We start from the raw sequence: 59,129 nt of genomic DNA on the forward strand, positions 1-59,129 counted from the left end.
GCGTGATGCAGCGTTGCCGGGTGCGATTTGTTACAAACACACAAAAAAGAACATTTCTGAGTGAACAGAATGTTACATTTATAACGCATTCAATACACTGTAACAAAGGCAGTTCTGGTGTTGTCGTTACATTGATAGCTCTCCTTTTCACCGCATAGCCTGATGATACAATCGAAAAAGTTATCAGTAATCGATGTGTATTGCGCTAATCACCTCATTAGGGATTTAAAAACATACACAGGAGAATACACATCTTTCACTTGTGTAAAATTGACGTTTTCTAACTTTCCCCCCAAAGAGAAAAAGTTTCCAAAATGTAAAGAAATAATATGCAGGAAGGACTTACCAAGCGATGGAAACGTGCTCGTGCGTCTTGTCAAAACCCATTTAGATTAAAAAGATGATTTACTTTTAAAAAACGTACATGCATATTCAACTCCACATGACTAGAATGACTAAAACGCAAGTAGTTTTTATCTTAAAATGCAGTGCAAATGAGGGAAAAGTTCATTTGCTGCACGGGTTAAAAAAAATACTAAACAGTCAGGACATGACATGGCGAATTTCACGATAAGAAAAAAAGTTGATATTTCATAATGGGACAGACCCTTTAAACTTTCCTATAAGTCTCGTTCATGTACTCTAGGGAGGTTTTAGAGTTAAAAGACGACGATGAGGAGGAGGAAGGAGAGGCGGCGAGAGACTAAAGTAAGTTGCGGAATGGAGTTCAGAGAGAGCCGTGGAACGATGGGGTTAAAACTACGTCATCGCGGTTTGAAGATTTGAACAGAACTTTTAGGGAAGAAAAATGTTAAACGCTCTCTATAAGACTCGATGGTATATCACGTCGCCAACATCCTTACCACATGGTGACATTTAATCTCTAGATATTAACATAATACACGTTTTAAAATTTGCCTGGTTTAAGAGATGCACACTGCCAAACATAGGGCGTTTTTGTGTATGTTTTATTACATAGCACTGTAAACAGTTGTATTTATCTGAAAAACAATAAGGAGGAAAGAAAACAACATCAATAGTATACTAAAAACAAAATTCACATCTTTCCTATTAAATTTAATTCAGTTCAGTTTCCATAACCATGAATCATCATCATCATCATCATCATATCTCAGGAACTGTGAGTGTACTGTGCTAAGAGTCCATCATTTCTTCAATGCACGTCGCATTCTGGGTAAGACAAATGATACAATCAAGCATCACATATAGCATTATTATGGATTGTTATGGTCAGTTATGCTTCAAATAGGTTGGTTATGGTCAGATATGCAATAAATAATATAATAAACAGTTTTCAACAACATTCAAACAAAAGAAGTTTATACTGTCAAAATAGTACAGTAAACAAATAAAGAAAAGCTTCAGTGTTAAACCATCTGAAATATGGTTTACTTTGCACACAATCATTGGGGACGGAAGCCAAAATCAAGTCTGTAATGGTAATATAAGACAACTGTTCTGCAATGCAGAAATTAGTCACCTATTGCCTCACTTCTCAGAGGCGCAGATCAATACGTAACAGCACAGTTCAATCTCATGAAGAAATGAGACTCAGAAATGTCAGGATGGAAATACAGTGTGAAGGACAGAGTTATAAAACTGACAATCAGAAATAAACCAAGAAACAGTATGAATGAACACAGGAGATTGATGAAGGTTTCAGAGCAAATGTTATCCAAACGAGCTGTAAATAAAATGGATGAAACATTAAGAAAATGAGGCTCAGAAATGTAGTTACTGTCCCTTTAACCTGGGTGGACCTGTAATAGCACATTTGATAGAGTTAATAACAACATTGCCTCTTTGGGAGTCACACGCTTCCATTAATGGCTGACAGTCTTATCATACATTTTCCTGAAAAAATCCTGAAATGCATTCCAAAGGACATGTATTTACTCAAACCTGTTCCCTCTCTCTTTTCTTCGTCCCCATTTTGCCATAAACCCATTGTTTTAATTATGGAGTGGAAGCAGAAAGAGGTCCTCTAGGTTCGGACCTGGAATTTGCCGGCCTTGGTCATGTATTTGATGCCTTTGAAAGGTTTGTACTTCTCGCCGTACATGTCCAACCTATTTACTTTCAGACCTGTCGGATGAGAAAGCGGAAAGCAAACATGTCAGTGGCGATTCGAAGCACGTATGTATGTGGCACGATAGAGTCTTTGGGGAAAGGTTGCGAATGCTAACAGAACTGAATCAATGATCAGTCAATGCGCTTGAAACCCTCTGTCTTACAGTGCCATGTTACAGGTGCAGCTGTTCCAACCATCTGTTTCAGAATCAAACAGCGCCACCTCCTGGCCAGATAATGCAAATGTCATAAACAGTCTGCTGTTGTTCATATGCAGAATTGCACTTTAATACATCCCCTGTGGGAGACTAAAAAAAAATAAAAATATAATTCTGATTGAAGGTCAACTGAAAATTTCTCTGTTCACATTTATTTTACCAGAGCAAAATCTCTGAGGTACAACAAACACATTTTATATTTTAATGGACTAATTATATATTCTTTTAATGCAATACATTTTATATCCCCAGTGGCAAATTTTACTGTGCATGTATAATCCATAACTGTTTAAATTCAATTAGTGGGCTAAAATGGTTTAAAAAATGTATAAAACACATACAACTTTTTGTTACTTTTCTATGAACAATCTTGTGTTGTGTTGTGTTGGGTCAACACTTGATGTCCTATATAAATTCTGAAGCAAAATCTGTTAAGAAATCAATGATCTATGGTACCTGAAATGGCCAGCTGCTGAATCTTGAACTGGATGTTGATTGTTGGGTTTTCATCAGGTTTGGAGGCTCCAGTCTGGAGACTCACAGATCCTTTTAGACTGGGCAGTTTCTGGGGGTTTATCTTACCCACATCCCACGACAAAAGCTGCAAATAACAACAATATTCATCGCAAAATAAATATGCAGCTTCTGCCACTTAAAAATTCACATGAAACTAAATAAAAAGACTGATGCACATAATAATGACAGCATTATATTATAATAATTATATTATGAGCCCATATCTGTTAAATCATGCTATTAAAATGCACATATTTATTTATTGTCACCATTAAACTAATTAATATCGGTTGATCAGGGAGCACTTCTTAGCCTTTGCACGTGAAAAATACAATGCACACTTGACATCACTGACTGATTTTTACAAGGAAAAACAGTGTAAAATAAAAAGTTCAATCAAGTTTGCTCTCAAGTTAACTCAAAATGAACATCAGCAGCACCTAAAGAACAACGAACACAGAAAACAAATGCGTGTTCACCTTGGTGACAGGGTCAAAAGTGTAAGTGCCCTGTGAGGCGTTGAGGTTGGCGTTGAGGACGCCACGGGGCAGCTGACTGCTCACCAGGACAGATTCCACCGCCTTACCCATGGTCTGCTTTGGGCCGAGGGTGAGCTCAAAGCGACCTTGAGAACTGCCCTCTCTGAAGCTGATGTTATGCTTTACATACACTGGGATGGCCACCAGGCTGAAGAATAAAGCAATGAAGTATTCAAATCACAGATATAACTGTATATTAAACTGCAAAATAACAGCTTATAGCTTTGCTCAGAAATGTTATCTAATGTGATATATAAAATGTATTATAATGCAAAACAGTTGTTTTAAACTGTAATAATATTCACAATATTTTACAGTGTTTTTGATCAAATGAATGCAGCCTTGGTGAGCATAAGAAACTTTTTCCAAAAACATGAAAAAAAAGTTACCAACAACAGAATTAAATGACTGATATTAGTAAGGGATTCTTGAGATTGTCCCACTGCTCTGCATAAAAAGGGGCTTTCGCACCAGGTAGTTATAGGAACTCAGTCATAGGCACTAACCACCAGGGCGGTCCCCTGTGAACTAAATTTTCCCCTAGGCCGGGCCATTTTCCCGGTTGCATGGTATTCAACAACTGGAGGATGGCGTGATCGGCACTGTGTTTTTGTTGTGTGTTGGGGGTTTTGTGATTGGGAAGATGGAATGTAGTCCTATAATTTATGTCATTGAAAAAGCAAAAAAGAGGGCTTAGAGAGACTACATTTCCTACAAGTTGCTGTGCTACATTTCATCGAGGCAGACAAAGGCGACAGGTAAATGCTAGCCATCACTGTTTTCCATATCCATGGAGTTAATTCCTGTATATGTAACCTTTGCGTTTACATGGCTTTTTAAAAATGTTTGGTGCCGGTGCTTTGTATGACATGCATTCGGCCAATCAACGTACACTTATGTCACTGATAGTTCCTGTTGTGCTGGGTTAGACCCTACTCTGAAGTAAGAGATCATTTAGTTCCTATAATTACAATTGTTCACAGTTCCTGCAGAGCGAACACCACAAAAAGCAGGTACTTCCACCAATAGTTATAAGAACTTTGAAACCGTTCCTCTGGTGTGAAAGCCCCTAAAATGAATATCTAAAAGGGATTTCTTTTTGGTCATTTCCCCTCTATGATTTACTAATCCTGCCATTAAAGCTAATCATATGTTGGGATGTTCTCACTTCTGAGAGCTGACGTGGTAGGAGAGGAGGCGGAAGTTTCCGTCTGGTGGGATGAAGGAAAGAATTCGCTCGGCTTCCCAACGCTTGAACCGCACACAGGGGTGGAAGCTGACATCATCCAGGAGTCGAGGGTTCTACAGAATGCAAAAGAAAAAAAAAGAAAGAAAAGGAATGAGGTATATGGGTTAGAGTTAGTAAGTATATAGTGATATAAAATATACTGCAGACTTGAACTTATTGCAGAAGTGCATTTGGTCCTTTTGTAAAAGTGAAACATGTTCTAAATTGATAAGCAATTTTGAAAAGTGAAGATGTCAGCCCAAGATAACACAAGAAAAGCATTATGGAGTGCAGCTTTAAAGGTATTGAAGTCTTCAAGTAAGTCACTTTTCATTTAAATGCTTTTCTCATTTTTATTAGTTTTGTTTTTGTAAATATTTCTGTTTGGCTTTACTTTATTTTTTATTACAGTTTAATTTAAGTAATTGTAGAACTTCAAACTGAAACTTATTTTATTTCAGTTAGTTGAGACCTATTTGGACACTTGTATATGTAACTTTATATAAAGAGCTGGGCGATAATATAGTTATATTTTGCAATGAAATGTAATTTAGAAGAGCTTTTTTAGGCACGATGTGGAGCGGAGATATATATATATATAGTTTTTATAGAACAGCTATTTTAATATTTATTGCAATGGCGCAGCAATGCTGAAGAAGTGAGGTCACAGGTGTATGTTTGTAGAGCAATTTACAATGGCTTTGAACATGGCTCAACCAATCAGAATCATAGACTGGAACTATTCGTTTTATAATTTGATAATTATTAATTCATTACTTAAGTTATTAAATGAATTGTTCACCCAAAAATGAAGATTATCCCATAATTTACTTACCCTCAATCCATCCTAGGTGTATATGACTTTCTTCTTTCAGCGGAACACAATCGGAGCAATATTAAATAATATCCTGGCTCTTCTCAGCTGCATTGAATAGTGCCAGAGTTTTTGAAGCTCAAAAAAAACGCATCCAGGACGTATGATGTAGGTGTAGCGTAAGCTTAGGTAAGAACTGACGAACGAGGAAGCCCAGAGGATAGAGCAAAACAAAACACAGCTCACGAAACGTCTAAAACAAGAAGTTTTAAAAGAAAAACATCAGAGGGCTTCGATATAAGAGAAGAGGAGCTACGCCCTACATCGTGTCAGAGGTCACGCTTCTGCCGAAACCCGACTCTCATATAAACACGTGTACGCCCGTTGCCGAAAGCCAGTGATTATAGTTTATAAAGTTTTAAATATGGATATTTTTCTTACAAAAACCCATCACTTTGCTTCAGAAGGCATTTATTAACCCACTGGAGTCCTATGGATTACTTTTTCATAATGGATGGATACGCTTCTTGGAGCTTCAAAAACTCTAGCACTATTCAATGTCATTACAAAGCAAGGAAGAGCCAGGATATTATTTAATATAACTCTGATTGTGTTCAGCTGAAAGAAGAAAGTCATATACACTTAATATGCTGGGTTAGGTTAGCTTAATATATGACTTCAAAAAGTTCAGCAAACTTATTTTTGAAAAGATGTCCAGATTTACCATAAATGACAAGGTGAGATCAGGCATTCCTGTAAGTTTCACACAGGCGTCTACCACTCCCTGGATCTCTGCTGTGATAGTGGAACCTTTGAGGGAAAATATATTCATTCATAAATGATTTACTGATTCATAGGTTAGTGATCAGACAGCAATGTCATCTGCGAAATTCGAGATTCGGCCAAATAATAAGATCTACCTGATTTGTCAATGATAGCGTCGATTTCTTCTACCACGTCAAAGTAAGCTTCGTTGTTGGTATATTTGACTCCTGTGCGCCGCCATGGTACCACTGACAGTTGACCTGTAGGAAGCTGCTCGCCAACATTAGTACTTCCTGTGCACAGATAACAAACACAAGAAATTATTATTATGGATTCACGAGCTGAGAGACGTTTAACACACCACAAAATCACACAGAATACCTGTGATGGTGTTCACTACTGTGCGCAGGATGGTTGGAGGTTTAATAAGCTCTTTTAGGATGTTTGATTCGGTGGCCAGAGGGAAGCCATTATCCAACATCTCCTCCAGCAGCTCATAGACCACAACAACATTGTCTTTAATAGCTGCCTCTGTGCACACCCCAAAGTAGTCCTAAAGGGGAAAATATAACACGTTAATTGAATGTTTTCAGAAGTAATGGTAGCACTTAAAAGTAATTCTTTATATTAAATTCAGTAATACATTAATAGCCTATATTTTATAAAACGGATCAGTAGTTCATGTAATGTACCACGGTAATCTAATCTACCACATGTAATATAACCACGGTAAATGTACTGTGTAAATACCATGTTCTATGAATATCGTACTCATTCAGTATATTTTATACTGATCTACCATGTTATCACCATCTGATACCATCACTGTACCATGGTAACGCCACAGTACTTTTTTGGTTTGAGGTGTTTTTGGGCATGATATCATGGTAATATGATATAATTTTGGACATGTACACTACTGTTCAAATTTCTGAAGTTTGAGGTCAATCATTTTTTATTTTTTTTTTAAAGAAAGGAATCATTTTATTCAGCAAGGATAAGTGACAGTACAGACCTTTATAATGATACAAAAATCTATTTCAAAATAAACGCTGTTCTTCAGAACTTTCTAATCATTAAAATATCCTGAAAAAAGCATTACGGTTTCAACAAAAATATTAAGCAGCTCAACTGTTTTTAACATTGATAATAATAAGAAATGTTTCTTGAGCAAATCAGGGTTACATTTTATTTGAAGGTGTCTTTGTTACACTGTACATTTTAGTACTGAGTAATATCAAGTACATAGGCTTACTATAGGGTTAAGATTAGAGTTTAGTTTGGTTTAGAGTTTAATTTATAGTGATTACTATATTTTTGAGCAATGAACAATGAGTTTCAGCAGTTAAATAACATTTCAAAGTGTTTAAATTCATTTTTTGACTTTTTTATGTCAGGTGGTACAACGAAATATTTGTATATATGTATACTGTAGTTTTACCACCTGACGTGGAAACTGTATCAACCGACCCATACTTGAAATGAGCAGTTTTAACCAGTATTTGAGAGAGATCTACAAACATTTTCACTCTGCCACAAAGGATCAGGTGGGCTCCTATGGGTGATGCACTATCATGTTAACCATTACCTTGTCAATTCATAACAAAAGAGCCATGTTTGCAGTTGTGCCACCCTGACATTTGAGAAAATACAAATTGCTGGATGATTTTTATTTTATTTTAGAACTAAGACACCATTTTAAATAGTTTTCTTAGTCTATTCATTTGTTCGAACAGTTGCACCACCTGACATTTTAGGGGTTTATGATAACAATAATGCAACAGCAGGACACAAAAATATGCATGTTATGACATTGACCCATATATCAAATCAAAATAGTACACAAACCTGAAATGTGTCCACCACACGATGGAGGAACTCGATGACAAACAGAGGAGGCACCTCGCTCTGTATGACGGCCACGAAGTAGATGCGATGTCGGAGGACGTTAATGAGGTAGTGGTGCGGGGTCGGGATCACCGGAGGCACGTTCTCCGGTTCCGTGGCCCGTTCCAGCGCCTCGAAAAAGTAATCGCAAACGGATCGGCTGACCACACTCTTCCAGTGCTTCTCCAGAAAGATATCCCCCGATGCGTTAACCAAGAAAAGACTGTGGATCATCGTGACAGCTGGAAAGACAAAGCAAAAAATGTGAAACGCAAATTACAAAATATTTTTATGACAGACATGATTATTAATGCAGATCTGAAGCCTACATGGTCTTTAACTTAGTCGTTCAGGCAATACCAGAAGAGTAAACATCAACCATCATGCCAACATCTTCATGGGTAACTGATAGGCCTCTGAGCTCATTTGTTATTCTACATCCCTATCTGGTTACCGGATAGAAGAATAGATTGTTTTTAAAAGCTCGGATGAAGAGACAGGAACGAGCTGGTTTAGTTGTTAACATGATCACATCACCATCCCCGTATCTACGCGTTAATATTTTCTCCTCCCCTCTCTCGCATCACAGGACTGTCTTGTGACAAGCTACGGATTAAAAAGGTCCATTCATTCCACATTTTCCCCAGCCGTTTCTTTTTCTTTGGGTGTAAATGCCCATATCATATACATTAAATAATACTCACGATTTCTGGATTTTATTTCTGCCCCTTCCCGTGATTTTTTAAATAAAGCACAACCAGAAATGTCGCTTCCTTCTCTGTTATTCTGAGACTAGAAAATGTGATTGACTGTCATTCGCTCTGACCAATGGTGGGCTACGTATAGCACAGTGCCCGCCCACTCTAGTTTTAATTGGTATATATTGCGGAAGTTAGTTGACAATAATACTCAAAGTTCATTGGACAGGGGCAAATAAACGTCACCGCACAGCGTTTTTTTTAATGTCTCAAGGTATCGTGCCCTCTGACAATGGGCATAATGGTTGAAAAAGGGGCTGCCAACACACTCTCACATAATAATACACTCTCTACATAATGCATTTATATAAGACATATTGCTTTTTTTGCACATAAACAAAAATCATTACAAATATTTTGTCTCCACATAGATGCCTGTTAATCCTGTCTCCATCTTTGTGTTTCTAACTTCTCTGTATTAGTAAATATGCACTTTTGAAATATGGAAACAAATATGGAAACAAAATATAGCATGTTATATAGAAATATAGATTTCTGTCTATATAGACAGATCATTTTCATATAAAATAATAAAACTAATTTTAGTATTAATATCACGTTTTATGGGCCAACTCTGTAAAGATTCTAAACTACACTGTCCAAAAACAAACATAAAAATAAATAAATAACCCCCACTAAAAATAAAATGAGATTTAAATGCCACAAGTGATTAATTTAGGTATGACAGCAACCGATAGTCCAGTATAAAAGATTGACATACATTTTGAGATCTACTAAAGATTAACTTTAATAAAAAAACATTGTTAAACAATGTTATTAAAAATGATCACAAAGGTAATCTAACTGTAAAATTAGATTTAATCTTAAATATCTATTATATATTTAATATAGATATTGAATATTAAATATAGATATTGAATATTAAACATATATATATATATCTCAATCAAATTTGATCTTCTAATACATCATAGTATCATGATAATGAGATATACTAAAATAAACTAAAACAGACAACCCTGTTTTTAAATGCAAAGAATTTCCGAAGTATCTTTTTTTATTTAGCGGCAGACGGCGCAATGCAATTTAATAAAAAGACTTGTCTGATAGAATGTTTAAAATTTAGTGTAAAAAAAAACAAACAAAAAAACCCCCGGAAAAGCTCAGAAACCTTATTCAGCTATTACAGTTTCTAAATAAGAGATCAGTTTTTACTCATTTACAAGACTCCACTGACTACATTAGGAACACTGTAAAGATTAGCCCGTTTTCAAACTCCATCTGACCGAAGCACACACTGCTTTTGAAATGACATAGCATGACTTTTCATTAAAAGAAGTGAAGAATTTGCTCCTGAAATTTTTCAAGAAATACAATAACAAGTGAAATGGCTCAACATAATTTATTTTTGTTTCATGTTAAAATGTACAGAGTTCTTTGAAAGTACTTGCTAAGAAAAAAAGAAAAGAAAGAAACAAATAAATGGAAATACATACAAGGACAAAACAGAGAGGAGTGGAAGGTGGACGCTTCCCACCATCGCAGAGCGCCCCAGCTTGGCTCTCTCTCTTTCTCCGGCTACCAGGCTCTCTCTTAGCTTACAACTCACCATGTACAATTACAAAGTATACGAAAAGGTAAGCAATATAAACAGACAGAAATATACTGAGCTCATTTTTACATGCCTCATAGATGTAAGGAAGTTGTCCTATACACACAAGAACCAAGAAAAAAAAAAGGAAAAAAAAATAACGCTAAGTGACCTTTAGATATCTGTTTTTTCCTTTTGTTTTAAAATAGCATTAATATACTACACAAAGATAGAAAACTCTAGAGATGAGATGGAATGGAAAGGTTAAAGGCATCTTAAATGCACTAAAAGTGAGTTGTAATTTTTTTTAGTTTTGAATTTCTTAATAATTTTACCCCAAGAGTCGAGCTAAAAAATATGCAGTTTTTTCCTGAAACAGAAGTGAAAAAAATGACAGTACCAATATCCATGTCAGAATTTCTTTTTTTATATTTTAGAAAAAACATTTTCTCTACAATAAGTCTTCTAAAGTCAAAAAGAGTCAGCTTGTGTCATAAAAGAAAGCTGCCCAGTCTGATAAAATTCAGAAAAACAAAAGCGCACAAATAATATATGAAACGTCAGGTCTTTGAGAAAGATTCCTCATATTGACAATGAATACTGGAACATTAAGAAATTCTCTGCCCGTTGTCCTAAAACAGTAACATCTCAGGACATCATGCACTTTAACCTTTATTCCGGGTATGAGTGTTCGTTTGTCCATGTGTGCATTGCAGACACGGATCTAATTATTTGTACAACTCCCTCTCGTGGCTAACAGACAACATTTCTTCTGCATGATCAGCTGGAGTGGGAGGAGCGCTACTTACTGGTGCCACAGTAAGGCCTACTTTAGGAGACATCGTTAACATCATTGGATGAGCACAGTTGCAAAGCTAACTGCTCAGCAGATGTACTCCTGTGTGGTTAAACCCTTTTGACCCACCACATTACGTGGACGCTGCACTGTGTAGTATGAAATAAAGACCTTCCCACTATTGACATCTGTGGAGTGTTCGTGAAAAGTGTGTGTAATAGATTTCACGAGTATGTGCTGTGAACCAGGTAGTACCAGAATATTTACATTATTCATTTCCATGAACTTCTGTTCAGTCCAGTCTACGGACGCATGGTCATTACTATTTATGTCCATTAGGGCTCTTACCACTATCAAGTTGTGATATACACGGTTCCATACTGGGAAGACACAGATTTACAGACAACTCGGAGACCTTGTGCGTCCCGACTAGAAGTGCCTCCACGTAAGCTTTTCAAGTGGCTATAGAGCTGTGTGTGTGTGAGCGAATGTATTGATGAGTGAGTGTGTGAGTGAGCGAGCATGAATCACTTTGTCCAGAACAGCCACACACATAAAGCATGAGAAGGTCAGACTGAAACACAAGCATTTCAACAGTCATTGAAAAAAATGAGAACATTTTAAAAAATAAAGTAAATAATAATAATATAATATAAAAAAAGAAAAAAGTCCATCTACAATTATTTTGTCTCTTTTAAGGTAAGGCTTCCTATGTCAATTGAACGATTGTGTGCATGATTCAATGTATGTTCATTAGCAACGTAAATGTATTTGTTTCTCAGTTTGAAAAGTTAGGTCCACTTCCCCTTTAGCTGCTTATAAGCTTTGCCCCTTCTGTCGCATGGATGGAGTGGCGGACACTTCGGCAGACCAACCCCTGTTGGTACAACCATGGCAGACTGGTCTGAAGGACTGAAGGAGCATGACACTTGCCACTTGCCACATGCCACAATAAAGGTCCATTAGATCATCTCGCATGATCAGCCCATCATCATTTCCCCAGCTCCATCAGCTCAGGCAATTGGGAAATGAACCTAAAAGGAACAGAGCTTGACGACAAAATATTTATAAAGGAAAAGAAATCGTCGCAGTCTCTATGTCCTCTTTCTCCACCAAGCTCACTTATCGTGTTGCCTTTACGCCCAGACTTTGGAGGGTGGAAACAAATGAATCAAGTACAGAGATGCAGAGTCTGGTGGGGAATGTCTCTCAGTTCTCTCTGCTAGTTCTCTGGTGCTCATCTGCTCATGTAAGGCGACTGTTTGGGGACGCCAGCGTAGCTGTGGTGTGAAGGGCCCGTGTACATCATGTTTCCATGATGATTGGGCTGCATAGGCTGCTGTGGGTAACCCTGCCCTCCCATCATGCCCATTTGCATCTGCATGGGGTACTGGGCCGGCTGGTTCATATAGGGCGGGTTACTGTGGTACCCGCTGTTCATCATGGGCTGCGGCATGCGGTAGCCAGCTGACATGGCAGCATTTAGCTGATTCATGTTCATAGAGTTGTAGGCAGCAGGTGTGGGCATAAGGTTGGTCATCATGCCACGCTGCACCGCTAGAGTGCGTGGGGAGCCTTGCATGGTCACAGTGCCAGAGCTGCGACTGTACAATTGCTGCTGGTGAGGGGAGCCTGCAGGAATTTGAGAGGCTTTGGAACGAATTGAAATGTGGCCTTTGACAGTAGCCATTTGGCCTTGCAACCGCTGCGTATGGGGAGGGGGAGGTAGTCCGATGTTAGCGCCTGTCATGTTGCACTGAATCAAGGGAGAGCCCAGGTTCATGGAGCCAGAACTCAAATTGGGAGGTGGGGTCATAGTGGGCTGAGCCTGGGGCAAGGGTGGGTGTGGGGAAGAAGCAAGCTGTGCTAAGCCTGGGTTGGATAGCGAAACACTTGTGGCGTATGAGGTGACAGCAGCTGAATGTGAGTAAGACATGGCATGGGGGTCCATGATGGTGTTGGTTAGCTGCTGGAGTTTGGCTAAACTGAAAGTAGCTGAGGGTTGACCGTACCCACCCGCTCCAAAGTCCTGGCCCATGCGGTCATACAAACTCCTGCCTCCACCACCGCTTCCTGCACTTTCAGGAATCTCCATGATCATGGGTGTGGAAGCAAATCCATTTCCCATGCTGCACTGCGAGAGTGCTTGCTGTTGAGGTGGAGGGGGTGGTGGAGCAGAGGGTGGAGGCTGAGGGTTTTGCTGCTGTTGAGGTGGTTGCGAGACTTTCTTCTGTTGCTGCTGGCTGGCACTTGGAGGCCTTTCGATGACGCAGCCTTGTGGAGACTTTATACCACAAGTTGGAGTGCTGGCGGAAGGGGGAGGAGGTGGGGGTGGAGGTTGTGGGACGCCACTACCACTGTTAGCTCCAGGTCCATTAGTTGGTCCAGGACCTGCTTGCTGGATAAGACTACAGCTCCCCATGGTGATCTGAGAGCCAACACCTGTGCTAGAGGATGTTAGCCCAGGAGTTGAGACGAAGGAGCAACTGTTGCCTTGCGAAGATGATGACGATGGTGTGGTTGAACTAGATGATGAAGATGATGAAGAGGAGGAAGCAGCCACTGCTGCTGCAGCAGCTGCAGACATGCCACCTCCATTACTTCCATTTCCTCCTCCGTTACCTCCACCACCCATGGTTGAGTCATAGCTGCTCGGATTGTCATAGTTTTCGGTGGTGCTTTCAATGCTGCCAAGGTCACTAAAGCCACTGTCCACCACTTGCTGTGAATGATCAGAAACTGACGGCACATCCATCATGGGGGAGGTTTCCATGTTTTGCAGTGAGGGAGCAGATAGAGAGCTGGGATGTTCTGGGGTTATTTGGGTATACCCTCCGCCTGTTCCCCCTCCAGTTCCTGTGGGACCAGGCACCCCTGGTCCAGGGTCTAAAGGACCAGGTGTCATTCCAGGGCTGTTGACTGAACGGACAGACTGGTTTGGTAACGTGGGCATTGGTGGATTAGGCATGGGACTGTGCTGGGAGGCTCCACACTCTTCCACCAGGGCTAGAGTTTCCTCCTCTCCCTCACCGTGACTGTAGCTCTGGAGGGTTCGACAGGCAGCTAGCGTCTCCTCACAGTCCTGGTAGGCTCCATGGGACTCTGCATCCTCCTCTTGAGCCTCACCTTGCGTAAGTGACTGGACAGCTTGCACTGTTTCTAGATCCAGCTCACTGCTGTGGTGATGCGTGTGTTGCTGATGGCTCAGGTCATCTTTGAAGTCAGGATGCTGGTGTGAGTGCTCAGTCCCCATCATGAGCACGGATTTATCCTCGACGTGTAAAGGCTGCATGTCCAGAGGTTCAGAGGGGACTGCAATGGTGGTTACTGTCTCCACTGCTGCCGCAGCTGCTGCAGATTCCTCCTGCTCTCGTCGTCGACGTTCATCTGTATCAGCAGAGCTCGTCTTCACCTCTTGTACCTCCTCTGCATCCTCCTCCTCGTCCTCGCCCTCGCCCTCCTCCTGTTTGCTGACATAATCCCGTGTCACGTTGACCTGCATGTCTAAAAAACCCTCACCACTCTGGGGTTCTTCTTTCACAGGGGGAGAGCGAGCAGGCGACGATGGTTCCTCCTCTTCATCATCCTCTTGCTCCTCCACATCATCCTCAGAGTCTTGGCTCTTCTTCCTTTTACTGCTACTGCTGCAGTCACTTTTCTCTTCAAGACGACCATCCCCTTCATCATCTGCATCATGATCATCACTACGTCGGCTTCCTGAACCTGGTGTAGTTGCTGTTCTCCGCTTAACCCCATTATCGCAATCTTCATCATCCTGCTCTTCATCCTCCTCTGCATCTGCCACATCTGTGTTAGCTCTTGGTTGAGAGACCCTGGTGCTGGAAGACTGTGGCATGGAACGAGACGTTGGACAGCTGATCTTCTCCACTGCCCATGGTCTGTCATCCTCTTCATCATCATCTTCTGGCTCAGACAGAGGAGAAGGTTTGGGTGCAGGGGGAGGGAGGTTGGAATTTTTTGGTGGCCGACCTCGCCTTTTGGGTTTAGATGGCTCTCTAAAGCTCTGAAGAAAATCATCCTCCTCTTCAGAGTCTTTCTGCTTATCAGGGTTGAGGTCAGATGTTATGGCTCTGGCTGTCCTCTTACAGGTCTTGTCCTCCAATGTTGAATTATCTAGCTGCTTCTGCTGAGTTAATCGGCTTTGCTCAAATTCCTGTCTCGCTGCTTCCTCTTGGGCCCGCTGAAGGTAATAGCTGCGAGGTTTTCTGCCAGGCTTCATTTTGATCTTTGGGGGCGGTGGGTCCTCTGAGGATGGAACTGCCAGACTAGTGTCAGCTGTCTGACCAGCTCCACTACCAGGCTTCCTGCCTGGGCGTTTCTTCCAGTGGAGTGGCTTGCGACTCTTGCCCTTAGGCCAGCCTTTCTTCTTTTTTACTGGGACCTCAGGCATCTCAGTTGTTGCCCCTGTTCTCTGTGTGGCCTCTGAAGTTTCAGGTCTTCTCAGGACATCAATTGGCTTCAGCACAGGAGTGGGATCTGAACAAAAAAAAGAGGTAACCATTCTTTAAGAATTTTTTTAAATCACACTCTGGCAAACACAAATATCACACAAAACTTTCAAGAATGCATATATAATAACCCCAGCAGGAGTCCTTTAGTGTACTAACCGTCTTCCTCCGATTCAGTCAGATTCCCTCGGTTGATACTTTTAAGGGCTGGTCCCATGTGTTTGCGGGCTGCTGTGTAGCGTCGGAGAGGGTTGCCGAATGGAGTTTCCTCTTCTAGTCTGGGCATGGGCCTTTCAGAATCTGAATCGACAAATGGCTCATCCAGAACTTCAGTAGTCTCTGAGATGGTTTCTGTAACTACACTGCTGTGGGGATGGCTGCGCTGACGTGCACGTCGCTTTCGAAAGGACTTCTGAGACTACAGGAGTAGGAAGAAAAAAAAAGAAGATTTTTTTTTATTATCCACAGTTTTAGTATCCACATGTTATGTTCAAAATAATAAAAAAGGTTTCATAGACTGACATACTTATTTTTAAGGTCTATATTAAATAAAGTTGCCATGCAAAAGAAAATACATACATGGACCTATATTACACATACCTTGCATTTAAGCCCTAATGTGGGCTTAGTGAGGAGAGGTGGTGAACGAGCCCTTAACTCATCCTCATCCTCATCATCCTCCTCATCTTCATCCTCATCCTCATCCTCATCTTCACTGCTCTCACTGATAAAGGCCGGACAGACTGGTGTGGGTTCACTCAGCCTTGTGGTATGGGGCAACAATGGCAGGTCATCTTCAGGCCCCTCACTGAGCCTGCGTTTTGGGCCACGCTTTTTGCGTGGAGGACGCCCTCTGCTGCGTGGGGGTGGAACTGCAGGATGCCTAGAAGCTTCCGAGGGACAGGCTGATGTAGAGTCAGGCTCATTTTCTAAGGCCAGGAGCATTGACGATGTTGTTGTCACTTTGTTAATGCCAGTTCTTTCATCCTCCTCTTCTTCATCATCATCATCATCATCATCCTCCTCCTCATCATCCTCATCATCATCATCCTCTGGGGGCCTTAGTTTACGGGGTCGACCTGGCCCTGGACGTGGTGCATCCTTCACCTTGCCCCATAACCAGTTTTTGGGAGGGCGCCCAGGTCCCCTGCGTTCCCCATTAGCCGTAAGAAAAAGGGAAGGACGTTCAGGACTGAGAACATTGTTGCAAACAGAAGAGGACTGTGGAGGGCTTTGGTTTTTGGGCAATGCTGTGAAGCACTTTTTCTCATCCTCCTTGTCCTGTTCTCCTTTCATATGCCAGGAGAGTGGGGAACTCTTGTGGCTGGGTTTGATCTATACAAGAGATAATGTGCACATAACAGAAGTTCAGCTTCAGAATGAACTGGTACACATCACAAATATTGCATACTTCATCTAATGAATCTTGAATAAAAGTTAAGATGCTTACCTCTTTAAGTCCCTCCTCTCCTTCCTCCTCCTCATCCTCCTCCTCATCTCCTTCTCCTTCAGATGCTACTGTGTTGGTGACGATAACAGGTGTCCAGCGGAGGCAGTCTGGATCAACTTCAAGGAGTCGAGGTTTGGCCTTCAGTCGGACCATGTGAGTGGCCACCAGCTTCTCTCTGCGCAGAATAATCACCCTATAATAGGAAAGGAAATCAAAATCAGGAGACTATAAAGAGCTAAAAATTTAACAAATATACACTACTGCTCAATTTTGGGGCCAATAAGAGTTCAATAAGAACTCTTGTCACGGAGGATGCATTTATTTGATTAAAAAATGAATAAAAACAGTAAAATGGTGAAATATTACAACTTAAATAAACTTTTTTACTTTAATAATTTTAAAATGTAATTTATTCCTGCAAATGTTAAGCAACCATTACTCCAGTCTTTAGTGTCACATGACCCTTCAGTAATCATTCTAAAATGCTGATTGTGGAAAAAAAATCATAATTATCAATACTAAAAACAGTTGTGTAGCTTAATATTTTGGTGGAAAACATGATGTAATTTTTCAGGATTCTTTGAAACTCATTTACTTGAAATAAAAATATTTGTAACAAATGTCTGTACTGTCACTTATGATCAATTTAGTGCATTTTTGATGAATTAAACTATTAATTCTTTTTTTTTTCTTGTTAGCACAAAATCATGTACTTATTCAAGTATGCTGAAGACGAAGCACTGCACATTTTGAAATGCAAATGTTTTAGGTTGAAACATATGAGAATTAATATGTGACAACTATGAAACAGAACTTGCATTATTGTTCTCTGCTTCAGCTTGTACAGAAAAGGTAAGACATTAAATCAGACATTATAGTGTGCGAGCGTCTCTCTCACCGGTCCCCTCTCTGTTCCAGCATATTTAGACTAAGCAGGGTGGCCGTGATATCTTGAGGACAAATGCCGGTGACTTTGCTGAGTTTGCGGATGGTGAGCTGTCGATCTCTGATCTCATGTAGGCACTCCAGCACCACACTACGCCAATATGCCATGTAGGATAGCCGGCCAAGGTCTGACAATGGCTTCTCTGGTGAGCCTGGCTGGCCTTCCCTCTTGGACAGAAGGTAACCTGCAGAGAGAGCCGTAACAGTTTATCCTTTGTGTCTAATGACACCATCTAAAGGAGTATGATTGTCAAATATTTTCTTTACTAAATAACAAAAAATAAAACCAGACTGAGGGAAGAGAGGAAAGATAATGCAGAGTACTTACTGAAGTCAATGAGGAATCGCCCATAGCCCCTTCGCTGATATTGTGGAAGAATCATGATGCAGGATACATTATATTTTTGTTGACAATGCTTCTCCTAGGGATAAAAAAAAAAGAAATTTAAAATAAGTATAAAATGAAAGCAAATGTAACAAACATACCACACAAAATATTTGTTAGGTAAGATCTTTCTTACTTACACTAACGTTTACAAATATTTATTGCATTTTGAGCCATATTGTGTTTAAAACCTGTGTTAAATAAACTGCATTTCCAGGAGCATAATCAACCCACAAGTAAACAGACTATTTTCTATAATTAAGCCAAAAAGCAGCAAGAATGTGCAAAAGGCATGCTACCTTATATAACAATGAACCCAAATTGCTCAACATCATAATTTGACTTTTGAGAATGTAAAGCCCCTTTCACACATAGATTCCGGAAAATACACAGATAACGTGTCCTGGGATTTGTCCCGGGATCGTTTGATTTTGGTTCATTCACGCTGCCAGTGATTTTACGGAATCTGTGAGTGCGTTCACACACATCCCGTAAAGACACGTGACGTCAGGATGTGATAACTCCTCTTCGTCATTTCTACACGAAGACGAGTTCATAATCCCCGGTAGCGCCACTGGGTTTGCCGAGTGGCTCGTTCCCCATATGCTGTAACATAGGTTGTAGAAAGGGCCGTGCAATGGCACATGCGTCATCACTATGACACACCCCTTACGGCGTCGGTCCTGGCTTTTGTTTACACAGGGTGTGTTCCAGGACTGATCCCGGTAATGTTACTAGGTCCCCATCCTGGCATCGATCCCGGCATCAATCCCGTGACGTGTTTGCGTTCACACAGAAGGCACTCTAGCAATTTTACGTCAATTTCCCGGGATCAACGCGCTGTGTGAAAGGGGCTTAAAAGTAACAATTGAACTGAGTGAAATTATTTGCTCACCTTTGAAAAGTATCCTACGAGATGGCAGCCTTTACTGTCATTCTGTGTGAGTACATAGAAGAGGAAGGGCTCCACGTCATAGTACAGAGTCTTATGGTCCAGGAAGAGTTTGGCCAGCAGGCACAGGTTCTGACAGTATATTGTGCTGACATTTCCATCCACCTGGATGGGAGAGAAGTTTTTCAGACTTTGGTCAAATACTGTGTCCTAACCAAATATGATGCTATAAAGAAACAATGTGAAGAGCATTTGCTAGGATTCAGACACTAACAATTAGTTACACCAACAATTAGCTCCCATTCATAATAGCAAAATGCAATGCCAGAAAGATTCTCAATTTCTAAATACTAAATCAACATTTTGAAACAAGTCATGCAGCAGAGACTGGCAGAAAACTTGCTCCACATAAACAGAGGCTATGACAAATTGCACAGCTCCTGCTTGCTTTCTGTCGGCTGAATGCCAACCATTTTAGCTTTTTGCAGTGCTGCCACCACAGGTATGCTGCTGAGTCAGGACCAGACCAGGAGCAGCTCTGAAACCTGAGCCTCTAAAACCAACTGACCAAACAGGAAGGCAAGCAGTAACACACCCAACACCAAGTGGTGTTGATTAATGTGGAACATACAGGCAGGTCACACAGCAGCAGAATAAAGTTGTCAGTCCGGTTTAAGTGCATTAAACATTATTACTAGGGCTGTCACTTTACGTTCGAAAATCGATTGCACAATCAATCGGACAAACCAACGCAAGTTTCGAAAACGAAAATAGGGAATCGATTTTAACGGTCTTTTCTCGGAGCGCGTCCAGCTCGTCACGATACGCCCGCAGTGAACGCGCGTCACACAGCAACTGCAGGCTCTGACAAACACGCAAAACAGCAAAGCATAATGTGTCTCTTTTTACACCAAAACTGTGAATTCTTACAGTATGCAGACCGTCTCATGCATACAGATACAGATTCGGGCTACAATCGCCTACTTAGGCGAAATTTGTTTGACGTTTCTAATAGTAAACACAGCCATATTGAAGACTGCAGTAATGTTTTTCATTGATGTTATGGCAGTCCGAAAACGAAATTCGGATTTATTGTTTTTCGAGAATGTTGCACTCCTGTTTGTTATTGTGCACGAAACTTCACGGAAATAAATCATCAGGAAAATTTGCTGACTTGTGCGCGTCTCCAGCGCCCTCTTTACGTTCGTCCTAATGCCTGTTAGTTGTCCGTGGATTTGCCCATATTTGGCGTTTAAAATAGAAACGTCTTCAGACATGGAAAATCGATTTTACAATCGATTCAATGAACACTTATGTGTTAAAAATCGAACAGGATTTTTTCACAAAAGTGACAGCCCTAATTATTACATTCACACATACTTTAGTTATTAACAAAAAACAACTGCATTGTATAACCAGATAACAGACTCCTGAAATTTTCAGGTTCCCACGTTTGGTTAACTTTTGTTGTGAATGGAACAACAATGAAGGACTAGTTATGAAATGTCATACAGTATAAAAGCCACTGACTTTGGTTACAGGGGTTATTGACCGCAATCATTAGAATACAGATATCGGCAGAGCTTTTAAAATTAAATTGTAAGACTTAAGACCCTTTATTTCAGGGGCCAGTTGCATAAGCATAGCTGCCCAGTTAAAGCTGTGTCTTGAGAACTTGTCTGACCAACAAGCAATTACATTTTACTTACGCTTCTTATCATTTGAATGTGTTTTTTTTTTAAGAAGGGAAAAAGCACTTGCGTGTATGAAGGACTAAAAATGACAGAACGAAAAATAAATAAATAAATAAATAAAAGTAGAAATAAATAAATAAATGCAGAAATAATAGTAAAATAAATACATTTTGGTAATATAAATGGCTATTTCTGTATTTTTACATGTATTTATTTATTTATTTATGCATTTCTATATGTATTTATTTATGTATTTATACATTTATTTATATATTTATGTATTTATATATTTATTTATTTATTTATATATTTATATATGTATTTATTTATACATTTATTTATTCCTACATTTATTTATTTCTGTATTTCCACATTTCTACATTTATTTATTTCTGTATTTCCACATTTCTATAATTTATTTATTTCTGTATTTCCACATTTCTACATTTATTTATTTCTGTATTTCCACATATCTACATTTATTTTTCCCTGCGCATGTATGCTAATTGACCAATGGCTAACCACGCCCCCTCCACTCACTCAGTCAACATTCGGTAACAGCAGCTGTCACAGTAGGAGACATTTCACAGGAGGCAATTGATGATTTTTTGGAGACAGAAAGATTATATATCATCTCGATGTCACCAAAAGGGCCTTAAATATGCATTGGAGGGTTATATTAATAAATTTATTGTTGAGAAGGCCGATAAGCTTCAGCTCCATAACAAAGATTTACAGTTCACAGTGTAAACGTTATAGTTTGGTGCTATTTCGCTTCAAACGCTCGCTTTATACGCGCGTCCTATTCGCTTTGGATTCAAAATGTTCAAGCGTCGAACTAGACGCGGATACGCGCGAATTTGACGCTCTATTCGCGTTTGGTGGGAGCGCAGAATAATGAACAGGCTGCGATGTCAAGATTGCATTGCTGGAATGTGTGTGTGTGTGTGTGTGTGTGTGTGTGTGTGTGTGTGTGTGTCAGAGAGAGGCACGGGCGCGATCGAACAGTGGAAACATAAAAACATACTCCGTCATTTTGTTCATACAGGACATCATTAAAACTGCAAAGTGTTTAGCCTACTTATATTTGTGTAAAACACAACATTGTGCTTTTGTCAAACTGTAAACTCTTGTCAAACTGTAACCTACAACTGTCACCCAACCAAAATCACACACACACGCTGTTTAAAAGCCAAAATGACAAGAAAAACCATAAAAACGAATGAAAACTGATAACTGCAATGCATTGCAGTGGACGAGGAAGCAGAGAATGTCCAAGTGTATTGGGTTAGCTATGCGTACTGTGATTGGCTCATCGCGTTTGGGGGCGTGGCTTAGCCATTGGTCAATTAGCATACATGCGCAGGGAAAAATAAATGTAGAAATGTGGAAATACAGAAATAAATAAATGTAGAAATGTGGAAATACAGAAATAAATAAATGTAGAAATGTGGAAATACAGAAATAACTAAATGTAGGAATAAATAAATATATAAATAAATACATATATAAATATATAAATAAATAAATATATATATAAATAAATAAATAAATAAATAAATATATAAATAAATGTATAAATACATAAATAAATACATATAGAAATGCATAAATAAATAAATAAATACATGTAAAAATACAGAAATAGCCATTTATATTACCAAAATGTATTTATTTTTACTATTATTTCTGCATTTATTTATTTATTTCTACTTTTATTTATTTTTTTATTTATTTTTCGTTCTGTCATTTTTAGTCCTTCATAGCGTGGACTTTTCAAAATCAGTAATAAAAGAATCGCTCTTGGCAACAGTGATAGCTAGTATGTTTGCTAGCATAGCGTCAAACGACAATTTATGAGATTAATATCATGTTTCGCTCCAATTCACTATTTATATACCAGTATACACACATCAGTCGTGTTTGAAATAACTTCTGTGGTCAAATTATTTTTTACATAAAATGCTGTATTATGCATGTCAGACAAGTAATTTGGTGATGTCACTTTGTAAAGAAAGACTACACGTCCAAGCACATACGCATTCAAATGCGCACGCTTACTAAACACGTAATACGCATGTGCATGCCGTCACCGTTTTTACAGATTCACGTTTTTTTAAGTTCACACGGAGATGATAGCGATATCATTTTCAAAACTCGTTTTCAGAAAACTATTTGATAATTTGCGTTCTCAGGCCACCAAAACACTGTTGTCGTGTGAATGAAAATCCAGAACGCATTAAGGTTTTCTGCTTTCATTTGAAAACGATGTGGTGTAAGTGGCCCCATAGTTAATAACTAATGATTTTTACAACGGAAATGAATCAATCAAAAACTTACTTTAGCTGGACAGTGACTTTCTTCTAGAGCTGCTGTACAGCCAAAACAATCTTTGTTGCATTATTTTCCTGTTATCACTGTAAAGCTGCTTTGAAACAATCTGTATTGTTATACTATATAAATGAAGGTGACTTGACTTGGTCCCATGTTGCTTCTTAGAGTGAGAGAGAAAATATATTATTTTATAAAATTTTGTTATACAGGCTATGTTGATAAGCATTGCATTATAAATAGGGTTGGGTAGCGAACTCTGTATTTTTAAGGGCACTGACCAAATTACGTCGGTACTACCGAGTACGGACTCACATTAAATCAATTGGTTCCATATTCCGGTACCTGAGAACGCATCTGGGCGCAAGTGTAAGGTACATTATAGAAAGAATGAGAGAGAGAACATGTGACTTCGACCCAGCAACTTATTCAAACACAACACACATGGCTAACTGAAAAATGTACTTAAGTGTGGTTACATTTCACAAAACTAGATGCAGACAATGCTATTTGAAATATTTGTAATACTAAATGCAAGGCTGGCAATGGTAACACATCTAAACTTAGAAAGCACCTAATCAAACAAGATATATTTAAAACCTCAAGAGTTCTGTATTTGCCGAAGTTTAGGGGCATATGATTTCCACGATGCAGAAAACACGGACGGAAATCACGGAATCCAGTCATAAAAACGAAATAATAAAAATGACATTTTTTTGACTGTATAACGCGGAATTTGTCATTTTTTGAATAAATAAAAAGCAGGTTAGTACACTTAAAACAAATCATGATAAAAACCAGTGTCTGTGAATATTAAACTGCAAAAAGTATTTAAATACGAATCCTGCATGTTCTGCGTATCTGTGCGAATGAATGGCGTAGATGTGTGGTTTCATTTAAAACTTTTAAATGACCAGCAGGGACCCCTGGAAAAAAGGGCCAGAAAAGGATTATCTGTTCATATAGATAGCAGTCTGTAAGCTGCTTTCTGTAGTGGAGAATTTGAGAATCATATGGTTTTCAATCCCCAAACTCTGAGTGTGTTAACGTAACCATGTAAGCGCAGTTAATTCTGGTCAGACAGCACTGATTTAGACCACACCGATACAGATCTGTATGTCATGTTTACACCTAAATGTTCTTTTATAGAAACACAATTGCAGCAGTAAATCACCATAGTGATTCTGAAACAATGAGCGCTCACCACTCTTCATTTATTACCCTGCTGTGCAGCACCATTGCAACACCTCGTAAGGGCAGGAAGTGGGTGGATGTTATTGCCTGAGCCAGTGTGGGAGTGTGCGTGTGTGTCTATCAGTGTGAATGAGATTTCCTTTGTTGGCTCATCACTTACGAAAACACACATGCAGGTGCATGACTAGCATATGTCTGTGCTGCCAGATGTGTATAAACAAATAGGTGTATGTACAAGTGTCTGTGTGCATTTGTGTTTTTTATCCGGAGTGGAGATTTCTTTTCCTCACCTCGAACACGGACACGTCGTCCTTCCTGTAGATCTCGTTGGCAGGCGGGTGGAACCAGCTGCACTTTCGCATGTGCTGGTAGAGAATGCTGCGGCTCTTCATGTAGCGTAGACAGAACTCACAGAGGTAAAGCTTAGGGAGCCTGTCAAATCGAAACAATCACACATCAGTATTTAAGGCCGAAAAAAATAATAATAAAAAAATCAAGGTGCAGAAAGCATTTAAATAAAATAAAAACAGCAAGAGGTTAAGAAGTTTGACACTAATGGTTTAGCAGTCACTATAAACACTGCTAAATTATCATGTTAAATTGACCAAATACTTGTAAAAAAGAAAAATTGGAAATCAAAAAATGTGATCATCCAAGGTTGCTTGTCGGTTTAGATCATGACAAGAAAATGCCAATCGTAAAAAGTATGTCAACCAGCAAAGAGTCCATGGGTACTGATGGAGATAACTTTTAAATGGCCACGTATAATTCAATAAATCAAAATAAATATAATTCTAAATGAATATTTTTGAAAACAAAAAGATTAACATGTTGAAGCTGCATTAAACATCATAATGGGATTTTTTTTTTCATGATGGTGATTATGGCACATGTTGTTACCTGCTGTACTCCTGTGGGTATGGAGAAGAGTACCACGTCTGTATTTCATACTTCCCAAACTCTATAACTGATGGGCATCGCATCTGGGGATCCGGTGGACCAGTCACTCCGACTTTCTATAAGAGTTCAAGCACAAGAAAGTTAAGAAAAAAAGAAACCAGTGGGCACATACAATTTAGAGACTACTGAGCCACTATGGCACCCAGAGCGTCCTGCCACACACAGAAGAAAACAAAGTCACTCTTTTACACAAGGCTCTGACTTTTGTTCTAATAATCAAGAACAGTTTTTCACAAGCATACAGCTCCCCACTAAGGCTTACAAGATTATTATTAGCTCTTATCCGCATACCAACTGGAAATTGAGAGCATCTGCCACTCAGTAGTGATCACACACTTTTCTGCTCTGCATCTCAATAACACATGCAATCCATTTACTCCATATACAAACAAGGGGTGAAACAGCTTGTGTTGAACCACCGTTCAGATCATGTCATGTTGGTTTTGAAAAAAAGGCGTATGAATTGTAACATTTCCATGTTCAAGAGTAAGTACTTTAAGGAAACTAACAAAATGAATCAACGCAAATGTTCATGGTCACATTCAGATACACTGAATAAAATAGTTATTGTTTTTGACCTATGTATCCTTGTTTTGTAATAAGGTTATGACACCCAATATATTATATTCCAGTGAAATGTAACAATTCTCGATTCCATTTGAGATACCACAGTTAAAACACCAAACTAATATAAATTTCAAAGATTATTAAAGACAGGTAAACTGTCATTAATAAAAAAAGAACAAATAATTAAACTACAAGAAAATGCACAAATAAATAAATTCAAAAGAACAAAGATGACATAATCAGTGCTTTTAAAGTTTTTCAGGTAGGTCTATCATCAGTAGTTTTCGGGTACAGAAATTTAATAAAGTAATCAAATGTAAAATAACACTGCATATAATCTCCACAGTACAAATTAAATAAAGGTAAATCCTTATTGAAGTTACAAAAAAGTTATTCAGTGAAGAGCAGGGAGTGATTTCCACTGTCTTTTGTAGTTTGATTAGCATTAAAAACACAGACAGCAACAGGAATATTAGGCTGCTGTCACTTTAAGACTAATGCACAGATCCAATAATGATACACGTGCGTTCTTTCTCTACTGCTTGCTTAAGCCAAAACCAACTATGTTTACTTGGATACTCGCAAAGGCGGGCATTTTGAGATAAATTTGCGTGAATTTATCCGTTTAGGTGCAAAGAGACGTGAAAGTAAAAAAAAGAAATTAATTTTATTATTTGCACGCTGTCTTAAGACGCGCTACTGTGCGCTTCGGGTGTGTGTGCACACAATTCCAATTCATTTATAAAGCACATAATAATACAACAAAGTTCACCATAGTGCTACACAAACAATAAAACATTAAAATATAACAAACACAAATCACTATAAATAAAGAATATGCATATCTCTACTCTCAGATTGTTAGACCCACAGACTCTTAATACACCAAAACTTCTCACACAGCGTGCACAAGTTCTCCATCACTTAAATGCTTAAATTGGCAAGGCTTGAAAACGCGTGCAAACGGTAAACTTTCGTGACCATGCAGCACTGGCCAGACAGGGACACTGACAGTTCCTTATACTGTCCCGAACATCTTTTACGCTGAAAGGCTCACATGCATCCGCCATGTTCAGCACTGAATGAATGACAGGGTCCCCGCTGCAACATTGCGCAAGATAAATAAGAGGATGACATCTAGTGGAGAAGACTAGTAATAAGATTAACGTCAATGAGATATTATGTTCAATGTTTGCGGAAATAAATACGGGAAAAAAATACATTTAAAAAAATCGAATTTATATAAAAATTTAAAAAACCGATGAATTGAAAAATTAAAAAAAATGTAATTGTGAATCGACTAGATAAAATAAAATAAAAATAAATTGAAAAATATGTTTTTTTTGTGTGACCAGCCCTAGTTTTTATTAGATAATAAATCAGGATTTGAACCTGGTTGTGCTTGCTAAATGAAATTGTACCTCTAAACTGCCAACCATCACAACTTCAGGAGTGACTCTTATATTCCTGTACACATAGTCAATCATTTAGGGGGATTCATATTCAAATGCAGCTGTCCCTCCTTTGGACTTTGCAGTGCACATGGCCTAAATGTTATAGAGCAAACAAATTCAGTTTTATTGTCAAATTACAGCATGGTATTTTTTCTTTCTGTCTGCTCAACACAAGCGTGCTGGTTCTTTCTGATGCAGTGTGTGCAAATATGATTGTCTCTCTCTGGGTTAGTGTTTGTTTTTCTTCGACTGATGGCCTCAGGCAGTCAGAGTGGCTGTATCTGCTGGGAGCTTCAAATCACACACACACACAAATCAGCCAATCAGTCTACACATGTGCATTTGTGTTTGTGTGTGTATCACTGAGAGAGGCACCAGCTGTCAAGATAATGGAAACTCTCAAATCCCCCACATTACATTCTGCAGAGATAAAGACCTTGACAGCTTCCAAGGCTTCACTAATATAGCAAAAGAAAATTCAGTGACTGCAAACAAGCAATGGGCAGTGGGCACCCCTACCATCAAGTATATGATTTGTAGACAGGATTCGGTTTGATTTTATTTGAGGGCTGTCAAAGTTTACACATTAGTATATGGATTTAATTAAATGTTGTTGTTGTTTTTTTAAATGTGCAAAAATGCACTTTTCTATTATTATTATTATATTTGTAAGTTTCATTCTGTTCTGAGTGATGTCAAAAAACTGAGCTGCAGAGAAAGCGTCTCTCACACACACACACACACACTCTCTCTACCTAGAGAAGCACATTTCTCAGTAAATGGAGAAAGACATTCTTTACAGATTATTTATTAAATTCAGATGGGACAGTATTTTGCATTTGTAAGACAAAATTTAGTGATGTTTCTTCCTCCCTTTCCGTACCTGTAGTGCCAGCTCCTGAATGTGCCTGAAGAGCTCCACGTCTTTCTCAGTTAGGTTTTCATGTCCTGGCAGCTTGTCTTCGTCCTCCCGCCAGTTGTCTCCACACTCCTGATTGTCTGTGATGCAAACAGACACCAAGACAGTTAAAACAGCCAGAGAGTGAGTGCGAGCACAAAACTGAAGGTACTAAGCAAACACACTAATAAAAGAGAAAGCAGATTCACATTTATTCGTACTTTTCATTTTACACTGATTTAATTGGGCACAATGTGACAAGTTTTACAATTATTCTGTCTACAAAAGTCAAATAACAGTAAAGATAATTATAATGTTACAAAGATTTGTATTTAAAGGTCCCGTTCTATGCCCCTTTTCACAAGATGTAAAATAAGTCTCTGATGTCCCCAGAGTGTGTATGTGAAGTTTGAGCTCAAAATACCCAACAGATCATTTTTTACAGCATGTTTAAATTGACATTTTTTGGGGCTCAGAAAAACGAGCCGTTTCAGTGTGTCCCTTTTAAATGCAAATGAGGTGCTGCTGGACGATACAGGGGGCGGAGCTTCATGAGCTCGTGCTCAGTCTGTCAGGAAAAATTAATCTCACGGAATGATGATAATATCAGAAACTCTCAGTAACGGTGTTCATTTCGAGTCTGACAATAATGCCTACAGAGTCAGAGTGCTGTATAGAGATGAAACAGGTATGGTTTAGTAGTTTAATTACGGTTATTATAACGTATTTGTCATCTGCTTGTAGGCTATGTATCCATTATTTATTAATAGCCTACAAGTCTGCTGTCTGAATGATGATCAAACATACTGATGAGTTTAATAAAGTTTATTGTACATCACACAAAAGATGAAGCGTCAGTTTTACTTCAGAAAATCACCGTAAGAGCTGAGTAAACACAGTAGGCTAAGTTATAAGAAGTGCGCAAGTAGCCAGTAGAGTTGAGGGAGCATTCCTGTGGGCGGAGGTTAGTCAAGAAACGGTTCTGGTGATGTCACTAATGCAGGATGTAGAGGGGTGTAGTCCAATCGAGCCGTTTTTTGTAGTCAACTTCTGTTAAATAAAATATCTCGCTTGGCATTGAACTTTGAGCTTTATAATTTTACAGATATTATTTATGCTCTAACAGCAACATTACACACTAACTAAAGTTTGAAACATGGAATCGCATGCAACGGGACCTTTAAAAAAAATGCTGATCATTTGAACTTTCTATTCAATCGAAGAACCCTTTCCACAAAAATATTGCAGGGCTCCAGACTAATAATAGCAGGTTCACACATACTCCGTTTGCAGTACGTATTGTATGAGGTGCAGAAGCGGCACAGGCAGCACATGTGCTTTCACATCTGTACGCGTTTACAGGGCGCAACTGATCCAGAGCTGTTTAGCACAAATACAAAATTTATTTATTACTTTATTTAAAATCCACAAGTTGTTACTGAAAAAGTTTTTTTTTTCAGCATCGTGATTATCTTTGTACACAGTAGCGTTATACAATCATTCATAGACATAAACGCACTATTTAAACATATTATTCAATTTATTACTTCTATATATATTTATATATTACGTTGCTCAAGCAAGTGGCAAAACCTTTAAACATAGCCTATTCTTTTCTTATGTTAAAATCCCCCAATTTATTTTAATTAATATTTATAATTGACAAAAACAGCTAACTCTCATGCTTTTTCTTTTGCATATAAAACTTTAAACAAGAAATCCTGCAGGTTAAAAAGCCATGTGTTGACTGTGAAACACAGTAGAGTTTAATTATATGCATTTATGGTGAAATTACTACACACTGCAAATGTAGTATATGCTAACCTGGCATAACATTTGAGAGCAGTTCTACAGATGATGGGACCAGCACCGGTTTTGGTAGAGCTTCTATAGTATCATACTGAACTGAACGACAGCCTCAGTGTTTATAAAAAGAGCGCTCTTTAAATGCTTTATGTGTAATTCACATTTAATTTTTTTTTTTTTCATGAAATTGTGACTTCTACACAAAAGTATAAAAAATGCAAAACTTTGACACAAAAGTTATTTCTTGATGATTTGATATTTTCTAAAAGTGATTGTGCTTTTGAATTTATATTTACACATTATACAATGTGTGGGGAAAAAAATATTAGCAATAATAATAATAAATTATATAGTAGCGTTCCATATAAAAGCGTCCCTCCCCGTTTTTCATTTGCTGTTTGATGTTTCTTATATGCAACAGAAATGGCAGCTCTTATCAGTTGGACAACGTGGTGGTGACACCAGTGAAACCTCTAACAAAATTTAGTCACACCGGCAGGAAAAAAGGTTGCAAAATGTGACCATTTAGTTGCAGTCTGGAGCCCTGCATTGCGCAACTGTTTTCAACATTGATAATAATAATAGTTTCTTGAGCACCAAATCAGCATATCAGAATGATTTCTGAAGAATCATGTGAAGACTGGCGTGATGGCTACTGAAAATTCAGCTTTGCCATCACATTACCTAATATGAATATTGAGAAAAAAAAAAAAAAAAAAAAAGCTAAACTGACCCATCTCACCTCCTGTCCTGTCATCATGCTCGCCCTTGCGGTTGCTCTTCTTGCGTATCCGATATTGCTGGGAATAGTCCACCACTTCAGCACGGGCTTTCCTCCCGTCCGGGGATGGTGTGAAGAACTTGCTGAGAGCGTCAATCAGACCCTTTGTTTTCTTGTTAAAACGCAGGCCACCATGCCCAGAATCTTCTTCTCGGAGAGAGAACAGCATGCGATCGTCACCAGGGTAACCTTCGCATGAGGAGCTCGAAGAAGAGTGTGGGGAGGAGGAGCCTTGCGAACACCGATCCACCCCTCCGGTGCCCCGCCTTCTCCTGCCACGCCCACCACCTCGAAGCTTCTTAAAAGGTCGGCCCGGTCTGAGAGCAAGAGAACTTGTAGTAGTCTTATGAACACTTATGCAAATAATTTCAATATAGTTCTGCAATCATGGTCATAAAGAGGATCAAACTGTTTAATATACCTGCCCTTTGGTCGCCCCAGTGGTGCATTGTATCGCCGTTTGATTTGTGCTGCTTTTTCATGTAAGAGCTTTCTTCCCTTTTTTCTTGGCCGACAGATCTGACAGATCCACATGCCTGCGGAGCAGCAATCAAGAATCATTACTTGGAAGTATAATTATGAGCCTTAGACACAAATCCACTGATTACACTGTAGTAGAAATGGCCTGCATTTGAGTGTGTGGGCACTCACCTTTTGGCATTCGCATCAGTGGGGGGTCACAACACTCCATGTGGAAACCTCGGTCACAGGAGTCACAGAACAACATGTTGTCCTGTAGAATACAAATGCACACAGACAACACAAGAGTCAAGGACCCTAATTATGAATTTTTGCCATTTTGAATGCTAGGCGTTTGTGACTGCTTTCTTTTGAGATCTTCAGTTAAAGAGATTACGCAAGGCTATGGTTAAGTAATAAAAAAAGTAATTTTAATGTAAACCAAGAAATGCTTCATGTAAACATTACACAACCAGAAATCTGTGGTATCAGGACACACAGCTGAAGCACGAGCACAAAAAGCCACATATCTAAGCATTGGATCGCAAACTCAGTTCTCTTTCACATCTTATTGCGCTTGAATGGTCGAATACACACACAATTGTCAAAATGCCTCCTAACTTTTGTAGCTTTAACAAAATTAAATTATTTATGCATACATGTAATTCATATTGTTAAGACTATGCAGTACTTTTTTGTGCATTTAATTATTCCTTTTCTGTTTCTGTGCATTTAACTACATGTAATGTACCTGAAAAACTTAATTTAATTCATATTTTTGCTCTACTGTATTTGTCCTATTGTTTGCCATTTGCTTATTTTTAATAATAAAAATAAAATAAATATTGTAATATACATTGTTATCATTAAAAAAAAGATTATCATAGTTTGAAACAGGATTTTGGTCATATCACCCACCCCTATACTACACACTGAAAAGTATGTTCTTTCCTCATCACCAGTGAAGTACATACCGAAGTGCATAATGTAAGTCTATACACTACTATTCAAAAGTTGGGGTCAGAAAGATTTTTAAAAAATAAATTTATACTTTTATTCAGCACGGATGCATTATATTGATGAAAAGTTACAGTGAAGACTTAAGATTTCAAATGCTGTTCCTTTTGAACTTTCTATTCACCAAAACAAAAAAATCCAGTTTCTATAAAAATATTAAGCAACATGTTAAAATTCTTGTGGACCAAATCATTATTAGATCAAATAAATGCAGCTTTGGTGATCATAAGAGACTTCTTTTAAAAACGTTAGATTTTTTAAACCCTTTGAACAGTAGCGTAAATGAGGACGCAAAAATTAACTAAATTAGAGGACCCCTAAATTAACATGATCTGGCAGCAACAATGAGAAAGACCCTGGAAGAACCTACTGCATTTTTTCCTTGGTCCTGGCAGCTGCTGCAGGTCTTGCACTCAATACATTGCCACCACAGAGCTTTGACCCGTGCTGTGAGCTCCGGAGAGAACTTCAGACAGGATGGGTGCCCTGAGAAGACAGAATGAAACAACCTTAAATAACCTGAATAAAGCCTCATCCCTATGAGAAGACAGGCAGTGTTATTCAAGCTTTCTACTCTTATCTTGAACCATAATTATTTTTCAAGGTATATGTTGAGTTTTGAAAATCTAATTTAAGACCTTTTAAAACCTTCTTTAAGACATGCGCAATTAAAATTAATATTGTATATCCAATGAACAAGCAAATTCAATCTCTAAATAATTCACATATATAAGATTATTTCAACTAATTAAACATGTTTTATCCAATACATACATATCCAATAAATACATATGTACTGAAATTGGTTAACATATTAATACATACGGATTAGAGGTCAACCGATATAGGATTTTGTTTATATGACAATATTGTGTTTAAAGAAAGGCAAAAACAGATCACTGTGCCAAAACGAATTAATGTGATATGGCGTGTGAAAACATATGTTTTGCCATCCCCAAATTTAAGACCTTTTTAAGCTTAATAAAACTGAATACAAAAACAATAATCTGTATTTTTAAAATGTAATTATTTTTTTAGCAGATGCCTTTGTCCAAAACTACTTCCAGTATACTTGGTGTTTTTAATATTTCAAAATAAAATAATAAAATTGTTCAAATGAACTTTCACCCCTTCCTTACCGCTGTTCCCACAGTCTGCACAGGAGATCAGCTCTTCAGGCTTCTTGTCGCGGTTCTGTTCCTTGGTCCCCAAACAGAAACTACAGATGGGTATGGGCTCTGCCACAGGCTGAGAGAGAAAAACAGCAAATAATTTAATAAACAATATTAATATTTAATATTAATACATAAACTTTGCAAAAATGGCTAAGCAGATCCAAATGATACAGTGAAACAGAGGTCTGAATATTGTGTAAATGAGCTCAGCTGAGGACAGCATGGATGAATTAATTGCCCTTTATGAACCATATTAAGGTCTGCTTCATTCAGCTCTGAGCACTGCTTATACCTCTACAGAGACAGATTTAGAAAAGCCTGAAGCAAATAGATCGGCTTTTACATTGTTTAGGAAAGGAAAAAAGAAAAAAGGGAGAAAGAAACCGTATATAAATGATACGAATTGTGTCCAAACGTTTTTTACATTTTCTCAGTGGCATTTGCCCATGCAAAACTCATTACCAGGCAGTTGCTAAGCTCTCTAGAGTCAGTCAATGAGTGGCATCAGAAAGCCCCAAAACAAATCTGACACAAACCTAGTGGTTCAGAGTTTAACACTTTATTTTGATGGTCCACTTTAGACGTTCAGCTAACTAGAAGTAACTTTGCACCTACATGTCAACTAACTCTCAGAGTATAAGTAGCCTGTCTGCTTAAAATCTGCTAACACTTTATTTGGATGCTCCTCCAACAGTCATTCTACTGACTATAATTAACTTTACAACTTCATGTCAACTTATTCTACTCACCTGAACCCTAACCTAGCAGTCTACTAAGAGTCTACTAATAGTCCAATTAGAGATCGACCGATAATCAGTTTTACCAATATTTAAGCATTTTCCCATAATCGGGTATCAGTTGTGTAATATCGGATTCAAAGATAAATTGCACACAAGACCGCCATTGAAGCACTGTGTCTGAGGGGAGATCAGTCAACAACGGTGTTCAAAGGTAAAATAACTGACGTCCCTTTTTTAATAAACTTTAGCATAACAGCCATTAATGCACAAACGAGATGTTACATAAATGCTTGAAATGTAGTTTAAACTTAGCGCTACAGAATAGAGGCAGACTGACAGCCATGTAATCTGTCGAGTCCTGTCCCAATAAAGATGCAACTTTACATGAATGAATAAATGAATAAAACAAACATGAAAATAAATGGTATCTGTAATAAATAAAAAAAATCAATATCGGTTGATCTCTAACTCTATTGAGAGAAAGGTGGCATATGGTGCAAAGTTTCTTTCAGTTAGTAGAATGTCTGAAGTGGACCATCGAAATAAAGCAGAGATGCACCGATTGATTGACCGGAATTGGCCGATTTTCACGTGATCAGCCATGATCGGCGACCGGCCGGTTAGTCTGACATATGCCGATTTTATGCCGGTCAAACGCACCCGGGCGCCGCATGATTAACATCGCGCAACATCAGCATCACACGTGCAAACGGAACGCAATAGGAAACCTCGTGAATTATGGCTGTTTCACACCGCAAGAGTAAGTGGCGCATTAGCAGCGCGTATTTTTTTCAGCGTGCATGTTAATCAATGAGTGCATTCACACTGCGAGCAGGAGCGTCGCATGAGCAGCAGTGAAGGTTTCGGCGCTGAGTCTATTTTTGCTGATGCTCACGCTCAAAAGTGAAAGCACACTTTTGATGGACAAAATAATTATTATTTCACACAAAAAGTGGCCAAAATGCACAGAATTTGCATGTCTAGTGTGTTTTAACAAGAACTGGAGTAGGCTATATCAGAAAATAATATTTATAGAAAATTTACCCATTTAAACTTGTTTTTATTATTCAGTTTGGGTAAAAGTACTATATGGTGTTTTATAAAAAAATTAAAAAATGATTAAACTAGTCAGAATATACAGTATAAGCTTTCTTTTAGTTTAATTTTAATTAACTTAATTTCCCACACCAGGAGTAATTTATATAGTTCCATTTTATAGCAATGATCTGCTCAAAAAAAAAACTATGTTCTATGCAAAATGTTCTATTAAAGAAAAGATAGAAAATAAATATTTGTGTGTGCTGTAAAGTGGTTAGAAAAAATGAAATCGGAATCGGTTAAAATCGGTATCGGCAGGTCAAACTCAACGAAAAATCGGAAATCGGAATCGGCCAAGAAAATTGTAATCGGTGCATCTCTAAAATAAAGTGTTACCCAGAGTTTTGATAATCAAAGAGGCTGCAATAGGCATGATCACAGTGATTGTGTGGGCCTAGAGGTGGGATTATTGTCAGGGTGTGGGCACAAAAGCATGTGTTGATGCTTATTCTAAGCCACACCATCTGACATTTGCTTCTGGAGCAACATTAATCTTTCAGTGTGTCCAAGAGAGACCCACCCACGATGCAGTATGCATCATACACCACACACACAGATACATGTGAGCGCAAGGAGAAGTTCAAGAAGAGCTGAACGTATAGTTCTTTACAGATATTGTACAACATTACAGCCAATGGAACAGTACAAATATGAAGATTGCTACTATGGTTTTGAATGCGACTCAATCTAATAGGCTATTATGGCAGTAGCTGTAAAGACAGACACTATGGGTGTTAGACTGGAAGTGTGTTCATAAAGCGTTCTTGACTGGCTAGTAAATGGCAGATTTAGGTTGGGAGAAAAAAGGTCAGTGCGCATATGAGGGTGTTTCTATGGTTTGAATGTGTGTTTGTGTGTGTTTGTGACACTGCCTGTGTGTGTGTTTGTGTGTGTTTGTGACACTGCCTGTGTGTGTGTGTGTGTGTGTGTGTGCGTGTGTGTGTGCGTGTGTGTGTGCGTGTGTGTGTGTGTGTGCTGAGTGTGTATGTGTGTGTGTATGTGTGTGTATGTGTGAGCAGGTCCAAGCAGGGAGGAGAGAGGACATTGTGATTTATTGGGTTCATTTTCCTCTGACTCAGGTCCACACACATCCATACTCAAGGGTGGGACTCTAAGAAAGAAAACCAAACCCTTACATACAGCTCTCTTGCTGTAAAAATGCACTTAAAGAAGCACATTTGACTATATCTTGGTAAACAAAAGCAATTAACATGCATGTCATAACTGGGCGTTTGTTCGGCGCTCTGCCGCTCATGCATGAGCGCAAAAGCTAATGTAGAAAGATGTGAAGAGTTTTCACAATCTCTTCATGTCTTATGCAGTTTTCTAGAGTTTTGAAAAAATTAAAGAGTTTAAGGTAGATTAACTAAAAGGGACCAAAAATCTAAGTTAACCAGACAGAGTGCAACAATCTGATTGGCTGGTATAAAAACACATAAAAAAATAAATAAAACGTTTAAAAACCATGGGGTTGGTAAGATTTTTGAAAGAAGTCTCTTATGCTCACCAAGGTGGCATTTATTTAATAAATACAGTAAAAGCATATTTAAAATGAATTTTCTATTTTAATATATTTTACAAAGTAATTTATTCCTGTGATGGCAAACATGATTTTTTAGCAGATTAAGACTAAGTAGATGATTAATCTAGTTTGAAGGGTCACATGGTGTTGAAAACAGTTGTCTTGCTAAATATTTTTGTACAAACGATAATTATTTTCAGGATTCTTTGATGAAAAGAAACAGCCTTTATTTGAAATTGAAATTGTTTGCAAAAATATTACTGACCCCAAACTTTTGAACAGTAGGGTTTTTTTTGTTATTGTTTTTTTGCACACTACTAATACTATTATTACTACTACACTCACAACTTAGGATAGTGCTTGATAATTGTTTTTGTTGAGAACAAGTCAGGACAAGTAGCAAACCTGGGCAGTTTGGGGACACACCTTGAGTTCATACAACAACTCTTTCATTCTTCAAAGCCCAGCAAAACAACTTGGATGAGAAGAGCAAACTATTCACAGAGCAAAATTAAAGCACAGCTGCCAGGCAGCAGACCACCACAGGAAATCTAAAAATATTTCATGTAGGAGAGAAAAATTATTCTTACAGAAGCGCATCTGACAGGACAAAAGCCACCCACTCACACACACACACACACAAACACACACACGCATCAATCTGCCAGTTTTTCCCCATTCTAATGAAGCCTTCAATTTCCTCTTAATGTACACAAAGCTGAGTGCATGTCGTACGTGGGCAATCAGACACTGGAAACCCGAATGAGTAGATGGGGATACAACAGGAATGGCAGGGGGTGGGAGAACAAAACCTACTGTCCTTGTCTCTGGCTCTGTCAAGGTTCTCATTAACATGTGAAACTCATTTCTGCATTAATGCAGCCCCCTACCCATCACCCACAAGCCCCTGTGCAAGAACCTCACTGATCAACGTACAGGGGGAGACAGCTGGAAACACTCGCACACATTAAAAAACACAACCAAACACAAACAAGTGAGAGAAAGGAAACTGAAAGAAAACAACAAGAGGGCAGAGACGTGCCGATGCAACAATACTGTCAAACGACAAAGCAGGCTCTCACTGTCTCACTGGTTCTGCATACAATCAAAATAACAACACGTCTTTTGGATGTGAATATGGGGTGGGCCTTGACCTTCATTTTTTAATTGCCATGCATGATGGTACTAGACAATATTTTTCATCTTAGATACTCCAATAGACGCACCAGTAAAACAGAAGTACCCCTTCTACATCAACATCAAATCTGAAATGTTAACTTAATTTGTATTATTAGTAACATTATTAAAATGATTCACTTCAAAACTTCAAACAACTGTAAACAATTCTGTGAGTGAAGAATAGACACCATTCGACAGACAGATAGATAGTAGAATCACGTTTTTCTTATTTTCAAATAGAGATTACGATTCTCCCATGATTCTGAAGAGACAACTAAACTAAATAGGCTAACACGTAATTTACTAGAGGTTCTGACAAAATGTTAATTGCTGTAGACTTAAAAAAATCTTCTTTTTTTTTATTCATAAAAAAAATAAGTTTGAATGAGTGATTCAAAGACTCACAAATAAAGACTTTACTTGTTTCACAACGAGGGTTTTTGGGAGTTTTGCCCGAATCTCTTGAAGAATGATTCAATGACAAATACAGTGACTGTAAAAATAAAGCTGCTTGAGGATTCGTTGATATTTCACATGAATTTATGTTTACATACGTGAGTTATTATTGATCATGGAAGCATCTGGTGCCTTATGTTAACAGTCACTTGTTGCTAACTAGTGGCGTATCAATGCAATTAATACAATCTTTATTTGAAGCGTCAAGTTCTTTCAAAAGGTGATTTACTCTATTTTTGATCTCTACCATAGACATCAGTGTTTATATCCGAACTATAAACTATTATGACTATCCCAGTATTTCTGTGATGATTTTGAATTATTTTAACACAGCAATGACGACACTGTGTGGTTGAAAAGTTATTTGTGAAGCCGTTTCATACCTATAGGCTACATGACAACTGCTCTCTCTTGGTCAGCAGCAGTGCTAACAGAGATCTAAATGCTCGCTGTGATCATAGGCTACTTGTCAAAGGTTTAATCCAAATGGCAGAATCGTTGTCGCTTAGTAATAAGATTGCGTGGGTGTTTGAAGCGAGACTACGATCTTTTAACAATTAATCATTCAGCTCTAATCAGGGTCCGAAATTAACACCCGCCAAGCGCCAAATGCGGGTAGATTTTCCGTTTGGCGAGTAAATCTCAAAAGGCTATCCGCCACACTGGTGGGTGAATGTTCATACCAAAATATGAAATTTTCAGCGCTCGCGGATCGTGCATACTCCGCCGCTGGCCAGGCTGCTTCTGCTTTACACACCATGGCTGTTCTTTTCTCGAGAAAAGGAGTTTTCCCATAGCGTTTGCAACGCAATACTCGTTCCCTTATCTCTCAGGGAACCGAGGTGAGATGGTCCTCACTGCGGAAATCCACGGGGAGGAGTCGGATAAAATCCAACTCCTCCCACCTTACATATACGTAAACCTACCCGTCTCCACCCCCTGATCCCTAAACCCACCCCTAAACCTACCCATCTCCACCCCTTAATCCCTAAACCTACCAATCTCCACCCCTTATATCTGGATCCAACTCCGCCCCCCGGATCTCATGTACTGCATTGAGGTGCTACTGACCGAGGTTACGTAACCGAGTACGTTCTGCCTTCCCTTCCACATGAGTCAGGTGACAAAACTGACAAAAAATATATATATTTCACTGCAATGATAATAATATTTCATATATTTCTCACATTTGAATCAATATATATATAGATTTTTTTTTTATTATACATTTCAAATTTTGCTCTGAACAATTTTTTATGTTTGTATTCAACATAATAGGCCTACCTTATTATCTCAATAAAAGTACAGAAATTAATGTATATGTGACAAAAAAAGGCTGTTTATTATTTTGGCCGGTAAAAAATATGCTTGGCTGGTGTATTTTTTCATCTACCAGTCCCCGTGGCAGGTGAGCCAAAAAGTTAATTTCGGACCCTGGCTCTAATAGAAAGACATCCTTTACACAGATTTCCTCTGTTTCTAAAAGACTTTCACAGTAACACAACAATAAAACACCTTTCAGATTGGGTGCAACTGCCAAAATGCCTCCCGCTGACTTGAGAAGCAATGAGAAATGAAGCCCATTGGTTGATATATCAAGTCAGGGTGGCTTCACAAATAGAAGAGCCAAACAAGTCATCATACTATGTGTAGACCATCCCAGACAGACTATCTAAAATAAGGGATTCAGATTTGGAGGTCACGCTAGTGATACCAATGACATGTAATGTAGTTGCAAATACATCTAACAGCAGGGAGCAATGAAGCAGAGAACTAAATAATGGTCAACCTTGTAAAGCTCAAGTCCATCATGGGACATGATGACCATACGACGCCTGAGGTCATGAAAGAGTCAACGTGAAGAGATGCAGTCACACATAAAACAAGGTGCAATTAAGGTTTAATTGCAATTTATAGGTCTAAATCAATTAATAGATGTAAAAGAGCTTCCCTTTATGAAACTTGTGCATATAGTTGTGAAATATTTAGCTATCCATATTGCAAATATAAAACCATCCAGCACAATCCACACTTTCTATTTTCTTACAAGAAAATTTTCCAGCATTGTTGTTTCTGTCCTCACTAAAAGCAACACAGAGAGAGGAAAAAAAAACTACAACAACAAACAATCAGAATAATCGTTTAATACACAAGAGGAAGCTGGATGTTAAACTATTGAGAGAGCATGTGTCAGCTGATAACTCTGCATTTTGGCTGATAAACAGAAGATCCAAAATCTACCAACAGCCTTGTCAACAACAAATTTGATTAATTTTGAAATAGAGCAAATATTGTGCATCAAACACATTCATTGAATTTACTTAATTCTGCATACATCTCTTTTGCTATCCTTACATCTTATATGTACCAGATATATAATTTGCCACTGCATCAGCATTAACTATAAAAAATTAGACCAATGAAATGTCACTACATACAGAGAAACTATTCAATCAAAGCCTGGTTAGGAAACAGGGTCCATCCATAAACACTCTGATGCTCTAATGCCTCAATGAACTTAGACCTATATATTTTCTAATGGTTATCACACAAGTCCAGTAAACCTCTTTACATTCCAGTGATGTTTATGGTCAACTCATGCCATGCCAGAGCAGTCAGGACAAAAGGGCCAACACCGATTACCTTCCAGACACATAATCAATGTACGGGGCAATTTTGTATGCATGTCCCTTGTATTCTCTACAGCTTCACTTTGAAACAAGAAAAAGGTGAAAAGGTACACATTTATATGTGCTGATGGGTTTGAGGGGTGCAGGTCATTACAACAATGCTGTTCAGAGGAATGAAGAGCGTATAAAACAGGAATATGCACTCAGAATTCAAAGTTATAGCCTACATATCGCCCCACATTTGTGTCTGTCTGTGTTTATTAAATATTTTGTGATAATCTGATGCTTTCAGCTTCCAATACAAATGCAGAGCTATCAGCTCCTATTTAACACATTTAACCACGCTTAAATCAATTCTGCAGATTTTCCACCAAAATCACTGAATAAGATCTGCAAATTGCATCTGGACATGAAATTGACAAACTTACAATGAAAAAAGGAGTCTGCACTCTAGGTTATTTTATTTTTGGTGAAATTTAGTAGGGAAACTGAGGGTGTAACAAAATCTTGTCACAATATCAATAAATGCAAACAACATGCATAGTGTATTGCAATAATGTGTATTGCAATAATATGTATTGTGAACAGTTCACACAAAATAAAAGTTTAGACATTTAATTTAGCATTGAATATGGTAAACCCAGAAGGTCACACATTTGAGCTTCCATGTTTATTAATAAACTGAAAATAAAACATCAAATAAGATACAAAATTTAGTTCCATTATGTGCATGGGGGAGAATGACCAAGTCCAAGCCTATTCAAGTCCACTTCAGATGGCTTTGTTTACAGTCTCACCATGATATCAGTATCGTGTGTCGAACCAAATCGTGACATGAATACATACTGTTACAATCCTACTTACTAGAGATTACTAGTAAGAAAAATGTCCAGGTTTTACCAATTAGCTGCTCCTGATCACCATTTCAGTGGTCCATACTCACATTATGCTGACTGACTATGAACCTACTGAACATCATCAGGCTACAAATTCACATGACATACATTTGAGCGTCATCAGAATTTTCACACGTCCCCAGAATGACCGCCTGAGGAACTTTCCTTCAACCCTGGAGCTTTCAGCTGTGAAAGGGCAACACGAGACTCCCATCCCTCTTATTGCTGACTCTTATACAAAACCCTCTCATCAGGACCAGCCCACTTAATGTCCTAAATACACACACTCTCATAATAACCCCCCAAAAGATTTCCCATCTATACCTCCATGCCCCTTGTTTGACTTCAGCCCCCCCTCACTCCCCACATATGCCCTGGCAATGACCCCCTATTAGAGGAAGAACGTGTGAGCGAGTCTGCTATCATGTTTAAATGGAGGAGTGTGTCATTCGTGTGTTGACTACACAAATCGCTCCTTCATATCGGGGTCAAAGCCAGTGCTCACCCATTTGTTTTGCTCCCTTCCTCACTGCACTGAAGCAGAACCCTCAATGATCATATACAGGCTGCATGGGAATAGTCAGCAATATGCGGGTATAAACGGTCAAACACCATATCAGACAAACATAAACCTGTTAGTGAAAAATCAAGTGCATTCTTCTAAATTTAAGCATTAAATCTAAGTTAAAAACAGCTGCGTTACAAATAATTCAATGACCTCAAATGACAATTGCTGCAATAAAAGCTTAAATTTGAGCAAAACAGGGCCAAAGTGTTTCGTTTGCACTAAATAAGTTGATGACAGCTTTTTGTGTAAACCTGCAGATGAACCTAAAATAAAAAAGAGTCAAGAATGCGTTGAAAAAAAAAAAAAGCAGCAGCAATGTTGGGGTTTGTTGGTCATCTGAACATGAATCAATTCAAATTGCGATTACATACATTTTGTGGGACCGTCACTTAGGCTATTTATTGTCCAAAGCCAATTCTTAAATGCATTCTCATTTTATATATAGAGATTATATTTAGCCAATGACATCTTAAGGTGATGATACACAGGGGCAACTTTTTGAGCAATGTTGCTGGGAAATCTTGCCGAGCGATTGTTGCTTGGGCACTTTCCCATTGAAAATGGGAAATATATTTCTATCTGGATCATTTAGATTGGTTGTGGGCCCTGTATCTCATCTGGTTGCCCATTGAAGGCAACATTGCCCAGCAACATTGCTCAAAAAATTGTCCAGTGTATCATCACCTTAGAGTTAAGATTTACGTTAAGTGCATAGCTTGTAGGGCTGGGTATTGACACAAATTTCACAATTCGATTCGATTTCGATTCACAAGCTTACAATTCGATTCGATTTCAATTACGATTCGATTCTATTCAATATCGATTATTTTGGATATCAGGTACAATACATTGCAAATTTTCTCAAGGAAAACAAATCTCTTAACTATTAAACTATGGGAGTCAGTTGTAGCCTATAGGCTTCATTAGCCTACTATAATATTGAAGGTAAAAAAATTAACTGATTTGTATACAAACACTTAAAATACACTTATTTATTTTTATAATTATAAAGTTATATTAAATTATATAACAATTTAAATGGTGGCTGTCATAAAAAACTTTCCAGATTTATTCAAACATGCATTAAATATTGAAGAACATAAAAAAATTATAATGAATATGTAATATGGTGCATATATTTAACAAAATGCTCCTATCTAGAGTAAATTTTTCTAGCTGACTAACGAGTTTATGATCACTGGAAGTTTTTTCTGAGGTAAATGAGTTACATGACATTGTTTACTAACGTCTTTCCACGGTTGAAAAATACTGATTGAGCGATTCCATGTGGCATGATACGGACTTCGATAAGTTGTACTCTATCTTTTAACACACTTTCAGATGCTCTTTCATGTTTATTTCGCGCTGTAACTGGTGTTATTAAGGCGGAAGAGAAGGTCATGTGCGCTCCGCGCTGCTGCTTCTCTTGAGCTGTGCCAGAGCGATCTCACGCAACAGCGCCAAAACGGTAATTATGTTTTTGAATTTCGTAAGAAAATGGCCGTAATTTGAAATCTGAGACTTCGTTTCATATCAATAATATCAAAGCACAAATATTATTGCGATTTATTTTATGGGATGTGCGCAACAATGTTCCATTCATTCATCAACTGAAAACAGGATGACTAATCGATTCTTGGGATTTAGGAATCGATATTGTTTCGTACAAATGAGAATCGATTAAAATCGAGAAATCGATATTTTTTACCCAGCCCTAATAGCTTGAAAAGGCCAATTTTGATCGAGGGCCTTTAAAATGGAAATGCCAAAAGAAAAGTTTAAGAACCAGAATCTTCTTGAGTTATAGGCATGCAAACTTGAGGCAAAAAAAACACCATTTTTGAACTGTCACCATTGGCATAATGCAACAAAGATTGCTAACGTCAACAGATTTTTCTAATAGACCTGCCAATCTCTGTGTAAAATAATAAAATAATTATGCTGCCATCTTTCTAAAGTCATTTTTACACCCCTATAATTTGTCTCCAAATATCAGGTGAAAATTGTAATTCTGACCCCCCTCTACAAAATAGTGAATTACTCAGTAGATAATATAGCCTACATCTGTGACATTTAATATTTTGGCTTTCATCACTATTTATGTTTGTCTTTCTACAAAAATTTTAGTTGACACGGAATGACCCCATGGTGAACCAATCTAAAACAAGCCAAGATTATATTAAACCTTTTCTTCAACTGCAGACGTGTGGTCATGTGACATCAGGCCACTTGTGGAAGCCTTTCCTGAGCCAGACACAACACACATGGAGAAACTTGGAAGCGTGTAAGAACTTCAACATCATGCTCACAAATCAAAACACAGACCTGAACAGCAACAAACTGAGCTCAAATTTAGCATGGCATCATTCTGACAGCCAACACCCTGCAGTGAACATCATGGATGTGACCCATATCAGATGTGATAGGAGGGGTGGGTGGGTGTGAATGCGTGTGTGTTTAGCCTCTGGGGAGCATAAGGCAGAGCTGCTATTTATCAGGTTACAAAAAAGTGGGTGTGTATTGTGCTGCTCTTGTCGCCTGTATGTCTGCAGTTCACTCTCTATCTCTCTCTCTTCATCCCTCACTCGCTCTCTCGTGCAGAATGGTATGGAGTTTATCAGTCGGAGCATGTGTGGATCTCTTCTGCCAACGCTACATGTTGGACAAAACCTTCAATTTCACCTGTCCCATCTAACACATAAACCCTTGTTTTCTCATACTTTCTAAACAAAAACGAACACACGCACTCTCTCATTCACTCACATGTTGTCTCTCTCTTTCTCTCCCCACCAACACAAGCCCATCTTGCAGCTGGTAGCCTAGGCAGGAAGCAAAACTCACGTGACCTCTCATTCTTGACCATCTCTGTAATGTTTTCTTTCAGACTATCTGGCTTAAACAAGGTATTTCAGACTGACAACTGCAGTATTTTGAGAAACTGTCCCTACTCTGGATATACCGAACATGCAGCCTTAGAAACAAACTCCCGAAATCCATTAGGATGTAATCTAAACAAGTTAAAATCTGGAATAATGGAATAAAATAATGGAACAACAGTTTTAAAAATGGACTTTTTTACTATCTTTTACAACAGTATGTGCATTTTCATGGGTTTAAATAAAATATTTTGTTATAAGAGACAATAAAACAACTTTGCTCATTAAAACCGCTCTTTTCCTGGTAAAAAATGAACTATATTTTCAAGTCAATGAATCTGCGACAGCCGAATGTAAAATTGTCACAGGGCTCCGGACTAACTTTTTTTACTAGAAGCGCTGTAGCCCCTTACTGCAAATCTTTAGGAGTGAAGCAGAAAATTTAGAGATTTAGACACCTTAAATCAACCTGCGATTTACTAACAAACGCCTTGGTAATAAATAGATTTAACGTACAGAAAATATAATGTGCAGTTTTATTTTAAGTTCACAGGGCTTCAGACCAACATTTGAGGGCAGCAGTAGGCTACAAGAGTCACTAAGTTCTACAGAGAGTATCTGGTAGCACTGGAGGTGACAAGCACTGCGCTTAAGTTGAGGTGTAGATAAAATTAGCCTTAATTATTATCATTCATAATGTCTTAATATTAATTAAAAATCAAAACGAGTGGAAAAAAATATTAGGGAGTGGAAATAGCTAATAAGCCAATAAGTGCTCAAAGGTTACAATGGTAATTTAATGTTTTTTGTTTCGTTTTTGTTCTTTAAATAAGTGTGAGTTTTCCTACATCTTGAAACTTAGTTTTATAAATGGGGACGATATTTGAAGTATGAACAAATAAAGTTTTGGTCATCACATTAAAAATAACACTGAAGATTATATTAGTTTTGAAGTGCTGGAAAAAGATGTGTAGGCCTAGTACTCGTAAGCGTTTTACTATTTGTGTCACAATACCAGTTAGTGTTACTATTGTTGCTGATTTGTGACTTAAAGCCTTCTATAACTTGTTCATTCATGACACAATGTTTCTCCTGGCTTCCACATCAAAGTTGTTTGATCTGAAATGTATTATAACAGAATTCTGCCGCAAATTTAAATGCTTCTTATGAGTAGCGCAGTTTTGCTCCTTTTTTATTTAGTTTGCCATTTGATGTTGGGCAACGTTGTGCCAGTGCAACCTCGAACAAAATTTTGGTCGCACGAGCAGGAAAAATGGTCGCAGTCTGAGTAACGTAATTTAAATCATGAAATAAACTTCTTTCTGTAAAATACGCATAATGAACTACGCAAAAAGCATTTTGAATGTCTCCAGGACATTTCATAATTATCCAAAAATCAAACACATTTCATCACTCACACATGTTCTCACGTCCGTCAAAAACTTAAAGGGTTAGTTCACCCAAAAATGAAAATTCTGTCAGTAATTACTCACCCTCAAGTTGTTCCAACCCCGTAAGACTTTCGTTCATCTTCGGAACACATTAAGATATTTTTGATTAAATCTGAGAGCTGGCTCACGCCTCCACGGGCTTATGGACACTATAACTTGCTGGCCAAGAAAATGTATTAAAGACATCGTTAATATAGTCCAAGTGACTCCAGTGGCTCAATCTTAAGTTTATAAAGCGACGAGAATACTTTTTGTGCGCAAAAACAAACAAAAATAACGACTTTATTACACTTTTCATTTCCTTCTCTCTGGGCCTCGAGTCTTTTCACGTAGTGTAACAGCGTAGCGCGTCTGTGTTTCACGTCACCACGCATCACACATATGACCAGCGTCGCCCAATAGTGAGCCTACGTGGTGACGTGCAACACAGACGCACTGCGCAAAAACACTACGTAAACTAACTCGAGGCACAGAGAGAGAATGAAATGAATAAAGTTGTTATTTTTGTTTGTTTTTCCGCACAAAAAGTATTCTCGTCGCTTTATAAACTTAAGATTGAGCCACTGGAGTCACTTGGACTATATTAACGATGTCTTTAATACATTTTCTGGGCCAGCAAGTTATAGTGTCCATAAGCCTGCAGGAGGAGTGATCCAGCTCTCAGATTTCATCAAAAATATCTTAATTTGTGTTCCGAAGATGAACGAAGGTCTTACAAGGTTGGAACAACATGAGGGTGAGTAATTACTGACAGAATTTTCATTTTTGGGTGAACTAACCCTTTAAGACTAGCTATCGGTTGTAATATTAGACTGAAAAACATCAACAGCACTCATGGGCAATACTTGCTGGCTAAGAATTAAATTATTACCTTTCGATCCATCTGTTTTCAAATCACATCATTAGAATATCAAGACATCGATGTCTGTCAAAACATAACGCGCACACACACACTGAAAGCCTGGCATGATGTACGTGATATATATTTTTCGGCATATCGCCCACCCCTACTTCACTCACTAAAATTGAATAAGAATGATCAGGGAACTGAGTGAAATGCTTCACACTGACAAAAAGCTAAAGAGAATAAACGGCAAACCAATTGAAAAACTTTGCCAGGTTAGTGAACATTAGGGATGCACCAATATGAAAATTTTGGCTGATACCAAATAACCAATAATTATTTAAAGTCGATAATCGATATATTGGACGATAAATCTAAATACACATTTTAATATAATTTTTGAGAGCCTGATTACAAAAACAAAAGTCTCAACATTAAAAGCTATGTCCCAAACACTTCCAAATAAATCAAACATATACAGTACAGAAGCCAAGTTTGAACCAGTGTAAGTTCTAAAATTTATTTTACACTCTATGGCCACTTTCTTTAAATTAAAAAACATGCCTAAATAATGCAAACAAGTCATTGGACACCATTACTTATGTATAAAGAATCAAAATACATGACAAACAAAATTACAACATAAACATAATATTACAACTTATATCTGCAAAAAATAACAAATGCACAAGTGAACTTGAACTAAAATACGTGCTAGTCAGAATGTGTAACTCCTCCTGTTGTGGATGCGCTCTTTTCCATAACAACACACTGAAACACGGCAATTAAACCCAAAGAATTCACAACGTTTACAACAGTGTTCTCATTATAATGTTATGTCCCAATCATAGCTTGTCATCCATTGCTGTTTGAGCTGCATGCACTGAAGCTAAAGATGGTCACCGGCGCACTTTACTACCACGTTATTTCTTAACCATACTACAACTTATAATTGCACAAAACAAATGGCTGCGAATGCACAAGCAAACTTATAGTTATGAAGATGCAACTCCGTTTTGGATGCGCTCTTCCCGTAACAACACTCTAAAACACGGGCGAACAAAGAATTCACAACATTCTTTTACAGTAGCGTTTTCATTATAATTTTATGCAGCCTATATGAGAGAGTTGCATTGCATTTGCACAATTGCACTTAACTGTATTTTACTTTTCAAAGTGATTCAAAACCATCATGGCAAACCGTGCAAAAAGTGTCTCAGCAGAAGTAAATAATCCATTATTTATCGGCTTTAATATTTTGGCCAAATTTTCTTATCGGGTCGATAATGATAGCATTAAAAAGGATCATTTATTGGCCGATACCCTAGTGCATCCCTAGTGAACATCGTTCAACGTGTTGGTTTTTTAACTGATATTTTTATGCAAGAATTACTCATTCTGATTCTGACATTCCTGATTTTAATATTTTCAATAATTTTCTATTCTTGACTGATCTTTTTTTCATAATTTTGGCAATAGATGAACTGATAAAATGATTATTGATCTTGAGATGAGTCCTTGTAGTTGTCCAATTTGACACTCACATGCTGAAGTAATATATTTTATAAACATGACGATTTTTATAAAATGTAGTTTGACCACTATCTTCTCAGGAATTTAAAATATTGAGGCAGTTATCAAAGTTCGATAAAAATGTTTAATTTTCCAATAAAAGATAATACTACATTTTTACATGATTTGCTACATTTAATTACCCTTTAGCAGATTTTGCACATCTTAACGTCTAATAGAGTGCAACAGTGCCTGGCTGCGCACTTTTTCCAGTGTTGTTGATTTCTAAAGTATTTTTCCATTCATTTTTCCCATAGGAAAAAATGAAGTCTTTGGTAAAACGTTTTAAACCATGAAACAAACCAACCAGCTACGAAGTGAATCGCAACATTACAAATTTGATTTGAAGCAAAAACGTATTTCAAAATCAGACAAAAAGACAACATACAACACTGTGTACTTAAAGGGATAGTTCACTTTGAAAATAAATTTTGGTATGTTTTAGCTTACCTCAAGGGCATCCAAGATGTAGGTGTCTTTTTTTCCGCAGTAGTTTCAATTTGGATATTTTTAGGTCAAACCGTTCTTGTCTGTCAGTCATATAATGCAGGTCGATGGTCACTGTATCAAAACACAAGCACAGAGTCCAAATTAAACAATTCCCCGTCGTCCAAATTAAACAATTCCCCATCATAAGTACACATTGATGGCCTAAGACACGAAACGAGCGGTTTGTGTGAGAAAACGAACAGTATTTATATCGTTTTTACCTCTTGTAAAACAGCACACGTCCAAATGATCTGACGGCGCGGGCGGGTATAGATATATACATAGACGTCGCCTTGGCTACGGTTTCGTTCCAATGAACTGCAGTAGCAAAGGCGACGTCTATGTATATATCTATACCCGCTCGCGGGCGGGTATAGATATATACACTAAAATGTCGCTTGGCTACGGTTTCGTTCCAATGAACTGCAGTAGCCAAGGCGAGATCTATGTATACATCTATACCCGCCCGCGCCGTCAGATCATTTAGACGTGTGCTGTTTTCAAGAGGTAAAAACGATATAAATACTGTTCGTTTTCTCACACAAACCGCTCGTTTCGTGTCTTAGGCCATCAATGTGTACTTACGATGGGGAATTGTTTCATTTGGACGATGGGGAATTGTTTTAATTTGGACTCTGTGCTTGTGTTTTGAGCCAGTGACCATCGACCTGCATTATATGACTGACAGACAAGAACGGTTTGACCTAAAAATATCAGAATTGAAACTACTGCGGAAACAAAGACTCCTACATCTTGGATGCCCTTGAGGTAAGCTAAAACATATCAAAAATTAATTTCAAAGTGAACTATCCCTTTAATGACTTTAGTGAGGGAAAGAACTACAATCCCATGAAGCATTGTAATTTGTGAATGAAAAATAAAACTATTCATTTAAAGTTTTTGATTTCATCTATACAAACAATAGGCTATATTTTACATTTATTGTAAAATAAGTATAATATACAAATTATATAAAATAAAACAAAACATTTTGAGAGTGTAGGGAGACCAACTCGATAACATCATTTGCGGTGCTTCATAAGAGACGGCTGACCTTAAGGGCTCTCATTTTTTGCGATTTGCTTGCTGCAACTCTCTGATTGGTTGAATTTTCTTATAGCATCATGACTAATGTAGCCTAGTTTCCACAACGAATTCCACAGTTAAAAATTATTATATTAAAAAATATGTTTGTAAACCTTAAACAGACAGCTTCAACACTGATTTACAACCAAAGTTATTGTTAAAAATCAGTTTTCAAACCCGACTGCTGTACTCTATAGAAAATGTCAGAAATGTAACATGCACTTGTTTATGTGGATGCCTTTAACATGCTCAATTATTTCTGGACATTTTAGCAATTGTAGGAAATCTGCATGCCAATTCAAATCATGCCACAGCTGAGAGACGGTTTTTGAAACAGAAGTGAAATATGTAAATATAGGTCACCAGAAAAGGAAACTGAAAGTTTGCTTTGCTCAATACACGCAGCAAACTTCAAAACATTCAAAAAACTTCAGCTCACCCGATCTTGTTCATGGGGCAGCAGACGCACCGGAGGCAGAGAATCCAGAGACACGCAGCCCGTCCCGTCATTATGAGAACTCCTGCTTACCAACCGGAAGAGCGGTCCTTGTTTTACCACCCGCCCGTGAGCTGCGGCCCGCTTCAGAGCAAGCCGGAGCTGCTGGTGGAAGATGCCTGGCCCCATAGAGCCACTGCCAGACAGATAACCAGCAACATCTGCCTGGCATTTCAGAAAGCGTTCGATGCTCTTTAGGGATGATCCACCAGGTTCGTGAAGCCCCTCCAGAGAGCGCTTTATGAGTTTGTTCCAGTCCAAGCCCGGTTTTTTGCTGGAGCTGGAGGTGCTGGAACTGCCTCCACCTCCTGCCGCCCTGGGTTTTGGGAGCGATAAACGTCCAGGGTTATCGGGGTCCTTGTATGAGTTGAGCCCCTTGTTGGACACCTTGAGTATGGAGCCATCTTTAACACTGAGCTCGAGGTGCTCCAGAACCGTCTTGCGGTCAAGCCCATGGGACATTGACACAGCATTGCAGATGCGCTCTTCGGACGGCCGTTGTTTTTGCTTTTTCACCTTCTTGATGGCTTCCAAGATCCAGGTGGTGTATAACGGGTTGGCCAGCTTCACCATGACTGCTATAATACTGCTGGGCAAAAGCCCAACACACTCTCACAACCGTTAGGGAGCACCCAGCGGCCTCAGCCCTGGCGCTGCCTCAACGTCGTTGTCCTCCTCTCTCTTCTTCCAGGAGGCTATCCTTTGTCCCGGGGAGGTGTAGTAAGTCTCTCTGTGCCTGAGCAGGAGCTGTTAGTGAGGGAGCCGATCACCATAGCATAGGCTCCCTAAATCCCCCCCCCCAACCTCGAAAAGATTCCCCTAACCCAGTGACCCTTCCTCCTGAAGGGCTGCCACACCAAAGCAAAGAGGTGAGGTATGCAACAGGCGGACACAACAGATACTCCAAGAGAAAAAGTTGCAAGAGCCTTGGGTGTCGTCTTATTTGCCCGTCTCAAAAGCAGTCAGAAAAGTAGAATCCTCGATTTTGACGGTTAGTGTTATCCGTTTAGATGGAGCATCATTGTTGAGAATGGTGACAGCACTTTCGGAGAGTTTCGGTTTCTTCCGTTGGGGAAACGTAAGGGTGAAAATACTGTCCAGCAGTTCGTTCCTTCCTTGTTGATCCTCCTAGCGCTGTTGGAACAAGCGGTCCTGAGCAGAACTCTCACTACTCCAGGAAGCGACGTAGGCTGACCATCTTCCTATTGGGTATTCTTCAGAAATTCCTGCAACCTGCACACACAAAAAAACATGAAAAGGATCAGTATCTGAAAAGCACAAAAAACACATTACAACCAACAAAATTATTGAACACTCATCAATATTAATCATCCAGCACATAAAACGGGCCGAAAAACAGAAATAGGTAAAATATCTATATGAATTAAATGCACAATGACAGCAAACTAACTCTCACTTCAGAAATGTTTGGGTCACACTTTATATTGGGTGTGTTTTTACCATGTACTTATGTTACAAAAATAAATATATATTGGTACAATGTACTTATTGTCTTTGTGTGCTATTGCAAAACACTTTTGCTGCTATTGAGGTAGGATACTGTTAAGGCTACTGAAAGGTGGTAAGGTTAGTTTAGGGTGGATCCACAGTGCAATTAGAGATGTAACTATAGAAATGAATTACAGATGTAATTACATGCACTCATACAGGTCATTTTAAATACAAGTACAACATAAAACCATGCATGTACACAATAAGTGCATTGTATCAAATAATGTTAGCACATAGTAGTTAAAAACACTTCATGTAAAGTGGATCTGAAGGGTGCACTTTACATTTTTAAACCAAGTTAGGATTTGGTTTAAACAAGTTTAAGCCAATATTATCAACAATAATAGAATAACTTTATTTTACACTCTCCCTGCTACACATGCACTAACTATAGTAATAACAGTAAATCATGGATAACAACAAGCAACTAACCCTTAACAAATCGAAACCTTAATAATATAGTAAATCCAAATATTACTTAGTACTTATTTGTGTAATTACACTATAACAATGGCACCCTAATATAAAGTGTAACCCAAAAATCTAAACAAAAACAAAACAACTGACAAAAGAGTACTGTCTAATAAACAGTTAAAAATACACTATTTTCAATAGTGACAGCAGATCAGTGACACAAGGGTTATATCAAAAAATAGGTCTCACAACCAGAGTGCCTGAAACATCCTTTTTTTTTAAGTTATATGACTGAAAGCAAAAAATAATCAGCACTGTTCTTTTATGAACAAAATGTAAATTCTGTAATGCAATGTCTATTATTATAACTTCAAACAGAAGTTGAGCAACTTCACAACACCTATGACAGATGGTCAGTCAGAAATCATCTGTAATGAGGTGCTAATCACATGTCAAACTGCAGCAGAAAGGAAAGCACGTAATAAATGTCAACACATGGCTAGTAGTAAACAAAACAGAAACGGTTCTTGAACGTTGAAAAATGTAAACAATATTACAAGCAGCAGTTTGATAGTGGCAAAACACCAGTAAATATACTTTACTAAAGATTATTGAGGCATATTTTCCCATTCCAAACGATGTAAACTTTGAAGTAACGAAGCAAGTGCACTGAGCGGATGTTGTTAGCTCCAAAACACAAGCAACGTGCAGCTGAGAATAAGGACAATGTTTCCTCCATTCCTCTCAGCGCCTGAGATTTCACACCATAACAATCTGAAAAAGGACATTTTTCTAGACATTTCCAACCTCATATTCCGTTAAAAACATCGCGGCCTAAATGAAAACACAATGCCCGTAACCAGTGGCTACCGCGGTTAGCGCGCCTCAGCCGTTACAAAAAGGGACGCCAAGATTCCTTCCTTCCTTCCTTCCCTCGCGCCAACGTTTGACACGGCCGCGCGCGGCCTCAATCTCTGCCTCGGATAAGCGCATGACAAAAAAAAAATCCTCACGCGAGATGTTCAACTGCTCCTCCGCGCTTCCTCCACCATTTTCTCCTCCACTTCCTTCCCCGCTTACTGTAACCTACCCTCCCTACCCAACAGGAGAGCCTGTGGTGGTGGCGGTGGTAGCGGAGGAGACGAGGCCCGTGAGGGAAGTAGTTAGGCCTCGGCTAGCTCCCCCCACCCTCCCCCTTCATCTCCGCGTACCCCCCGTTCCCTCTACCTTCTCCCGCTCCTTCCCTGAAAGGCAGAACCACGAGTCCAGTTCGGGCTCTCGAGCCGAGAGCATTTTGAACGCAGCGTGTAATCGTGAGCTACTCACCAGAATTTCGGCTCGAGTGGCCGAGGAGAATGTGCCAGAAAGCGTTCGAAACACAGACAACAACAAGCCCGAAAAATGCAGCCAGAGAGCAGTGGCTCCAGAGCTGACGCCATCTTTGAGTGAAACAGGAGCTTTGCGGGTGGGGGAGGGGGGAAACAGTCGGCGCTAGGGAGCGTCTGCATCGTGCGAATCCGAGTGAGAGAGGGAGAGGCATGGGATAAGAAAGGGACTGCAGCGGGAGGAGAGAGGGGGGATACGGCTGCACACATCTGAAGGGCGAATGTCCGTTGATTCTGCGTGAAATGGAAGAAAGGGACAGATGGTAGAGCGGAAAAAAGAAAAGGCGATGTGGCACGCTTAGGGAACGTCTGAATGTTGCAGTCGCGCCTTGGTAGCGACAAAAGAAATCAAAGCGATAGAGTGTGGTTTTAATGTTAGAGGGTATTTAAAGATCAAAGACGGCCCCTCGACACCTCCCATCGGGGTTCTGCGTAGCCATTCTGCTGTTTTCGTCCCCTGTTTCCAAGAGAAATCATAATGCTATAAAATAATAAATAAATAAACGCAAACGACAGCGCTTTTGACAAAGCATATGTTTTGATTTTGGGAACGGGGATGCACTATAAACAATGCCTGTGAGAGTCACACTCACTACTAGATATGATTATGTAAATTTCCCGCAGTGCTGTATGAGCCAGTGATGACAGGTGACCTACACACACCTTTCCCTTCGGTGCTCCACGCGAGAGATGTTTCAATTTAACACCCACTCGGGAAATGTGAATCTGTTGCTTTAGTGTCATCCCTAGTCATTAATAGAATATTTATGATATGATGTAGTTGCGTTGTAATTGCAGTAATGTTTGAGCTGCGTGAATATATTAATATTATGAATAGCCTATAATTAGATACTACTATGCATGCTCTAGATCATTTTTAAAATTCAAAAGAGGAAAGTTAGGAAACATTAGTACACTGTAAAAAATGCTGGGTTAAAAATAACTCAACTTGGGTTGTTTTATAACTCAGCCGCTGGATAAATATTGCACCAGCCCAGCAGTAGTTAATTTGACCCAGCAAGATGGGTCGGTCATATTTAACCCAACAGTTAAATATTCTACCCAAATGCTGGGTCAAACTAATTACAATTATGGGTTGATTTAACTACATACTTTGGTTAAATAGTGTACCCAAATGTTGGGTCAATTTAATTACAATTATGGGTTGATTTAACTACATATTAGTTATATAGTGTACCCAAATGCTGGGTCAAATTAATTACAATTCTGGGTTGATTCAACTACATATTTGTTATAAAGTGTACCCAAATTCTGGGTAAAATTAACCCAAATGCCAGATTAATTCCAACACATTACAGTACAATTTAAGAAAATAAATTGCAATAGACTACCCATAGCTATAAAACTGTTAAACTACAAACTTAGAACAGAATACATGCTAGATTTATGCATATATTATGCAATAAACACTTAAACAATACAAAAACAAAACAACAATGTAATCTCTGAATTTTTTTTATTAACATTAATTAATTGCAACAATATAGTGGAACTGGTGCAGTTCATATAAAAAATATAGTGGAACTGGTGCAGTGGAGATTTGCATGCCTTGGCCTCATGAAGGTACTCCATGTTTATTCCAGGCTAAAAAAGAAAGAATACAATAGAGCGAGAGTTAGAGAGTGCAAGTGAGTAAGGACCAAATGTCTACCGACTACTATAGTATAATTAAAATATAGACATTGTGAGGACCATTTTCCTGGTCCTCACTAGAGAAATTGTTTTATGATAAAGTCTAGTTAACTTTACAATTTGGAAAAGATTCGGTGCATTTATAATTCAAAAAGTTGAACTGTAATAGTCTACATCTCATTGCACATAGCCTAACAAAATATTTTTTTATTAAGTCTTAGAGCATAGCTCACATTACAGAAAACAATTTTAAAAAACGATTCAGACCTCAATTGACCTAAAAAGCCATAAATTGATTGATGATATATCATTACAATAAACATGTTCAGAAAACGAATGTGGCCCACCTATCTGACTATCCTATCTGGCCAATGGGCAGCGGGGTTAGGTGGTCAGATAGATGGGCCGCAAATGCTTTGTAGATTTAGAAGACTTCTTTAGAGTCAACCTCATAGAGTCAGATCCAAATTGGTTAAAATACAACAGTGTCAACTTTCTGATAATTATGTTAATTTCTGCACTCAATACTTTGTTGGTGCCGGTTTTAGAACAAATTACTGCATCAGTGCGGTGTGGTACAGAGGTTACCAGCCTGTGGCACTGCTGAGGTGTTCTAGAAGCCCAGGATGCTTTGAGAGTGACCGACTTAAGCTTATAGAACAGCCATTTTCCGAATACTGTCTGGCTATATTTGATGCCTGTCCCCAAAAGTATAGTAAAAAAACACCTGGATATGCATGTGTGCATGCACAGTCTTGAGCTCAGATATGTTGATAAAATGAATAAAGTTTCCCCCTTTAGATGTGCTTGAGGACTTACAGGCTTATGGTCGATGAAGGCCAAGCTGCATTCCTGAATGGTGTGGCAAACCACTTTCGCACCGCAGCCATGGCCAACTCTCCAAGTTGTAGGTGGAAGCAAGGCTGGCAGTTGCCTCAGGGCGAGTTCCCCAACACCATCTGTAAGACATAGGTGTCAATACAATGTGGAATGGCATACCTGTGATTTCACAATCCCCGCAATATCGTCGCATAAATATCCTGCATATTCCATCGCATTTTTTAAGAAAACGTGCCACATAATCAAGGATTTTTGCCCGTAACAATCACAAAAAAACTCTGCGTTTTTCTGGAGGGACTGGTTAATGTTATTAGTTACACCGGTACTGCTGTGTTGACTCTGCTGTGAAAACTTGGCATTTTTTGTACCCAATTAGCATAAAGAGGCTGACGGATTTATTTAACTATTCCTATGATGATATCACTCACTATTCTCTATTCACTAAGTCACTATTCTGGCCAAAATTATGTGAAAAGTTTTTGGTCAAAAAACTTAAAAAATGTTGGAAAGAGGAATGCTAATATATTAATATATTATATTACGAATATATTACCTGGTGTTAATCCATCCAGGGGCAATGTCAGCTCTGTCTTGCCAGGTACAGGATCTTCTCAGCATAGATGGGTAGCCATGTTTCAAACAACTTTGATGCAGCATCCCAATGCAGGACAAGAAAGTTCTGTGCAATCTATAAAATGGAAAACACATTTTTAAAATTAATTCAATGTAGCACACTAATAAAACGTTTTAAACAATGCATCCTCATATTCAAGATCATATTTCCCTATACCTACCATGCCTTTGGTCATCAGGCGAGGGAACTCTTCGAGGATCTGATCGATGGTCCAATTGTAGTCCCTAATCCACTTGGCCCTGTAGACTGCCGTGTTCTGCATGTGGGTCTCTATCTGGCTGAGGGGCTGAGAATTGTCTCTCAACCATTATTTAAGCTGTGACACACGTTCGTCTGATATGGTACATTCTGTAAAAAAAGAACAAAGTTGTCAGTCACTGAAATATTATTGTTTTGCTTCATCAAATAATTATTCCATTTAATAATTACCTGGTATGAGAGCCCTTGCAAGAGCGCCATCAACTTAAGTTATACAAAATATAGAGAAAACAATCCTCCCTCTCTACAATTCATATGACAAATTGCATAAAGTTACATGTAAATAGTCTATGTTTTTACTGCACAATAATATTTGTGGCTGCTCACTGCATAGGGCACAGAAATATATTATATATTTCTTAATGTTACAGGCCCCGCGCAGAAGGCCAAGTAACGTTAGAGAGACAGTTCTGCTAAATAAGTGCATCCGATCTTTATATGTATACATAACTTAAACCAAACACAAATAAAAGTAAACTCATAATGAACACTATAACCTTGTAACTGGAGTCAATTTGAATCGAATTAACCCTCTGGGCTTCTTCGCCCGAAAACGGGCGAAAACTTGAACGTTTCGAATTGTTTAATTTTTTTGCTTCATCGGATGGGGGTGAAACTTGGTGACTTTTGTTTTATTACCTATATGAACACACAAAAAAATCAAGGAGATGATTCTGATATGTTAAAGGGTCGTAAAAAAAAAAGTCACACTTAGCTTCCTCCCGCCCGAAAACGGGCGACATAGGAAATGAATGGGAAATACGAAAAAATAGGAAAACTCAGAGAAACTTTTGGTGGTACAAGCTACAGATCAGCCACTGTGCTGAAAAAAGTGTACAGCAATGAAGGGGTGACACTCTAGAACATCAAGAGTGCAAAAAAGACACCC

General features: G+C 38.5%; 2 protein-coding genes across 5 annotated transcripts; both read right to left on the reverse strand.

Annotated features, from left to right (window-relative positions):
• Positions 1 to 950: 950 nt before the first annotated feature.
• On the reverse strand, positions 951 to 8,872 carry ap3m2 (adaptor related protein complex 3 subunit mu 2). 3 transcript variants are annotated; one of them, XM_081365618.1, is made up of 9 exons: positions 8,763 to 8,872; positions 8,020 to 8,300; positions 6,553 to 6,724; positions 6,327 to 6,464; positions 6,131 to 6,216; positions 4,533 to 4,666; positions 3,305 to 3,512; positions 2,766 to 2,910; positions 951 to 2,106 (listed from the first exon to the last, which is right to left on the reverse strand). In XM_081365618.1, the coding sequence occupies exons 2-9, from the start codon at positions 8,290 to 8,292 to the stop codon at positions 2,006 to 2,008; spliced, it is 1,257 nt and encodes a 418-aa protein (XP_081221744.1). In that variant the 5' UTR covers positions 8,293 to 8,300; positions 8,763 to 8,872; the 3' UTR covers positions 951 to 2,005. The 3 variants fall into 3 exon arrangements, with proteins under 3 accessions (XP_081221744.1, XP_081221745.1, XP_081221746.1); XM_081365619.1 differs by lacking the exon at positions 8,763 to 8,872 and adding an exon at positions 8,388 to 8,643; XM_081365620.1 differs by lacking the exon at positions 8,763 to 8,872 and adding an exon at positions 8,513 to 8,638.
• Positions 8,873 to 10,164: 1,292 nt separating this feature from the next.
• kat6a (K(lysine) acetyltransferase 6A) lies at positions 10,165 to 54,989 on the reverse strand. Of its 2 annotated transcripts, none has more exons than XM_081367127.1 (17): positions 54,797 to 54,989; positions 51,488 to 52,777; positions 33,606 to 33,714; positions 32,837 to 32,952; positions 31,642 to 31,723; positions 31,412 to 31,526; positions 30,952 to 31,307; positions 28,389 to 28,504; positions 25,425 to 25,540; positions 24,815 to 24,956; positions 19,309 to 19,470; positions 18,357 to 18,450; positions 17,982 to 18,213; positions 17,084 to 17,276; positions 16,234 to 16,968; positions 15,793 to 16,051; positions 10,165 to 15,661 (listed from the first exon to the last, which is right to left on the reverse strand). In XM_081367127.1, exons 2-17 carry the CDS (start codon positions 52,115 to 52,117, stop codon positions 12,402 to 12,404), a joined length of 6,717 nt encoding a protein of 2,238 aa, XP_081223253.1. In that variant the 5' UTR covers positions 52,118 to 52,777; positions 54,797 to 54,989; the 3' UTR covers positions 10,165 to 12,401. The 2 variants fall into 2 exon arrangements, with proteins under 2 accessions (XP_081223253.1, XP_081223252.1); XM_081367126.1 differs by having other exon boundaries at positions 30,943 to 31,307; positions 54,797 to 54,917.
• Between the last annotated feature and the right edge of the window lie 4,140 nt (positions 54,990 to 59,129).

This window comes from Scardinius erythrophthalmus (genome assembly GCF_964197995.2).
Source record: "Scardinius erythrophthalmus genome assembly, chromosome: 5".
NCBI classification, from domain to species: domain Eukaryota; kingdom Metazoa; phylum Chordata; class Actinopteri; order Cypriniformes; family Leuciscidae; genus Scardinius; species Scardinius erythrophthalmus.

Bases quoted from the DNA above. Each gene is read 5' to 3' on its own strand.
- ap3m2 (XM_081365618.1), bottom strand. From the start codon at position 8,292: ATGATCCACAGTCTTTTCTTGGTTAACGCATCGGGGGATATCTTTCTG. The intron at 4,667-6,130 runs GTAAATCTGGAC...TGCATTCTGTAG, and splicing joins ATCTCACCTTGTCATTTATG to AACCCTCGACTCCTGGATGA. The intron at 2,911-3,304 runs GTGAACACGCAT...TGTTATTTGCAG, and splicing joins CTTTTGACCCTGTCACCAAG to CTTTTGTCGTGGGATGTGGG.
- kat6a (XM_081367126.1), bottom strand. From the start codon at position 52,117: ATGGTGAAGCTGGCCAACCCGTTATACACCACCTGGATCTTGGAAGCC. The intron at 19,471-24,814 runs GTGAGGAAAAGA...TCTCCCATCCAG, and splicing joins ACGACGTGTCCGTGTTCGAG to GTGGATGGAAATGTCAGCAC. The intron at 16,969-17,083 runs GTAAGCATCTTA...TCTCTTGTATAG, and splicing joins GAGAGGAGGGACTTAAAGAG to ATCAAACCCAGCCACAAGAG.